At 54.2% G+C, this 70,539-nt stretch overlaps 3 protein-coding genes across 9 annotated transcripts in view; 1 reads left to right on the forward strand and 2 right to left on the reverse strand.

Moving 5' to 3' along the window:
• Positions 1 to 9,807: 9,807 nt before the first annotated feature.
• Positions 9,808 to 40,069, reverse strand: LRRC74A (leucine rich repeat containing 74A). Of its 3 annotated transcripts, none has more exons than XM_075614695.1 (14): positions 39,784 to 40,069; positions 37,502 to 37,739; positions 36,994 to 37,169; positions 34,848 to 34,955; positions 34,023 to 34,116; positions 26,848 to 26,897; positions 24,435 to 24,516; positions 23,449 to 23,534; positions 22,046 to 22,240; positions 21,618 to 21,713; positions 20,922 to 21,065; positions 18,260 to 18,364; positions 15,940 to 16,025; positions 9,808 to 12,617 (listed from the first exon to the last, which is right to left on the reverse strand). In XM_075614695.1, exons 2-14 carry the CDS (start codon positions 37,605 to 37,607, stop codon positions 12,182 to 12,184), a joined length of 1,764 nt encoding a protein of 587 aa, XP_075470810.1. In that variant the 5' UTR covers positions 37,608 to 37,739; positions 39,784 to 40,069; the 3' UTR covers positions 9,808 to 12,181. The 3 variants fall into 3 exon arrangements, with proteins under 3 accessions (XP_075470810.1, XP_075470809.1, XP_075470808.1); XM_075614694.1 differs by having other exon boundaries at positions 38,685 to 40,069; XM_075614693.1 differs by having other exon boundaries at positions 37,502 to 40,069.
• Positions 39,847 to 52,749, forward strand: ANGEL1 (angel homolog 1). 4 transcript variants are annotated; one of them, XM_075614688.1, is made up of 10 exons: positions 39,847 to 39,945; positions 43,874 to 44,222; positions 45,563 to 45,771; positions 46,101 to 46,170; positions 46,261 to 46,697; positions 46,788 to 46,914; positions 47,168 to 47,293; positions 47,372 to 48,155; positions 48,285 to 48,451; positions 51,537 to 52,747. In XM_075614688.1, the coding sequence occupies exons 2-10, from the start codon at positions 43,907 to 43,909 to the stop codon at positions 51,695 to 51,697; spliced, it is 2,397 nt and encodes a 798-aa protein (XP_075470803.1). In that variant the 5' UTR covers positions 39,847 to 39,945; positions 43,874 to 43,906; the 3' UTR covers positions 51,698 to 52,747. The 4 variants fall into 4 exon arrangements, with proteins under 4 accessions (XP_075470803.1, XP_075470804.1, XP_075470805.1 ...); XM_075614689.1 differs by lacking the exon at positions 39,847 to 39,945 and adding an exon at positions 39,958 to 40,056; XM_075614690.1 differs by lacking the exon at positions 39,847 to 39,945 and adding an exon at positions 39,964 to 40,086 and having other exon boundaries at positions 51,537 to 52,748.
• Positions 52,750 to 70,207: 17,458 nt separating this feature from the next.
• Positions 70,208 to 70,539, reverse strand: part of VASH1 (vasohibin 1) — an 8,161-nt gene continuing 7,829 nt past the window's right edge. For both annotated transcript variants that reach the window (XM_075614697.1, XM_075614696.1), the window contains one exon: positions 70,208 to 70,539. This exon is cut by the window's right edge and continues 301 nt beyond it. The gene's annotated coding sequence lies outside the window, so the exon portion shown is untranslated.

Consider the following 70,539-nt stretch of genomic DNA (forward strand, 5'->3'; position numbering starts at 1 on the left):
ATGACTGGGAATAAGGGGCGGGTTACATGGAAATGACTGGGAATAAGGGGCGGGTTACATGGAAATGACTGGGAATCAGGGACGGGATACATGGAAATGACTGGGAATCAGGGACGGGATACATGGAAATGACTGGGAATCAGGGACGGGATACATGGAAATGACTGGGAATAAGGAGCGGGTTACATGGACATGACTGGGAATAAGGGACGGGTTACATGGAAATGACTGGGAATAAGGGACGGTTACATGGAAATGACTGGGAATAAGGGGCGGGTTACATGGAAATGACTGGGAATAAGGGGCGGGATACATGGAAATGACTGGGAATAAGGGGCGGGTTACATGGAAATGACTGGGAATAAGGGACGGGTTACATGGAAATGACTGGGAATAAGGGACGGGTTACATGGAAATGACTGGGAATAAGGGACGGGTTACATGGAAATGACTGGGAATAAGGGACGGGTTACATGGAAATGACTGGGAATAAGGGACGGGTTACATGGAAATTACTGGGAATAAGGGGCGGGTTACATGGAAATTACTGGGAATAAGGGACGGGTTACATGGAAATGACTGGGAATAAGGGGCGGGTTACATGGACATGACTGGGAATAAGGGGCGGGTTACATGGAAATGACTGGGAATAAGGGGCGGGTTACATGGACATGACTGGGAATAAGGGGCGGGTTACATGGAAATGACTGGGAATAAGGGACGGGTTACATGGAAATTACTGGGAATAAGGGACGGGTTACATGGAAATGACTGGGAATAAGGGACGGGTTACATGGAAATTACTGGGAATAAGGGGCGGGTTACATGGAAATGACTGGGAATAAGGGGCGGGTTACATGGAAATGACTGGGAATAAGGGGCGGGTTACATGGACATGACTGGGAATAAGGGGCGGGTTACATGGAAATGACTGGGAATAAGGGGCGGGTTACATGGACATGACTGGGAATAAGGGGCGGGTTACATGGAAATGACTGGGAATAAGGGGCGAGTTACATGGAAATGACTGGGAATCAGGGACGGGATACAAGAAATGACTGGGAATAAGGGGCGGGTTACATGGAAATGACTGGGAATAAGGGGCGGGTTACATGGAAATGACTGGGAATAAGGGGCGGGTTACATGGAAATGACTGGGAATAAGGGACGGGTTACATGGAAATGACTGGGAATAAGGGGCGGGTTACATGGAAATGACTGGGAATAAGGGACGGGTTACATGGAAATGACTGGGAATAAGGGACGGGTTACATGGAAATGACTGGGAATAAGGGACGGGTTACATGGAAATGACTGGGAATAAGGGGCGGGTTACATGGAAATGACTGGGAATAAGGGGCGGGTTACATGGAAATGACTGGGAATAAGGAACGGGATACATGGAAATGACTGGGAATAAGGGGCGGGTTACATGGAAATGACTGGGAATCAGGGACGGGATACATGGAAATGACTGGGAATCAGGGACGGGATACATAGAAATGACTGGGAATCAGGGACGGGATACATGGAAATGACTGGGAATAAAGAGCGGGTTACATGGACATGACTGGGAATAAGGGACGGGTTACATGGAAATGACTGGGAATAAGGGACGGGTTACATGGAAATGACTGGGAATAAGGGGCGGGTTACATGGAAATGACTGGGAATAAGGGATGGGTTACATGGAAATGACTGGGAATAAGGGACGGGTTACATGGAAATGACTAGGAATAAGGGACGGGTTACATGGAAATGACTGGGAATAAGGGGCGGGTTACATGGACATGACTGGGAATAAGGGACGGGTTACATGGACATGACTGGGAATAAGGGGCGGGTTACATGGACATGACTGGGAATAAGGGACGGGTTACATGGAAATGACTGGGAATAAGGAACGGGTTACATGGACATGACTGGGAATAAGGGGCGGGTTACATGGAAATTACTGGGAATAAGGGACGGGTTACATGGAAATGACTGGGAATAAGGGACGGGTTACATGGAAATGACTGGGAATAAGGGATGGGTTACATGGAAATGACTGGGAATAAGGGATGGGTTACATGGAAATGACTGGGAATAAGGGACGGGTTACATGGACATGACTGGGAATAAGGGATGGGTTACATGGAAATGACTGGGAATAAGGGGCGGGTTACATGGACATGACTGGGAATAAGGGACGGGTTACATGGACATGACTGGGAATAAGGGACGGGTTACATGGAAATGACTGGGAATAAGGAACGGGTTACATGGACATGACTGGGAATAAGGGGCGGGTTACATGGACATGACTGGGAATAAGGGGCGGGTTACATGGACATGACTGGGAATAAGGGGCGGGTTACATGCAAATGACTGGGAATAAGGGGCGGGTTACATGGACATGACTGGGAATAAGGGGCGGGTTACATGGAAATGACTGGGAAGAAGGGGCGGGTTACATGGAAATGACTGGGAATAAGGGGCGGGTTACATGGACATGACTGGGAATAAGGGGCGGGTTACATGGACATGACTGGGAATAAGGGACGGGTTACATGGAAATGACTGGGAATAAGGGGCGGGTTACATGGAAATGACTGGGAATAAGGGACGGGTTACATGGAAATGACTGGGAATAAGGGGCGGGTTACATGGAAATGACTGGGAATAAGGGGCGGGTTACATGGAAATGACTGGGAATAAGGGTCCGGTTACATGGAAATGACTGGGAATAAGGGGCGGGTTACATGGAAATGACTGGGAATAAGGGGCGGGTTACATGCAAATGACTGGGAATAAGGGGCCGGTTACATGGAAATGACAGGGAATAAGGGACGGGTTACATGGAAATGACTGGGAATAAGGGACGGGTTACATGGAAATGACTGGGAATAAGGGGCGGGTTACATGGAAATGACTGGGAATAAGGGGCGGGTTACATGGAAATGACTGGGAATAAGGGACGGGTTACATGGAAATGACTGGGAATAAGGGGCGGGTTACATGGAAATGACTGGGAATAAGGGGCGGGTTACATGGAAATGACTGGGAATAAGGGGCGGGTTACATGGAAATGACTGGGAATAAGGGGCGGGTTACATGGAAATGACTGGGAATAAGGGGCGGGTTACATGGAAATGACTGGGAATAAGGGACGGGTTACATGGAAATGACTGGGAATAAGGAACGGGTTACATGGAAATGACTGGGAATAAGGGGCGGGTTACATGGACATGACTGGGAATAAGGGGCGGGTTACATGGAAATGACTGGGAATAAGGGACGGGTTACATGGAAATGACTGGGAATAAGGGGCGGGTTACATGCAAATGACTGGGAATAAGGGGCGGGTTACATGGAAATGACTGGGAATAAGGGGCGGGTTACATGGAAATGACTGGGAATAAGGGGCGGGTTACATGGAAATGACTGGGAATAAGGGACGGGTTACATGGAAATGACTAGGAATAAGGGACGGGTTACATGGAAATGACTGGGAATAAGGGGCGGGTTACATGGACATGACTGGGAATAAGGGACGGGTTACATGGACATGACTGGGAATAAGGGACTGGTTACATGGAAATGACTGGGAATAAGGGACGGGTTACATGGAAATGACTAGGAATAAGGGACGGGTTACATGGAAATGACTGGGAATAAGGGACGGGTTACATGGACATGACTGGGAATAAGGGACGGGTTACATGGACATGACTGGGAATAAGGGGCGGGTTACATGGAAATGACTGGGAATAAGGGGCGGGTTACATGGACATGACTGGGAATAAGGGGCGGGTTACATGGACATGACTGGGAATAAGGGACTGGTTACATGGACATGACTGGGAATAAGGGGCGGGTTACATGGAAATGACTGGGAATAAGGGGCGGGTTACATGGACATGACTGGGAATAAGGGGCGGGTTACATGGAAATGACTGGGAATAAGGGGCGGGTTACATGGAAATGACTGGGAATAAGGAACGGGTTACATGGACATGACTGGGAATAAGGGGCGGGTTACATGGAAATGACTGGGAATAAGGAACGGGTTACATGGACATGACTGGGAATAAGGAGCGGGTTACATGGACATGACTGGGAATAAGGGGCGGGTTACATGGAAATGACTGGGAATAAGGGGCGGGTTACATGGAAATGACTGGGAATAAGGAACGGGTTACATGGACATGACTGGGAATAAGGGGCGGGTTACATGGAAATGACTGGGAATAAGGGGCGGGTTACATGGAAATGACTGGGAATAAGGGGCGGGTTACATGGACATGACTGGGAATAAGGGGCGGGTTACATGGAAATGACTGGGAATAAGGGGCGGGTTACATGGAAATGACTGGGAATAAGGAACGGGTTACATGGACATGACTGGGAATAAGGGGCGGGTTACATGGAAATGACTGGGAATAAGGAACGGGTTACATGGACATGACTGGGAATAAGGAGCGGGTTACATGGACATGACTGGGAATAAGGGGCGGGTTACATGGAAATGACTGGGAATAAGGGGCGGGTTACATGGAAATGACTGGGAATAAGGAACGGGTTACATGGACATGACTGGGAATAAGGGGCGGGTTACATGGAAATGACTGGGAATAAGGAACGGGTTACATGGACATGACTGGGAATAAGGAGCGGGTTACATGGACATGACTGGGAATAAGGGACGGGTTACATGGAAATGACTGGGAATAAGGGACGGGTTACATGGAAATGACTGGGAATAAGGGGCGGGTTACATGGAAATGACTGGGAATAAGGGGCGGGTTACATGCAAATGACTGGGAATAAGGGGCGGGTTACATGGAAATGACTGGGAATAAGGGACGGGTTACATGGAAATGACTGGGAATAAGGGACGGGTTACATGGAAATGACTGGGAATAAGGGGCGGGTTACATGGAAATGACTGGGAATAAGGGACGGGTTACATGGAAATGACTGGGAATAAGGGGCCGGTTACATGGAAATGACTGGGAATAAGGGACGGGTTACATGGAAATGACTGGGAATAAGGGACGGGTTACATGGAAATGACTGGGAATAAGGGGCGGGTTACATGGAAATGACTGGGAATAAGGGGCGGGTTACATGGAAATGACTGGGAATAAGGGGCCGGTTACATGGAAATGACTGGGAATAAGGGACGGGTTACATGGAAATGACTGGGAATAAGGGGCGGGTTACATGGAAATGACTGGGAATAAGGGGCGGGTTACATGGAAATGACTGGGAATAAGGGACGGGTTACATGGAAATGACTGGGAATAAGGGACGGTTACATGGAAATGACTGGGAATAAGGGGCGGGTTACATGGAAATGACTGGGAATAAGGGGCCGGTTACATGGAAATGACTGGGAATAAGGGACGGGTTACATGGAAATGACTGGGAATAAGGGACGGGTTACATGGAAATGACTGGGAATAAGGGACGGGTTACATGGAAATGACTGGGAATAAGGGACGGGTTACATGGAAATGACTGATAATAAGGGACGGGTTACATGGAAATGACTGGGAATAAGGGACGGGTTACATGGAAATGACTGGGAATAAGGGACGGGTTACATGGAAATGACTGGGAATAAGGGGCGGGTTACATGGAAATGACTGGGAATAAGGGGCGGGTTACATGGAAATGACTGGGAATAAGGGGCGGGTTACATGGAAATGACTGGGAATAAGGGACGGGTTACATGGAAATGACTGGGAATAAGGGACGGGTTACATGGAAATGACTGGGAATAAGGGACGGGTTACATGGAAATGACTGGGAATAAGGGGCGGGTTACATGGAAATGACTGGGAATAAGGGGCGGGTTACATGGAAATGACTGGGAATAAGGGGCGGGTTACATGGAAATGACTGGGAATAAGGGACGGGTTACATGGAAATGACTGGGAATAAGGGACGGGTTACATGGAAATGACTGGGAATAAGGGGCGGGTTACATGCAAATGACTGGGAATAAGGGACGGGTTACATGGAAATGACTGGGAATAAGGGACGGGTTACATGGAAATGACTGGGAATAAGGGGCGGGTTACATGGAAATGACTGGGAATAAGGGGCGGGTTACATGGACATGACTGGGAATAAGGGGCGGGTTACATGGACATGACTGGGAATAAGGGGCGGGTTACATGGAAATGACTGGGAATAAGGGGCGGGTTACATGGAAATGACTGGGAATAAGGGACGGGTTACATGGAAATGACTGGGAATAAGGGACGGGTTACATGGAAATGACTGGGAATAAGGGACGGGTTACATGGAAATGACTGGGAATAAGGGGCGGGTTACATGGAAATGACTGGGAATAAGGGACGGTTACATGGACATGACTGGGAATAAGGGGCGGGTTACATGGACATGACTGGGAATAAGGGACGGGTTACATGGAAATGACTGGGAATAAGGAACGGGTTACATGGAAATGACTGGGAATAAGGGACGGGTTACATGGAAATGACTGGGAATAAGGGACGGGTTACATGGAAATGACTGGGAATAAGGGGCGGGTTACATGGAAATGACTGGGAATAAGGGACGGTTACATGGACATGACTGGGAATAAGGGGCGGGTTACATGGACATGACTGGGAATAAGGGACGGGTTACATGGAAATGACTGGGAATAAGGAACGGGTTACATGGAAATGACTGGGAATAAGGGGCGGGTTACATGGAAATGACTGGGAATAAGGGGCGGGTTACATGGACATGACTGGGAATAAGGGACGGGTTACATGGAAATGACTGGGAATAAGGGACGGGTTACATGGACATGACTGGGAATAAGGGGCGGGTTACATGGACATGACTGGGAATAAGGGACGGGTTACATGGACATGACTGGGAATAAGGGGCGGGTTACATGGACATGACTGGGAATAAGGGACGGGTTACATGGACATGACTGGGAATAAGGGACGGGTTACATGGAAATTACTGGGAATAAGGGACGGGATACATGGAAATGACTGGGAATAAGGGGCGGGTTACATGGAAATGACTGGGAATAAGGGGCGGGTTACATGGAAATGACTGGGAATAAGGGACGGGTTACATGGAAATGACTGGGAATAAGGGACGGGTTACATGGAAATGACTGGGAATAAGGGGCGGGTTACATGGAAATGACTGGGAATAAGGGACGGGTTACATGGAAATGACTGGGAATAAGGGACGGGTTGCATGGAAATGACTGGGAATAAGGGGCGGTTTCATGGACATGACTGGGAATAAGGGGCGGGTTACATGGAAATGACTGGGAATAAGGGACGGGTTACATGGAAATGACTGGGAATAAGGGACGGGTTACATGGAAATGACTGGGAATAAGGGGCGGGATACATGGAAATGACTGGGAATAAGGGACGGGTTACATGGAAATGACTGGGAATAAGGGACGGGTTACATGGAAATGACTGGGAATAAGGGACGGGTTACATGGAAATGACTGGGAATAAGGGGCGGGTTACATGGAAATGACTGGGAATAAGGGGCGGGTTACATGGAAATGACTGGGAATAAGGGACGGGTTACATGGAAATGACTGGGAATAAGGGGCGGGTTACATGGACATGACTGGGAATAAGGGGCGGGTTACATGGAAATGACTGGGAATAAGGGCCGGGTTACATGGAAATGACTGGGAATAAGGGATGGGTTACATGGAAATGACTGGGAATAAGGGACGGGTTACATGGAAATGACTGGGAATAAGGGGCGGGTTACATGGACATGACTGGGAATAAGGGGCGGGTTACATGGAAATGACTAGGAATAAGGGACGGGTTACATGGAAATGACTGGGAATAAGGGACGGGTTACATGGAAATGACTAGGAATAAGGGACGGGTTACATGGAAATGACTGGGAATAAGGGACGGGTTACATGGAAATGACTGGGAATAAGGGGCGGGTTACATGGAAATGACTGGGAATAAGGCCGGGTTACATGGAAATGACTGGGAATAAGGGATGGGTTACATGGAAATGACTGGGAATAAGGGGCGGGTTACATGGAAATGACTGGGAATAAGGGACGGGTTACATGGAAATGACTAGGAATAAGGGACGGGTTACATGGAAATGACTGGGAATAAGGGACGGGTTACATGGAAATGACTGGGAATAAGGGGCGGGTTACATGGAAATGACTGGGAATAAGGGACGGGTTACATGGAAATGACTGGGAATAAGGGACGGGTTACATGGAAATGACTGGGAATAAGGGGCGGGTTACATGGACATGACTGGGAATAAGGGGCGGGTTACATGGAAATGACTAGGAATAAGGGACGGGTTACATGGAAATGACTGGGAATAAGGGACGGGTTACATGGAAATGACTAGGAATAAGGGACGGGTTACATGGAAATGACTGGGAATAAGGGACGGGTTACATGGAAATGACTGGGAATAAGGGGCGGGTTACATGGAAATGACTGGGAATAAGGGCCGGGTTACATGGAAATGACTGGGAATAAGGGATGGGTTACATGGAAATGACTGGGAATAAGGGGCGGGTTACATGGAAATGACTGGGAATAAGGGACGGGTTACATGGAAATGACTAGGAATAAGGGACGGGTTACATGGAAATGACTGGGAATAAGGGACGGGTTACATGGAAATGACTGGGAATAAGGGGCGGGTTACATGGAAATGACTGGGAATAAGGGCCGGGTTACATGGAAATGACTAGGAATAAGGGATGGGTTACATGGAAATGACTGGGAATAAGGGGCGGGTAACATGGACATGACTGGGAATAAGGGGCGGGTTACATGGACATGACTGGGAATAAGGGGCGGGTTACATGGAAATGACTGGGAATAAGGGACGGGTTACATGGAAATGACTGGGAATAAGGGACGGGTTGCATGGAAATGACTGGGAATAAGGGGCGGTTTCATGGACATGACTGCGAATAAGGGGCGGGTTACATGGAAATGACTGGGAATAAGGGGCGGGTTACATGGAAATGACTGGGAATAAGGGACGGGTTACATGGAAATGACTGGGAATAAGGGACGGGTTACATGGAAATGACTGGGAATAAGGGACGGGTTGCATGGAAATGACTGGGAATAAGGGGCGGGATACATGGAAATGACTGGGAATAAGGGACGGGTTACATGGACATGACTGGGAATAAGGGGCGGGTTACATGGACATGACTGGGAATAAGGGGCGGGTTACATGGACATGACTGGGAATAAGGGACGGGTTATATGGAAATGACTGGGAATAAGGGACGGGTTACATGGAAATGACTGGGAATAAGGGGCGGGATACATGGACATGACTGGGAATAAGGGGCGGGTTACATGGACATGACTGGGAATAAGGGACGGGTTATATGGAAATGACTGGGAATAAGGGACGGGTTACATGGAAATGACTGGGAATAAGGGGCGGGATACATGGAAATGACTGGGAATAAGGGGCGGGTTACATGGAAATGACTGGGAATAAGGGACGGGTTACATGGAAATGACTGGGAATAAGGGACGGGTTACATGGAAATGACTGGGAATAAGGGGCGGGATACATGGAAATGACTGGGAATAAGGGGCGGGTTACATGGAAATGACTGGGAATAAGGGCCGGGTTACATGGAAATGACTGGGAATAAGGGATGGGTTACATGGAAATGACTGGGAATAAGGGGCGGGTAACATGGACATGACTGGGAATAAGGGGCGGGTTACATGGACATGACTGGGAATAAGGGGCGGGTTACATGGAAATGACTGGGAATAAGGGACGGGTTACATGGAAATGACTGGGAATAAGGGACGGGTTACATGGAAATGACTGGGAATAAGGGACGGGTTGCATGGAAATGACTGGGAATAAGGGGCGGTTTCATGGACATGACTGCGAATAAGGGACGGGTTACATGGAAATGACTGGGAATAAGGGACGGGTTACATGGACATGACTGGGAATAAGGGACGGGTTACATGGAAATGACTGGGAATAAGGGGCGGGTTACATGGAAATGACTGGGAATAAGGGGCGGGTTACATGGAAATGACTGGGAATAAGGGACGGGTTACATGGAAATGAATGGGTTACATTGCATTTAGATTAAAGACACAAAAGCACACTAGCGCCCCATATCATTACTGCAGAGTACTACGGTCGCCGCATCCGCAAGATGCAAATACAATGTCGGGGAATTATACTTAGTTTCCCGCGGTCATGGGAACAGTAAGTCTTGCTACATCTGTACATTATAATAAATAACAACCTTGTAACAGGACAGAACCCAGGTCTAAAAGGGCTTCAATAGAAAGACTGTATTGGTCTGAGGAATCCAGCAGGGAGCTGGTTAATTGCAGCTATAAACAATTAACCAGTCTCCACCAGGCTCATTAGACAGGTAGGAAAGCCTCCTGCTTTCACTGCTGGGGATCTCTTGAGCATAGAAGGACTGTGCTGCCTTCAAGACACCCTGAAACTACATCCAGGGCGCAGCAGACCCTAGAACCCGCCAGAGAGTGGCCCCGCAACGTACACAACCCAGAGACTGACAGAGCCTCCTGCTTACAGGAACCTCTTTGGACTTTAGGTCATAGGTTGGCAAGAGGCCTATCCTCCCAGCCCTGCAGAGAGGGACTGGGAGAGGGAGTTAGCCCTGACACAGGGATAGGATGTTTGTTTGTGTGCGGCCTTACACTGTACTGCTGAAAGCTACGGGCTGAATAAAAGCCCTGGTTTATTTTCCCCAAATATGTCTCCCTGGTTATACCTCTGCACGTGTCTTACATATATATTGTTAATTTGTTCAATTATTCCTAAACGCCACTGCTAATTTAGAGGGGGTAAGCATGTCTCCCCGACAAAGTAGCTGAGCGCTCCGAAACACGTAGGGAGGCTTGTAATTCGTACTATTGATAGTGACGTCTTTGGTTGTGACATGACGGGGCGTGGTATCTCTGTTCAGTGGTTGTGACATGACAGGGCGTGGTACCTCTGCCAGACCTGTGGTTGTGACATGACGGGACGTGGTACCTCTGCCAGACCTGTGGTTGTGACATGACAGAACGTGGTACCTCTGATCTGTGGTTGTGACATGACGGGGCGTGGTATCTCGGTCAGATATGTGGTTGTGACATGATGGGGTGTGGTATCTCTGATCTGTGGTTGTGACATGATGGGGCGTGGTATCTCAGTCAGATATGTGGTTGTGACATGATGGGGTGTGGTATCTCTGATCTGTGGTTGACATGATGGGGCGTGGTATCTCTGATCTGTGGTTGTGACATGACGGGGCGTGGTATCTCGGTCAGATATGTGGTTGTGACATGATGGGGCGTGGTATCTCTGATCTGTGGTTGTGACATGATGGGGTGTGGTATCTCTGATCTGTGGTTGTGACATGACGGGGCGTGGTATCTCGGTCAGATATGTGGTTGTGACATGATGGGGTGTGGTATCTCTGATCTGTGGTTGACATGATGGGGCGTGGTATGTCTGCCAGATCTGACCTCCTCCTTCTCCCTCACTGGTCACTTTGTGACATGGAAGGAAGGCGCATTACGGCCGGCTGCCCTATTTACGCTCCAATGTTATTATCCTGCATCAGTCGCATGGAGAGCAGCGCTCAATGATATTTAGGGCAGACCGATACGTTCAGAGAGCTCGGTGCAGGACGTATCAGACCGGCTGCAGCGCACTGAGCTTACCTAGGAGACACTTCTCACTTCTCCTGGATCTGCACGGACCTGCCCCCTCCCTCCGGTCTCTGCAAGAAGCAGAACAAAGGCGAAGGGCGGAAATGTTTGTGCGGCTCCACACATTAGGCCGCGATTAGAGTGGCCGCGCGGGAGACACAGAGCGCGTGACATCACGTAGGCGCCAAACATGCACTACTAGCTGGAGGCGTGGCCGTGACATCACGGGAGCGGTTCGTCTTCATTGGCTGAACCGCTCACGTGACGTGGCCGTCGTGCGAAAAAAACAAACATTAAATTGTATTTTCAAAAATCGGTGGCGACGCGGCCACTGTAATCGCGGCCACTGTAATCGCGGCCACTGTAATCGCGGCCACTGTAATCGCGGCCACTGTAAACGCGGCCTTACACTGGGCTGTATCAAATTGTGCACCTCACCCACCTTTCGTGGCTGCTGCCCGGTCCTACATGTCTTGATGCAGGTTCTGGAGAGCGGAGGTCTGGTCACAGGGGGAGGGGCTTCCCACATCGGGGGTGAGCGGCTCAGAGAGGCACTGGGACCCGAGGCTCCCCTGGGAGCTGTAATAGCGCTCGGCCTCAGGTTTCTGAGAAGCCTTGGCCTCCTCCAGGGACCCGCTCCGGCTGTGGGGGGATCTGGGATTAGCTTTGGATCCTCCCTCCTGGTACCAGGAGCTGAGGGGGTCAGCAAAGTGGGTGGGGCTGGCGCTGGCCCTTGGGACCCCTCTGGATGCGGGGGGCGGAGTCAGGGCTCTCACAGCGGTGTGGAAGGAGCGCAGCGCTCTTTCACTTCGCTGCCTTTCTTGACGCTCCCGTCTCTCTCTCCGACGCTGCTCCACGCGCTTCTCTCTCATCATCTGCTTCCGAGAGTCCACCAGGTCCCTGGGGGGCAGGAGGGGTCAGTGGTGGTCAGCATCTGTAGGGTCAGAAGCTCCTCCCCAACAAAACCCTTTATGTTCTGCAACTCTGGGGAGCATCTCCCCTATCTACACAAATGTATTGGGCCCTATGTACTAAGCTACACCAAAGGATACATAATTAGTTACATAGTTACAGTTACATAGTTACAGTTACTTGGTTACAGTTACATAGTTACAGTTACATAGTTACAGTTACATAGTAGATGAGGTTGAAAAAATACATACTGTATGTCCTTCAAGTTCTAACATCTAAATTTAGACGACAGATACTTTATCCTATATCCGTACTTACAGTATATTGATCCAGAGGAAGGCAAACAAAAAACCCCAGTGACACATTATCCAATGATATCTCATAAAGGGGGGAAATACATTTCCAAATAATGGCAATCAGATTATTCCCTGGATCAACATACTTCCCATGTTTACTTATTTGGTATATCCCTGTATACCTTTCCTATCTAAAAAGATGTCCAACCTTTTTTTTAACAAATCTGTTGTATCTGCCATCACATTCTCCATGGGTAATGAATCCCACAGTGTAACTGCCCTTACTGTAAAGAACCCTTTCATGTGTTGCTGGTGAAATCCCCTTTCCTCCAACCTTAAGGGATGGCCCGAGTCCTGAGTACTGCCCGTGGGATGAATAGTTCTTTTAAAAACTCCTTGTACTTTCCCCGAATATATTTGTATATAGTTATCATGTCCCCTCTTAGACGCCGCTTTTCTAATGTAAACAAATCTAATTGCGCATCTCCTCACTGGTCAGATTCCTTCCAGCATTCTTAGTAATGATGGCACATTGTCTCGGTGGTGAGGCATGTTATATACATAGTTACAGCGTTATAGTGCAACACCCAAACTTTTTGAATGATCAAACTACAAATGACCTTATAGTGTATGGCTAAATAAAATGGCGGCGTGTTGGATAGTATGGGAACTTCCCCTACAGAAGCCCGCATAAAACCCTCTGATTTCCGTGATGGGGCGAGGCGGCTGAGATACAGAAGTAGCCAGGGTTAATGTTTGCGCTGCCGAGGGAACCCGCGGAATCCTGACTGCGGCATCTCCGGGAAATCAATCCCACTCGGAAGAACTGACCCCCCGCCGGCGGCCGCGGCTTTTACCGTCTCCGGAGCTGCAGCTTTCTGCTTTTCTACCCGCGGCTCCGGGGACAGTAAAGCGGGCTACTGTGACCTCCCCCCCTCCCCGGGAACACGGTGCGAGACGCCCTCTTTATCACGGAGGAGCGAGGTGTTGTGTGCGCTGTTCATCCTTTAAAGTTGTGTGACTGGCAGTAAAATAAGCGCTGAGCTCACCCTGTGACCTCAGGACAAATGGAACATTCCATGAGCAGTCTTGGCAGGAAAGGGTGGGACACTTGTATTGTCTCTGTGACAATAGCCTGAGCCAATCAAAGAGCTCCATCTGTGAAAGTTCTGTGCATGGGACAACCCTTAAAGTGTGAGAACTTTACCGAATGGAGCCTCCGGACTGGGCAAATCTCAATAATGTTTGATCAGGGGCTCATCTCTGCTCTCTGATTGGTGGGTGTGATATGGGTGGGGATTTCCACCAATCAGCTATACAGCTTCCATAATGCACTGTGGTTGCAGGAAGTGAACCAAGTAATGTCCAAGCCTTTTCAGGACCCCCCCCCCCCCTTCCTCGAGTGAGGTGTAAAACAGCAACTGCCCTCAGCAACGGAACCTTAAAATAACCTGCTCTTTATTCCCTATTCCCACATCCCTGCAGGCCTCGGCTCCCTGCTTCATCTGCTCTGTCTTGCTCTCTCCAGCTCCTCATCACACAGAGAACTAGGTAAGTGAGAGAAGAGAGAGAATTAGAACTGGACAGGTCCCTGACTCCTGGCCACATATACTGCTCTGAGATTAGCACGTATGGAACAGCAGGACTGTCCTTCGCACCCCAGTGTGAATCTGAGTCACAAACAGAAGGGACCTCAAATGCAAACCGGCCGCACTTTACTGTATGTATCAGCGCAGGAGAGGAGCGGGCAGTACTGTATTTATCAGCGTAGGAGAGGAGCGGGCAGTACTGTATTTATCAGCGTAGGAGAGGAGCGGGCAGTACTGTATGTATCAGCGCAGGAGAGGAGCGGGCAGTACTGTATTTATCAGCGTAGGAGAGGAACGGGCAGTACTGTATGTATCAGCGCAGGAGAGGAGCGGGCAGTACTGTATTTATCAGCGTAGGAGAGGAGAGGGCAGTACTGTATGTATCAGCGCAGGAGAGGAGCGGGCAGTACTGTATGTATCAGCGTAGGAGAGGAGCGGGCAGTACTGTATATCAGCGTAGGAGAGGAGCGGGCAGTACTGTATTTATCAGCGCAGGAGAGGAGCGGGCAGTACTGTTTGTATCAGCACAGGAGAGGAGCGGGCAGTACTGTATATATCAGTGCAGGAGAGGAGCGGGCAGTACTATATGTATCAGCGTAGGAGAGGAGCGGGCAGTACTGTATGTATCAGCATAGGAGAGGAGCGGGCAGTACTGTATGTATCAGCATAGGAGAGGAGCGGGCAGTACTGTATGTATCAGCGCAGGAGAGGAGCGGGCAGTACTGTATTTATCAGCGCAGGAGAGGAGCGGGCAGTACTGTATGTATCAGCACAGGAGAGGAGCGGGCAGTACTGTATGTATCAGCGCAGGAGAGGAGCGGGCAGTACTGTATTTATCAGCGCAGGAGAGGAGCGGGCAGTACTGTATATCAGCGCAGGAGAGGAGAGGGCAGTACTGTATTTATCAGTGCAGGAGATGAGCGGGCAGTACTGTATGTATCAGCACAGGAGAGGAGCGGGCAGCACTGTATGTATCAGCGCAGGAGAGGAGCGGGCAGTACTGTATGTATCACCGCAGGAGAGGAGCGGGCAGCACTGTATGTATCAGCGCAGGAGAAGAGCGGGCAGTACTGTATTTATCGGCGCAGGAGAGGAGCGGGCAGTACTGTATGTATCAGCGCAGGAGAGGAGCGGGCAGTACTGTATGTATCAGCGCAGGAGAGGAGCGGGCAGTACTGTATGTATCAGCGTAGGAGAGGAGTAGGCAGTACGGTATTTATCAGCGCAGGAGAAGAGCGGGCAGTACTGTATGTATCAGCGCAGGAGAGGAGCGGGCAGTACTGTATGTATCAGCGCAGGAGAGGAGCGGGCAGTACTGTATGTATCAGCGCTGGAGAGGAGCGGGCAGTACTGTATTTATCAGCGCAGAGAGAAGTGCACAGGACATCCCCATCTTCCTCCCCCCCCCCCCCCGTGCTTTCTTACCTGTAATCCACACTGCCTGTCTGCTCCTTGTCCAGTCTTTGCACCAGCGCATCCATCTGTGCCCCATCCAGAGGGAGGCCAGCATGCTGCGGACATAAGAAAGTGCGTGAGAGATAAAGGGTGGGGGGGGGGGGGGGGCGATGAGAGAGAGATATACCCTGGAATTGTAGTAATAATACTCTCTAGTTGCTGTTGGTGGAATGTCTGATAAGGTTTTACAGCAGGGTCTGTGCGCGACCTTCTGCAGGGTCTGTGTGCGACCTTCTGCAGGGTCTGTGTGCGACCTTCTGCAGGGTTTGTGTGCGACCTTCTGCAGGGTCTGTGTGCGACCTCCTGCAGGGTCTGTGTGCGACCTTCTGCAGGGTCTGTGTGCGACCTTCTGCAGGGTCTGTGTGCGACCTTCTGCAGGGTCTGTGTGCGACCTTCTGCAGGGTGTGTGTGCGACCTCCTGCAGGGTCTGTGTGCGACCTTCTGCAGTGTCTGTGTGCGACCTCCTGCTGGGTTTGTGTGCGACCTCCTGCTGGGTTTGTGTGCGACCTTCTGCAGGGTCTGTGTGCGACCTTCTGCAGGGTCTGTGTGCGACCTTCTGCAGGGTCTGTGTGCGACGTGCTGCAGGGTCTGAGTGCGACGTCCTGCAGGGTCTGAGTGCGACGTCCTGCAGGGTCGGTGTGCGACGTCCTGCAGGTTCGGTGTGCGACGTTCTGCAGGGTCTGTGTGCGGCCTTCTGCAGGGTCTGTGTGCGGCCTTCTGCAGGGTCTGTGTGCGGCCTTCTGCAGGGTCTGTGTGCGACCTTCTGCAGGGTCTGTGTGCGACGTGCTGCAGGGTCTGAGTGCGACGTCCTGCAGGGTCTGAGTGCGACGTCCTGCAGGGTCGGTGTGCGACGTCCTGCAGGGTCGGTGTGCGACCTTCTGCAGGGTCTGTGTGCGGCCTTCTGCAGGGTCTGTGTGCGACCTTCTGCAGGGTCTGTGTGCGACCTTCTGCAGGGTCTGTGTGCGACCTTCTGCAGGGTCTGTGTGCGACCTTCTGCAGGGTCTGTGTGCGACCTTCTGCAGGGTCTGTGTGCGACCTTCTGCAGGGTCTGTGTGCGACCTTCTGCAGGGTCTGTGTGCGACCTTCTGCAGGGTCTGAGTGCGACGTCCTGCAGGGTCTGTGTGCGACCTTCTGCAGTGTCTGTGTGCGACCTCCTGCTGGGTCTGTGTGCGACCTTCTGCAGGGTCTGTGTGCGACCTCCTGCAGGGTCTGTGTGCGACCTTCTGCAGGGTCTGTGTGCGACCTTCTGCAGGGTCTGTGTGCGACCTTCTGCAGGGTCTGTGTGCGACCTTCTGCAGGGTCTGTGTGCGACCTCCTGCAGGGTCTGTGTGCGGCCTTCTGCAGGGTCTGTGTGCGGCCTTCTGCAGGGTCTGTGTGCGACCTTCTGCAGGGTCTGTGTGCGACGTGCTGCAGGGTCTGAGTGCGACGTCCTGCAGGGTCTGAGTGCGACGTCCTGCAGGGTCGGTGTGCGACGTCCTGCAGGGTCGGTGTGCGACCTTCTGCAGGGTCTGTGTGCGGCCTTCTGCAGGGTCTGTGTGCGACCTTCTGCAGGGTCTGTGTGCGACCTTCTGCAGGGTCTGTGTGCGACCTTCTGCAGGGTCTGTGTGCGACCTTCTGCAGGGTCTGTGTGCGACCTTCTGCAGGGTCTGTGTGCGACCTTCTGCAGGGTCTGTGTGCGACCTTCTGCAGGGTCTGTGTGCGACCTTCTGCAGGGTCTGTGTGCGACCTTCTGCAGGGTGTGTGTGCGACCTCCTGCAGGGTCTGTGTGCGACCTTCTGCAGTGTCTGTGTGCGACCTCCTGCTGGGTTTGTGTGCGACCTCCTGCTGGGTTTGTGTGCGACCTTCTGCAGGGTCTGTGTGCGACCTTCTGCAGGGTCTGTGTGCGACCTTCTGCAGGGTCTGTGTGCGACCTTCTGCAGGCTCTTCGGTGCTTTCAGGCTCTTATTAAATAATTAGAAGAAAGCAGTGTTTTATTTTCCCATCGCGGCTCAGCAGTTATATGTTCTTGGGAGTCAATGAGTTCCGAGCTCCACATGTGCCTGACCTAATATCATATAATACATCTTGGGATCTGGGCTGACGGGTCCTTGTGGTTAATATCAGGGGGTCTGGGGCAGCTCTCTTTCCTCACTGCAGAAGGTTACACACTCACAGGGGGAGAATCACAAAGGAATCTGCGCATTATCCCGAATAGCTGCAAATCTCTGTTCACTTCTGTCCCTCTTGTGAATCTGGGGTCCCGGACACACTGCCTGACCCTCGTGTGTCTCCCCTCATCCCCAACACTCACCGAGACGTGTCTGCGGAAGTCACTCACGGGGATCCTCATACTTCCGTCCTTGTCCATGTTCTTGAAGAAGTCCAGCAGCCGCAGTTTGTGGTCGTCCAGATAATTCTGGAGGATACAGCGTTCAGACGGAGGGGGGCCAAGAAGCGCAGAGCAGCGTGATAGAGGCGCAGAGCAGTGGGATAGAAGTGCAGAGCAGGGGATAGAAGCGCAGAGCAGGGGATAGAAGCGCAGAGCAGGGGACAGAAGCGCAGAGCAGGGGACAGAAGCGCAGAGCAGAGGGATAGAAGCGCAGAGCAGAGGGATAGAAGAGCAGAGGGATAGAAGCGCAGAACAGCTGGATAGACGCGCAGAGCAGGGGAGAGAAGTGCAGAGCAGTGGGATAGAAGCTCAGAGCAGAGGGATAGAAGCTCAGAGCAGAGGGATAGAGGCGCAGAGCAGGGGATAGAAGCGCAGAGCAGAGGGATAGAGGAGCAGAGGGATAGAGGCGCAGAGCAGTGGCATAGAGGCGCAGAGCAGGGGATAGAAGTACAGAGCAGAGGGATAGAGGCACAGAGCAGGGGAGAGAAGCGCAGAGCAGTGGGATAGAGGCGCAGAGCAGTGGGATAGAGGCGCAGAGCAGGGGAGAGAAGCGCAGAGCAGTGGGATAGAGGCGCAGAGCAGTGGGATAGAGGCGCAGAGCAGGGGAGAGAAGCGCAGAGCAGTGGGATAGAGGCGCAGAGCAGTGGGATAGAGGTGCAGAGCAGTGGGATAGAAGCGCAGAGCAGGGGAGAGAAGCGCAGAGCAGTGGGATAGAAGTGCAGAGCAGTGGGATAGAAGCGCAGAGCAGTGGGATAGAAGCGCAGTGGGATAGAAGCGCAGAGCAGTGGGATAGAAGCGCAGAGCAGTGGGATAGAGGTGCAGAGCAGTGGGATAGAAGCACAGAGCAGGGGATAGAAGCGCAGAGCAGTGGGATAGAAGCGCAGAGCAGTGGGATAGAAGCACAGAGCAGTGGGATAGAAGCGCAGAGCAGTGGGATAGAAGCGCAGAGCAGTGGGATAGAGGTGCAGAGCAGTGGGATAGAAGCACAGAGCAGGGGAGAGAAGCGCAGAGCAGGGGATAGAAGCGCAGAGCAGAGGGATAGAGGCGCAGAGCAGGGGAGAGAAGCGCAGAGCAGGGGATAGAAGCGCAGAGCAGAGGGATAGAAGCGCAGAGCAGAGGGATAGAAGCGCAGAGCAGGGGATAGAAGCGCAGAGCAGGGGATAGAAGCGCAGAGCAGGGGATAGAAGCGCAGAGCAGAGGGATAGAGGCGCAGAGCAGGGGAGAGAAGCGCAGAGCAGAGGGATAGAGGCGCAGAGCAGAGGGATAGAGGCGCAGAGCAGGGGAGAGAAGCGCAGAGCAGAGGGATAGAAGCGCAGAGCAGAGGGATAGAAGCGCAGAGCAGAGGGATAGAAGCGCAGAGCAGGGGATAGAAGCGCAGAGCAGTGGGATAGAAGCGCAGAGCAGAGGGATAGAAGCGCAGAGCAGAGGGATAGAAGCGAAGAGCAGGGGATAGAAGCGCAGAGCAGGGGAGAGAAGCGCAGAGCAGAGGGATAGAGGCGCAGAGCAGAGGGAGAGAAGTGCAGAGCAGAGGGATAGAAGCGCAGAGCAGAGGGAGAGAAGTGCAGAGCAGAGGGATAGAAGCACAGAGCAGGGGATAGAAGCGCAGAGCAGGGGAGAGAAGTGCAGAGCAGAGGGATAGAAGCGCAGAGCAGGGGACAGAAGCGCAGAGCAGGGGATAGAAGCGCAGAGCAGTGGGATAGAAGCACAGAGCAGTGGGATAGAAGCGCAGAGCAGGGGATAGAAGCGCAGAGCAGGGGATAGAAGCACAGAGCAGTGGGATAGAAGCGCAGAGCAGTGGGATAGAAGCGCAGAGCAGAGGGATAGAAGCGCAGAGCAGAGGAATAGAAGCGCAGAGCAGTGGGATAGAAGCGCAGAGCAGGGGAGAGAAGCGCAGAGCAGGGGATAGAAGCGCAGAGCAGTGGGATAGAAGCGCAGAGCAGAGGGATAGAAGCGCAGAGCAGGGGATAGAGGCGCAGAGCAGAGGGATAGAAGCGCAGAGCAGAGGGATAGAAGTGCAGAGCAGGGGATAGAGGCGCAGAGCAGAGGATAGAAGCGCAGAGCAGAGGGATAGAAGCGCAGAGCAGAGGGATAGAAGCGCAGAGCAGAGGGATAGAAGCGCAGAGCAGAGGGATAGAAGCGCAGAGCAGAGGGATAGAAGCGCAGAGCAGTGGGAGAGAAGCGTAGAGCAGAGGGATAGAAGCGCAGAGCAGTGGGATAGAAGCGCAGAGCAGTGGGAGAGAAGCGCAGAGCAGAGGGATAGAAGCGCAGAGCAGAGGGATAGAAGCGCAGAGTAGAGGGATAGAAGCCAGAGCAGTGGGATAGAAACGCAGAGCAGGGGAGAGAAGCGCAGAGCAGTGGGAGAGAAGCGCAGAGCAGAGGGATAGAAGCGCAGAGCAGTGGGAGAGAAGCGCAGAGCAGAGGGATAGAAGCGCAGAGCAGAGGGATAGAAGCGCAGAGCAGTGGGATAGAAGCGCAGAGCAGGGGAGAGAAGCGCAGAGCAGTGGGATAGAAGCGCAGAGCAGTGGGATAGAAGCGCAGAGTAATACACTGTGCGGATGGGAATAGTGTAAGATTTTGGGGTCACCTGGATGACTCTCATGGGGTCGGGGCGACACGCAGGTTTCTTGACAATGAAACCGCGCTCACCAGCGTAGGAGACACGCAGCGCAGGGCGAGCGAGAGAGGCGGCCTCCAGCAGACTGAGGAACCGCTGATTCACCAACACGTTCTGAGAGTGGAGGGACAGGACAATGAGGTCACAGCACGGGACTAAGTCACTGCAAAGTAACAGCTTATATACGCTCCCTATAACTCCTCCTATTACCCCATAAATCCTCTCCCTATATATCCCATTATTCCATATAACTCCTCCTATTACCCAATATAACCCCATACCTAACTCCTCCTATTGCCCCATATAGCTGCTACCTATAACGCCTCCTATTACTCCATATACCCCCTCTCTATAACTCCTCCTATTGCCCCATATAGCTGCTACCTATAACTCCTATTGCTCTATATAACCGCTCCGAATAACTCCTATTGCCCCATATACCCCCTCCCGATAACTCCTCCTATTGCCCCATATAGCTGCTACCTATAACGCCTCCTTTTACTCCATATACCCACTCCCTATAACTCCACCTATTGCCCCGTAAAACCGCTCCCTATAACGCCTCCTATTACTCCGTATACCCCCTCCCTATAACACCTCCTAACTTTAGCGGTCTGTTTTCTCTTATACTGAGAGATAGCTCCGATGCCTATTCTCTGTTCTTACAGAAATGTCCAGCTCCTCCAGCTTGCACTCCGGCCTCTTGCTGATGGTGGTGAGTAGGACAATGGCGCCCTCTACAGTCAGGGGATTCATGGAGAGCTGGGATGACGGAGAGTGAGGTTACTGCAGACTGCACCCCACTGTGCAGCGAGGGGTTAACAACGCGTCTTGTGCGTGGGATCAGTGTGTGAGACACCCTCTTATCACAGCATATCAATAACCTACAGTTATTATTATTTAGCAGGGACTGGAGAATCGATTGGGTTTGATATCAAAATGGCAGCTGATGAACTGGGAACCAATGGAACATTCAGGAGCTGGACTGACAATGCAGCCAATCAGGGAGTAATACAAGATGGCGCCGTCACATGGCAGCATAGAGCTTTGTCATTGGCTGTTTAAACTGTCTTGGCCCCTCCGCCCCACAATACCTTTAGCCCGCGCAGGGTCTCGTTGGCGTCCAGGCCCTTGCTGAGCAGACGTGCCCCCTCGTTGCTGATGCGGTTGCAGCTGATGTCCAGGTGGAGCAGGGAGCTGTTGGCTCTCAGGGCCTCTCCCAGCGCCAGCGCCCCTTCGTTCCCAAAGCCGTTGTGTGACAGGTTCAGCACCTTCAGCATCCCGTTCACCTGCGCCGGGGGCGGGGCAAAGCAACACTCAGGAGAAACACCTCCAAACATTCATGTATCCGATACAGGCTGCGCACGTATAACAGGCTGCGCACGTATAACAGGCTGCGCACGTATAACAGGCTGCGCACGTATAACAGGCTGCGCACGTATAACAGGCTGCGCACGTATAACAGGCTGCGCACGTATAACAGGCTGCGCACGTATAACAGGCTGCGCACGTATAACAGGATGCGCACGTATAACAGGCTGCGCACGTATAACAGGCTGCGCACGTATAACAGGCTGCGCACGTATCAGGCTGCACACGTATAACAGGCTGCACACGTATAACAGGCTGCACACGTATAACAGGATGCACACGTATAACAGGCTGCACACGTATAACAGGCTGCACACGTATAACAGGCTGCACACGTATAACAGGCTGCACACGTATAACAGGATGCACACGTATAACAGGATGCACACGTATAACAGGATGCACAAGTATAACAGGCTGCACACGTATAACAGGCTGCACACGTATAACAGGCTGCACACGTATAACAGGCTGCACACGTATAACAGGCTGCACACGTATAACAGGCTGCACACGTATAACAGGCTGCACACGTATAACAGGATGCACACGTATAACAGGATGCACACGTATAACAGGATGCACACGTATAACAGGCTGCACACGTATAACAGGCTGCACACGTATAACAGGCTGCACACGTATAACAGGATGCACACGTATAACAGGCTGCACACGTATAACAGGATGCACACGTATAACAGGATGCACACGTATAACAGGATGCACACGTATAACAGGATGCACACGTATAACAGGATGCACACGTATAACAGGATGCACACGTATAACAGGCTGCACACGTATAACAGGCTGCACACGTATAACAGGCTGCACACGTATAACAGGCTGCACACGTATAACAGGCTGCACACGCTGCACACCTGTTCTTCCTTTCATACATGGGTCTGTTCCAGCCAGCTCTGAGTGACCCGCCCTTCCCTGCCCCCCTTGTGGTGCCCTCTGTGAGTGACCCCCCCCATTCCTGCCTCCCTGTGGTGCCCTCTGTGAGTGACCCCCCCGCCCCCCTTGTGGTGCCCTCTGTGAGTGACCCCCCCGCCCCCCTTGTGGTGCCCTCTGTGAGTGGCCCCCCCTTGGTGCTGTCTGCCCTCGCTCAGCTGGTTACCCGCAGCCCGGCGCTCAGGGCGATCGCTCCCTTCATGCGGATGTGATTCCAGCTCAGGTCCAGCACCTGCAATCCCTCGTTAGCTGCTGCATGAGGAAAAGGCTGATCAGCAAACAGTATCTGCTCCCTATAACTCCTCCTATTACCCCATATACCCCCTCCCTATAACTCCTGTTATTACCCCATATACCCCCTCCCTATAACTCCTGTTACCTCATATACTCCCTCCCTATAACTCCTATTACCCCATATAACTGCTCCCTATAACTCCTCCTATTACCCCACATACCCCCTCCCTATAACTCCTGTTACCTCATATACTCCCTCCCTATAACTCCTATTACCCCATATAACTGCTCCCTATAACTCTTCCTATTACCCCACATACCCCCTCCCTATAACCCCTAGTACCTCATATACCCCTCCCTATAACCCCTATTACCTCATATACCCCCTCCCTATAACTCCTATTACCCCATATAACTGCTCCCTATAACTCCTCCTATTACCCCATATACCCCCTCCCTATAACCCCTATTACCCCATATACCCCCTCCCTATAACTCCTATTACCCAATATAACTGCTCCCTATAACTCCTATTACCTCATATACCCCCTCCCTATAACTCATATTACCCCGTATAACTTTTCCCTATAACTCCTATCACCCCATATAGCTGCTCCCTATAATTCCTATTACTCCATATATCGGCTCCCTATAACTCCTCCTATTACCCCATATACCCCCTCCCTATAACTCCTATTACCTCATATACCCCTTCTCTATAACTCCTATTACCCCATATACCCCCTCCCTATAACTCCTATTACCCCATATAACTTCTCCCTATAAGCCCTCTTATTAACCCATATAACCACCTCCCGATAACTCCTATTGCCCCATATAACCGCCCCATATAACCATTATTGCCCCATATAACTGCCCCCTCATAGGTAGAGGGAGGAGGTGAAGGGATTTTCTCACCCAACATCTGGCCCAGCTCCTCTCCTGCTTTCTCACAGAACTTATTGTGGCTCAAGTCCAGTTCGGTCACTCGAAAATTGGCCTGAGGGAAATGGAGAGAGAGCAGGGTAGCAGGGAGAGAGAGCTGGGTGGCAGGAAGAGAGCTGGGTGGCAGGGAAAGAGCTGGGTGGCAGGGGTAGCAGGGAGAGAGAGCTGGGTGGCAGGGAGAGAGAGCAGGGTGGCAGGGAGAGAGAGCAGGGTGGCAGGGAGAGAAAGCAGGGAGGCAGGGAGAGAAAGCAGGGAGGCAGGGTGAGAGAGCAGGGTGGCAGGGAGAGAGAGCAGGGAGGCAGGGAGAGAGAGCAGGGTGGCAGGGAGAGAGAGCAGGGTGGCAGGGAGAGAGAGCAGGGTGGCAGGGAGAGAGAGCAGGGTGGCAGGGAGAGAGAGCAGGGTGACAGGGAGAGAGAGCAGGGTGACAGGGAGAGAGAGCAGGGTGACAGGGAGAGAGAGCAGGGTGGCAGGGAGAGAGAGCAGGGTGGCAGGGAGAGAGCAGGGTGGCAGGGAGAGAGAGCACGGTTCCAGGGAGAGAGAGCAGGGTGGCAGGGAGAGAGAGAGCATGGTGGCAGGGAGAGAGCAGGGTGGCAGGGAGAGAGAGCAGGGTGGCAGGGAGAGAGAGCAGGGTGGCAGGGAGAGAGCAGGGTGGCAGGGAGAGAGCAGGGTGGCAGGGAGAGAGCAGGGTGGCAGGGAGAGAGCAGGGTGGCAGGGAGAGAGAGCAGGGTGGCAGGGAGAGAGAGAGCAGGGTGGCAGGGAGAGAGAGAGCAGGGTGGCAGGGAGAGAGAGAGCAGGGTGGCAGGGAGAGAGAGAGCAGGGTGGCAGGGAGAGAGAGAGCAGGGTGGCAGGGAGAGAGAGCAGGGTGGCAGGGAGAGAGAGCAGGGTGGCGGGGAGAGAGCAGGGTGGCGGGGAGAGAGCAGGGTGGCAGGGAGAGAGAGCAGGGTGGCAGGGAGAGAGAGCAGGGTGGCAGTGAGAGAGAGCAGGGAGGCAGGGAGAGAGCAGGGTGGCAGGGAGAGAGCAGGGTGGCAGGGAGAGAGCAGGGTGGCAGGGAGAGAGAGCTGGGTGGCAGGGAGAGAGAGCTGGGTGGCAGGGAGAGAGAGCAGGGTGGCAGGGAGAGAGCAAGGTGGCAGGGAGAGAGCAGGGTGGCAGGGAGAGAGCAGGGTGGCAGGGAGATAGAGCAGGGTGGCAGGGAGAGAGCAGGGTGGCAGGGAGAGAGCAGGGTGAGAGCAGGGTGGCAGGGAGAGAGCAGGGTGAGAGCAGGGTGGCAGGGAGAGAACAGGGTGGCAGGGAGAGAGCAGGGTGGCAGGGAGAGAGCAGGGTGGCAGGGAGAGAGCAGGGTGGCAGGGAGAGAGCAGGGTGGCAGGGAGAGAGAGCAGGGTGGCAGGGAGAGAGAGAGCAGGGTGGCAGGGAGAGAGAGAGCAGGGTGGCAGGGAGAGAGAGAGCAGGGTGGCAGGGAGAGAGAGAGCAGGGTGGCAGGGAGAGAGAGAGCAGGGTGGCAGGGAGAGAGAGAGCAGGGTGGCAGGGAGAGAGAGAGCAGGGTGGCAGGGAGAGAGAGAGCAGGGTGGCAGGGAGAGAGAGCAGGGTGGCAGGGAGAGAGAGCAGGGTGGCGGGGAGAGAGCAGGGTGGCGGGGAGAGAGCAGGGTGGCGGGGAGAGAGCAGGGTGGCAGGGAGAGAGAGCAGGGTGGCAGGGAGAGAGAGCAGGGTGGCAGTGAGAGAGAGCAGGGAGGCAGGGAGAGAGCAGGGTGGCAGGGAGAGAGCAGGGTGGCAGGGAGAGAGCAGGGTGGCAGGGAGAGAGAGCTGGGTGGCAGGGAGAGAGAGCTGGGTGGCAGGGAGAGAGAGCAGGGTGGCAGGGAGAGAGCAAGGTGGCAGGGAGAGAGCAGGGTGGCAGGGAGAGAGCAGGGTGGCAGGGAGATAGAGCAGGGTGGCAGGGAGAGAGCAGGGTGGCAGGGAGAGAGCAGGGTGGCAGGGAGAGAGCAGGGTGAGAGCAGGGTGGCAGGGAGAGAGCAGGGTGAGAGCAGGGTGGCAGGGAGAGAACAGGGTGGCAGGGAGAGAGCAGGGTGGCAGGGAGAGAGCAGGGTGGCAGGGAGAGAGCAGGGTGGCAGGGAGAGAGCAGGGGTGCAGGGAGAGAGAGCAGGGTGGCAGGGAGAGAGAGCAGGGTGGCAGGGAGAGAGAACAGGGTGGCAGGGAGAGAGAGCAGGGTGGCAGGGAGAGAGCAGGGTGGCAGGGAGAGAGCAGGGTGGCAGGGAGAGAGCAGGGTGGCAGGGAGAGAGAGCAGGGTGGCAGGGAGAGAGAGCAGGGTGGCAGGGAGAGAGCAGGGTGGCAGGGAGAGAGAGCAGGGTGGCAGGGAGACAGCAGGGTGGGAGGCTAGTTTGCTTTGTGCACTTACAGACAGAGCTGCAGCAAAATGCTTGGCGGATTCATCGTTGAATTTGTTCTCTGAGAAAGAAGTGAGCAGTGTGGGTGAGCAGTGTGGGTGAGCAGTGTGAGTGAGCAGTGTGAGTGAGCAGTGTGAGTGAGCAGTGCGAGTGTCGGCAGAGATCCTTGCATAGTTACATAGTGAGGTTGAAAAAAAAAACATACGTCCATCAAGTTCAACCTATGCTAAATTTAACAGATACTTTATCCTATATCTATACTTACTTATTGATCCAGTTAAGTGTAATTGATTACACTTAATCATGCTCATTAAGATCAAATAAAGTCCTACTGTCATACTGAGGGGGGGGGGGGCAGTGTCAGACCAGAGGGGGGCACACAGTGACAGAGGGGGCGGGCACACAGTGACAGAGGGGGCGGGCACACAGTGACAGAGGGGGCGGGCACACAGTGACAGAGGGGGCGGGCACACAGTGAAAGAGGGGGCGGGCACACAGTGACAGTCGGGGCAGGCACACAGTGACAGAGGGGGGGCACACAGTGACAGAGGGGGGGCACACAGTGACTGAGGGGGGGAACAGTGACAGAGGGGGGGCACACAGTGAGAGGGGGGGCACACAGTGACAGAGGGGGGACACAGTGACAGAGGGGGGGCACACAGTGACAGAGGGGGGGTGTGACGATAGTGAGGGTTTGGCCCGGGATTAACGGGGTTACTCCCCAAGGGCCCCCCTCTACCCTCGCCAGGGAGACAAGGGGTTAACTGGGCTGAGGCCCAGAACTATGACTTAACCCTTGTTAAATAACATGAAAATGCTTATTCCCCTGTGTAAATGATGTTGTTGCTGGATCAGGGTCTGCATAACCCACCCACTGGGACTTAAGGGGTTAATCTTATATGCAGTGCTGAATAAACTGTTACCTGAAAACTGGTAATTTGGTAACTGAGTAAGCCAGGACCCTGAGCCTTGGGGTACAGCCTCCGGGTCACCCCCCAAGTACACACATATTAAAAATATAACTTTGTCATAAGAGGGACATATATTTTTGATAAAGTGACTTTTTGCAGTTTTTGAAATACACAGGCAGAATGCTAATAATGGTGTGCTAATGTACAGGCAGAATGCTAATAATGGTGTGCTAATGCACAGGCAGAATGCCTGTCTTTGTAATGCATGAGGAGCCAAATGGTGCCTCATATGAGTATTCACTGGAAGTGTATATCAACAGAGAGGTGTGATACATCGCCCTGATCAATAGGTAACTGACCTAATTGGTTATGCGAAAAGCAAAAGCCCACTTCAAAAGGTTTATTGACGTGGCCAGTAGGATGCTAAATAGGATATCCTGCTAGATTTGAGCCTGGCTTCCCAGGGGAATTGTTTATGCGGGAAGCAGGCAAAAGGAAGGGAAGGGTTTGTTATTCACACCTTCCAGCAAAAGGTATTCCCCAACAGGATATCAAAAGTGAGTAACTTTATTAAATATAAGGATACTATGAGATGTCCTTGGCTGAACCGGCTAAGAATTACATAAGTGTATTGGCGAGAGTAAGCCGATCTTGGGAAGTCTAAACATTGAATATGTAACTGCTGCTAAATGCCAGATATTAATATCTCTATTAATGTTCATATTACAATGTAATTTTTGGTCTTCCTACGAGCGTCAGGTGTCCCAGAATGCAGTAATATATCTCACCTGACTGTATGTATTACGGAGCGGAAGTTATGCAATGATTTGCAGTAAATATGAACTTTTGGTTAAGTCTGAGACCCCCCAGAGTTCTACTGCAGATGTGCCAGCTAGCCGGGGGGCCTGTCCTAAAATGTGTTCCCCCACCAAAGATTGGCTGGAGATAATTGCAAACCAATCCCAGGGTCTTAATGTTACAGATAGAGGGACAAAGGGTTTATAACCTGCTGTTTCCCATCTATCCTTTGTCTTCGTTTGCTGAATGATTTCCTGATTGCTGGATGAAACTGCCAGTTCAGATGGGACTGTTTTCATTATTTTCATCTTTTACGTAAGTGTCTATATTTTGCCTGTTATTGTATAATCTGTTGTGTTCACCTTTATCAAGGAATAAAATCACTTTATTATATCTTAAGTCTCGTCCCAGTTCAAACCCAGGTATATATATATTTATATATATAGTTTTTGGTGTACAATTACAGCCTGTCGCAAGCTCTCGTGACAGGCTTGTAATTAACTTGGGGTGGCAAAAACTGGCCACTGCCCATGATACCCCCAGCCCATAGCCAGGCTGCAACAGGGGGTTGCTGATCTGAGAAACCCCCTGGGGCTCTGCCAGGGTAACGGGAAACTCTAGCGTCACTACCTGATGCTTTCCCTCCCTGGCTACCACTAGCCCTCCTTCTCTCACTGAGATCTGCTGCGGGCTACCTACTTGCAGCCTCCCCTCACTCCGCTTCTCCCTAGCTAATCCTAGCCTGGACCCTAGGGACACCTGAGTGAGGCCCTCTCCCTGACACTGTCCCCCCATTACCGGGGATGAGCCCAGGGGCATCTCTCCAGATGCAACCGCCTCAGCTCTTGGCTGGCAGGTATCTCTGGGGTGGCGCAAACTGGCCCCTGCCCATGATACCCCCAGCCCATAGCTAGGCTGCAACAGGGGGTTGCTGATCTGAGACACCCCCTGAGGCTTTGCCAGGGTAATGGGGACAACTGGCTGGCTCACTTGCTGCCTTCCCTCCCCGGTTCCCACTGGCCCACCCAACCCTCTCCCAGGCGATCCTACCCTAGAGCTGGGTGCTAACGGGGCTAGCCCCTCTCCCTGAAGCTGTGCCCCCATTACCGGAGGTGAGCTCAGGGTTGCGGGTGCAGATGCACCCACCTTAGCTCCTGGCTGGCAGGTAATCTGGGGGTGGTCTAACTGTGCCACAACCCCTGGTACCTCCAGCCCATAGCAAGGCTGCAACAGTGGGGCTCTTAACTGAGAGTCCCCTTGCAGCTCTGCCCAGGTAATGGGGAAGCCTGGCGGCCCTACAAGCTGCCCTTCCTTCCCCTCCCCTGAGAACTGATGCTGGCTACCTACCTGCAGCCTCCCCTCACTCCGCTTCTCCCTAACTAATCCTAACCTGGGTCCTAGGGACACCTGAGTGAGGCCCTCTCCCTGACACTGTCCCCCCATTACCGGGGATGAGCTCAGGGTTGCTGGTGCAGATGCACCCACCTTAGCTCCTGGCTGGCAGGTGATCTGGGGGTGGTCTAACTTTGCCACAACCCCGAACACCTCCAGCCCATAGCAAGGCTGCAACAGTGGGACTCTTAACTGAGGGTCCCCTTGCCGCTCCGCCAAGGTAATGGGGAAATCTGGCTGGCTCACTTGCTGCCTTCCCTCCCCGGTTCCCACTGGCCCACCCAACCCTCTCCCAGGCAATCCTACCCTAGAGCTGGGTGCTAACGGGGCGAGCCCCTCTCCCTGAAGCTGTGCCCCCATTACCGGAGGTGAGCTCAGGGTTGCTGGTGCAGATGCACCCACCTTAGCTCCTGGCTGGCAGGTGATCTGGGGGTGGTCTAACTTTGCCACAACCCCGGATACCTCCAGCCCATAGCAAGGCTGCAACAGTGGGACTCTTAACTGAGGGTCCCCTTGCCGCTCCGCCAAGGTAATGGGGAAATCTGGCTGGCTCACTTGCTGCCCTTCCTTCCCGTCCCCTGGTACCCCTATCTCCTGCCACCCCCCAGTCACCCCTATAGTGAAACAACAGGGTACAGTCATAGGGAAACATAAGTCAGAGTCAGTCTGCGACTTGGTCTGGCTTACCTTGCTGGTCCCCGCAGAGACCGCCGCCTTCGTTGGTCCCAATTGCAGGGGGACTGGAGCGGCCGCCGCCGGCCCCATCTGGGCTGGGCAGCGCCGGGCCGCTGCCGCAACAGCGCCCGGGTTGGGTACAGGTAAAACGGTGCAGGACAAGGGTCCCAGGTCTTTGTGGAGGAACTCAGCTCCATGCAAACTTGGTAAAATAACCCCCTCCCGCAAACCCTGTCCCTCCCACCAAATAAAACTGCCGCCGGCAGGATGCCGGAGTGGCGGCGTCTTCTCTGCCGCCGCCGCTGGTTCTCCGCCGGGATCAGGTGGATGGCCGCTGCTCTCCGCCGCTGTTGCTGATGCAGCCCGTCCAGGTTCTCCAGGAGACGTCCCGCGGAGGGTTGTCGCCCTGGCTGGGCGGGGGCCATCAGAGGATGCCGCTAACTGGGTCATCTTTTCCGCAGCTCGTGAGTGTTGGCCCTGAGGGGCTTCTTCGCCTGACCGCGCACGGTCAGCGCACTGGGCATTATTGTGGCCCATTTGTTGGCAGTGCCGCAGCGACTGCCGGTGCTTCTCCGCCACCAGTGGACTAACCCCAGCAAGGGGCAACGGAGTCCAGAGCGGAGTTGCCTGAGCGCCGGGCTCATTCCAGGGCTTCTCCGCCGCCGGTGGACTAACCCCAGCAAGGGGCAATGAAGTCCAGAGCGGAGTTGCTGGAGCGCCGGGCTCTGGGAGGGGATAAGCGAGTCGGATCATCGCCAGCTTCAGCTGCTCGAGCCGCTCTGCTTGGGACATCTCTTCCTGCGCCAACAACAGGGCCAGCAATTCTGGGAAAAATGGACTGGCCGCCGCAGCGGCCAATACCTCTCCTGGTGCAAGACTGCCGTGGTTTCCAAGACCACCCGCCCCCTCCACAAGTCTCTGCCGTCCCGGAGCTGGGTCCCTTCCCTGCTCTCCGGGCGGTGTGATGGTTACAGCAGCTGCAGCTGTGGATCTTTGCTCAGCCTGCCGGGTTTCATGCTCACCCATTGCTGTCTCTCTCTCAGCCTTGCTGGCTGCTGCTCCCTGCGCCGACTTGATGCACTCCTCTGGTCTCAGTGCCTGGCTCCAGTCAGACGGATGGCCGGCACTTTGGTTCTGGAGGAAATGCTTCTCACAAGTAGGGGAACAGTGAGGAGGTGCCATATCTTGTGTTATATGTTGTACACTGTGTGTTCAATATCTTTAGTCCCAGGAACTTGCAATTACCATCAAGTTCCCACTGGATCACAGTACCCCGCAGAATACTGTAATCCAGGTCCAGTTCAATCCCGCCGCTGCCACCAGTTAATTACAAGCCTGTCACGAGAGCTTGCGACAGGCTGTAATTGTACACCAAAAACTATATATATAAATATATATATACCTGGGTTTGAACTGGGACGAGACTTAAGATATAATAAAGTGATTTTATTCCTTGATAAAGGTGAACACAACAGATTATACAATAACAGGCAAAATATAGACACTTACGTAAAAGATGAAAATAATGAAAACAGTCCCATCTGAACTGGCAGTTTCATCCAGCAATCAGGAAATCATTCAGCAAACGAAGACAAAGGATAGATGGGAAACAGCAGGTTATAAACCCTTTGTCCCTCTATCTGTAACATTAAGACCCTGGGATTGGTTTGCAATTATCTCCAGCCAATCTTTGGTGGGGGAACACATTTTAGGACAGGCCCCCCGGCTAGCTGGCACATCTGCAGTAGAACTCTGGGGGGTCTCAGACTTAACCAAAAGTTCATATTTACTGCAAATCATTGCATAACTTCCGCTCCGTAATACATACAGTCAGGTGAGATATATTACTGCATTCTGGGACACCTGACGCTCGTAGGAAGACCAAAAATTACATTGTAATATGAACATTAATAGAGATATTAATATCTGGCATTTAGCAGCAGTTACATATTCAATGTTTAGACTTCCCAAGATCGGCTTACTCTCGCCAATACACTTATGTAATTCTTAGCCGGTTCAGCCAAGGACATCTCATAGTATCCTTATATTTAATAAAGTTACTCACTTTTGATATCCTGTTGGGGAATACCTTTTGCTGGAAGGTGTGAATAACAAACCCTTCCCTTCCTTTTGCCTGCTTCCCGCATAAACAATTCCCCTGGGAAGCCAGGCTCAAATCTAGCAGGATATCCTATTTAGCATCCTACTGGCCACGTCAATAAACCTTTTGAAGTGGGCTTTTGCTTTTCGCATAACCAATTAGGTCAGTTACCTATTGATCAGGGCGATGTATCACACCTCTCTGTTGATATACACTTCCAGTGAATACTCATATGAGGCACCATTTGGCTCCTTACGCATTACAAAGACAGGCATTCTGCCTGTACATTAGCACACCATTATTAGCATTCTGCCTGTGTATTTCAAAAACTGCAAAAAGTCACTTTATCAAAAATATATGTCCCTCTTATGACAAAGTTATATTTTTAATATGTGTGTACTTGGGGGGTGACCCGGAGGCTGTACCCCAAGGCTCAGGGTCCTGGCTTACTCAGTTACCAAATTACCAGTTTTCAGGTAACAGTTTATTCAGCACTGCATATAAGATTAACCCCTTAAGTCCCAGTGGGTGGGTTATGCAGACCCTGATCCAGCAACAACATCATTTACACAGGGGAATAAGCATTTTCATGTTATTTAACAAGGGTTAAGTCATAGTTCTGGGCCTCAGCCCAGTTAACCCCTTGTCTCCCTGGCGAGGGTAGAGGGGGGCCCTTGGGGAGTAACCCCGTTAATCCCGGGCCAAACCCTCACTATCGTCACAGGGGGACACATTGACAGAGGGGGGGGGCACACATTGACAGAGGGGGGGCACACAGTGACAGGGGGCGGGCACACAGTGACAGAGGGGGCGGGCACACAGTGACAGAGGGGGCGGGCACACAGTGACAGAGGGGGCGGGCACACAGTGACAGAGGGGGCGGGCACACAGTGACAGAGGGGGCGGGCACACAGTGACAGAGGGGGCGGGCACACAGTGACAGAGGGGGCGGGCACACAGTGACAGAGGGGGCGGGCACACAGTGACAGAGGGGGCGGGCACACAGTGACAGAGGGGGCGGGCACACAGTGACAGAGGGGGGGCACACAGTGACAGTGGGGGGGGCACACAGTGACAGTGGGGGGGCACACAGTGACAGAGGGGTGGCACACAGTGACAGAGGGGGGGCACACAGTGACAGAGGGGGGCATACAGTGGGAGGGGGGCACACAGTGACTGAGGGGGGGCACACAGTGACTGAGGGGGGGCACACAGTGACTGAGGGGGGCACACAGTGACTGAGGGGGGGCACACAGTGACTGAGGGAGGGGGGCACACAGAGACAGAAATGGAAATGGAGGAACTTTACGTGCGAGTTTGACACATTTCAGAGAGACGTTGTCCAGCAGCATCCTGGAGATCACCTCGGACCCTCGCACACCCAGGCGGTTGTTAGAAAGATTCTGGGGGCAGAGAGAAGCAGTGATCACATCCTGTGCACCATCGCACCCCGTGCACCATTGCATCCCATGCACCATGAACATCCCGTGCACCATCGCATCCCACGCAATATCACTCTAGGTGTGCACCATCGCATCCCATGCACCATCACAGCCCGCGCACCATCGCAGCCCGCGCACCATCGCATCCCACGCAATATCACTCTAGGTGTGCACCATCGCATCCCATGCACCATCACAGCCCGCGCACCATCGCAGCCCGCGCACTATCACTCCAGGTGTGCACCATCACAACCCGCACACTATCACTCCAGGTGTGCACCATCGCAACCCGTGCACCATCGCATCCCACGCAATATCACTCTAGGTGTGCACCATCGCATCCCATGCACCATCGCAGCCTGCGCACCATCGCAGCCCGCGCACTATCACTCCAGGTGTGCACCATCGCAGCCCGCGCACCATCGCAGCCCGCGCACCATCGCAGCCCGCGCACTATCACTCCAGGTGTGCACCATCGCAGCCCGCGCACTATCACTCCAGGTGTGCACCATCGCAGCCCGCGCACTATCACTCCAGGTGTGCACCATCGCAGCCTGCGCACTATCACTCCAGGTGTACACCATCGCAGCCCGCGCCCCATCGCCCCAGGTGTGCACCATCGCAGCCCGCGCCCCATCGCCCCAGGTGTGCACCATCGCAGCCCGCGCCCCATCGCCCCAGGTGTGCAGTACCAGCTCCTGTATGTAGCAGTTTTCGCACAGCATCGCCACCAGGTCACTGACTCCCTCAGGCTCGATCCAGTTATCTTCCAGGTGCAGGTGAGTGACAGATGTGTTGGACTGCAGGGACACACCAGGCAGTACACACGTGTTACATTGCAGGGACACACCAGGCAGTACACACGTGTTACATTGCAGGGACACACCAGGCAGAACACACGTGTTACATTGCAGGGACACACATGGCAGTACACGCGTGTTACATTGCAGGGACACACCAGGCAGTACACACGTGTCACATTGCAGGGACACACATGGCAGTACACGCGTGTTACATTGCAGGGACACACCAGGCAGTACACACGTGTTACATTGCAGGGACACACCAGGCAGAACACACGTGTTACATTGCAGGGACACACCAGGCAGTACAACGTGTCACATTGCAGGGACACACCAGGCAGTACACGCGTGTTACATTGCAGGGACACACCAGGCAGAACACACGTGTTACATTGGAGGGACACACCAGGCAGTACACACGTGTTACATTGCAGGGACACACCAGGCAGTACACACGTGTTACATTGCAGGGACACACCAGGCAGAACACGCGTGTTACATTGCAGGGACACACCAGGCAGTACACGCGTGTTACATTGCAGGGACACACCAGGCAGAACACACGTGTTACATTGCAGGGACACACTAGGCAGTACACGCGTGTCACATTGCTGGGACACACCAGGCAGAACACACGTGTTACATTGCAGGGACACACCAGGCAGAACACACATGTTACATTGCAGGGACACACGTCTTACATTGCAGAAACACACCAGGCAGTACACGCGTGTCACATTGCAGGGACACAGCAGGCAGTACACACGTGTTACATTGCAGGGACACACCAGGCAGTACACACGTGTCACATTGCAGGGACACACCAGGCAGTACACACGTGTTACATTGCAGGGACACACCAGGCAGTAGCCACGTGTTACATTGCAGGGACACACCAGGCAGTACACGTGTGTTACATTGCAGGGACACACCAGGCAGTACACGCGTGTTACATTGCAGGGACACACCAGGCAGTACACGTGTGTTACATTGCAGGGACACACGTGTTACATTGCAGGGACACACCAGGCAGTACACGTGTGTTACATTGCAGGGACACACCAGGCAGTACACGTGTGTTACATTGCAGGGACACACCAGGCAGTACACGTGTGTTACATTGCAGGGACACACCAGGCAGTACACACGTGTTACATTGCAGGGACACACCAGGCAGAACACACGTGTCACATTGCAGGGACACACCAGGCAGTACACACGTGTCACATTGCAGGGACACACCAGGCAGTACACACGTGTTACATTGCAGGGACACACCAGGCAGAACACACGTGTTACATTGCAGGGACACACCAGGCAGTACACGCGTGTTACATTGCAGGGACACAGCAGGCAGTACACACGTGTTACATTGCAGGGACACAGCAGGCAGTACACACGTGTTACATTGCAGGGACACACCAGGCAATACACACGTGTTACATTGCAGGGACACACCAGGCAGTACACTTGTGTTACATTGCAGGGACACACCAGGCAGTACACGCGTGTTACATTGCAGGGACACACCAGGCAGTACACACGTGTTACATTGCAGGGACACACCAGGCAGTACACGTGTGTTACATTGCAGAGACACACCAGGCAGTAAACACGTGTTACATTGCAGGGACACACCAGGCAGTACACACGTGTTACATTGCAGGGACACACCAGGCAGTACACGTGTGTTACATTGCAGAGACACACCAGGCAGTACACGCGTGTTACATTGCAGAGACACACCAGGCAGTACACGCGTGTTACATTGCAGGGACACACCAGGCAGTACACGCTTGTTACATTGTAGGGACACACCAGGCAGTACACGCGTGTTACATTGCAGGGACACACCAGGTAGTACACACGTGTTACATTGCAGGGACACACCAGGCAGTACACACGCGTTACATTGCAGGGACACACCAGGCAGTACACACACGTTACATTGCAGGGACACACCAGGCAGTACTCGCGTGTTACATTGGTCAGTCTTAGAGATATCAGGCTCATTGTGCTCATTGGGGACACTTACCACCAGTGCCACAGCGATGGCGCGGGCTCCCCGTGGTCCCAGCCCATGATGATTCAGCTTCATGTGTGTCTCATCCATGTGTCGGAGGAAGTATGAGACAGGCACGACGCCCGCCTGCTGACACGCCTGCAGGTATAGCTCCCGCCAGCTCACATCCTTGGTCGCCCTCACTGACTCTGGGACACAGAGGTGTTAGTGAGGGGGTACCACGGAGACCACGGGATGCACTAGTATACACACGCCACATCAGTGGAGATCAGCCCCCCTGTGCAGTCCAGCATTGTACTGTTGTATATATTATGTGTGCGTACCTTTGAGTGGGGTCTCTGTATGTTCTAGGTGTATCTTTGCATATTCTCTGCATATATTTTTACATGCACTCTCTCACTCTGTGCATCTGTGTTAGTTGTGTGTGTAATCTTTGCATGTACTCTTTGAATCTGTGCGTGTGCTTTGTACATGCGTGTTATAAAGAGGGTGCTGCTCCTGGACGTGAGCACATACTCACCCTCAGGCTCCAAGTCCGTATCATAGTCGTCTAACTGGCCCGGCACACAGGAGAGAGCGGGGGCAGACAGTGAGAGGCCCTCCACGTACTGACAGAGTTCCCCCATCCTGCTCAGCGTGTGCTACCGGTGTGCGTGACAGAGCAGTGACAGACACAGGATACGGGATGTCAGCTCCTGGATGATATGACAGTGTGGGGGCCTCAGGTACAAAGCTCGCCTGCCAGCTGTCAGACCACACTTGGGGAGTGGAGGAAGAATTGTAAAAAGACATTTAGGAGTTACGTTCCCATTGAGTCATATCCGAGGGGCCGTGCCGTGGCATGGGGCTTCTCCACTTATCGTGGTCTAGCACCCAGGTGGACGCATGTATTATTCACTATGTAATGAAGCTACCGGATAGAGACCAGAAGCACACAGTGTAGGGGCAGGGAGAAAGGGGCAGATGCAATGGGTGGGTGTAAGGGTGGAATTGCTGAGAGTCTCTAGGAAGTCACAGCGGGTAATTTGCGAGTGCCACACTAATGCAGCTCACATGGGGGGGTGGGGGTATACGACTGGCAGCTAACACTTGTTATTGCACCTTCCTTCTACATGTTACTATACTTGAGCTTTCCATTGCACATATTACCGCTGGATTGTCCCGGCCTGCACTTGTCCCATTTCTAAATATACAGGTAATATAGAAACATTATACAATCCTACGATGATCTCCAGCTTGTGTTGTTCATTTAGATTTTTACTTAACCCTGAATAAAGAGTTTTCATATTTCCACCTGATTTCAATCCTCCTTTTACTGTTCCCCCTCTGTGTCTGAATTTGAAGTCAAGGAAGAGATTTAAGGCTCTTAAGAGGAGGAATTATGTTGTTAAGACTTTGGCCTTTGGAGTGGGATCTGAAGCCCAGTGACTATCCCCAGGGCCTTGTCACAAATATAGACTGTAAGCTCTTCAGAGCAGGGACTCATTGTCTATACTGTATGTCCTGTCCCCATCTTACCATGTGTGACAGGTGCCCCCAATGGCTGTGTCTCCAGTCCACGTTCTCCCTTGGCTCCCCCCTACTTTATACCATCTGACCTCACCAGCCCACTGTGAGCTCACAATGTCACCTGCAGCCTGGAGTCACCCGTTGCCATGGAAACATACAGCTTTATGCAATAAGGCACTCCAATAAGAAATTACCGTTCCCAGGCCCATCATGTGCTGGATACAATACACTGTGTCTGTGCCAAACCTCACAGTGTCCCAACATCTGCTTCTTCTTATCTCGTTTGTACACATCTACAAGCACACACATTCAAACACCCCCACACAGACACAACACGCACCTAAAAAGACACACACATACAAACATGCCACCACAAACACCTCTACAGACACAAAAATACAAACACCCCCAACAAACACACACCTCTACAGACATACATTCAAACACCCCCCCCCACAGACACACATACAAACATGCCACCACAAACACCGCTACAGACACACAAATACAAACACCCTCCCACAAACACACACCTCTAAAGACACACATTCAAACACCCCCCCACAGACACAAACACACACCTAAAAAGACACACACATACAAACATGCCACCACAAACACACAAATACAAACACCCCCACAGACACAAACACACATCTACAAACAAATACAAACATACCTCCACAAACACACACACCTCTACAGACACAAACACACACATACAAACATAAGTATTTGATTACCACATGTATTACTACTGTGAAGCGCTATGTACATTAATGGCGCTATATAAATAAAGACATACAATACAATACATTCCCCCACAAACACCTTTACAAACACATCCATACAAACATGGTCCCACCAACAAATACAAACACATCTCTACAGACACACATACAAACACACCCTTACAGACACATACAAACACACACACACACACAACTACAATCACACCTCTACAGACACACATACAAAAACACCCCTACAGACACAAACCTAGAAACACAAACACACCCCTACAGACAGACAGACACACATCTACAGACACACATACAAACACACCACTACAGACACAAACACACCCCTACAGACACATACAAACACACACCTCTACAGACACACACACAGACACACACCTACAGATACACCTCTACAGATACACAAACCTACAAACACATATCTACAGACACACACCTCTACAAACACACACACAGAATATCTCAGGCAAACACCCCTAGGCCCGGGTATACTTCTGGTCTCCATGGTAACCACACCAGATGCCCCTTGTACCTATGGTTGGTTACCCAACCACCGGCTCCGGTTGCTATGGTAACCCCTGCAAGCCCGGAATAAAGTTGTTGTTGTTGTGATCGGAAGCACGTGGGGGTGACGTCACCTGGGTAACCGGAAGCGGAATGTGCTGCCCCCCCCGGCTCCTACGGGACATGACAGGTAAATCCAGGCCCGTAGATTGCCGACGGGCAGTGTATAAACCGGCCCCGGGGGGCGAGGGGGTCACTGCTATGCCCGTTATACCGTCACACAGGGCATTTGTCCCGCGTGGTAATACTACAGCCTCCCCTGTCCCGCGTGGTAATACTACAGCCCCCTCTGTCCCGCGTGGTAATACTACAGCCCCCTCTGTCCCGCGTGGTAATACTACAGCCCCCTCTGTCCCGCGTGGTAATACTACAGCCCCCTCTGTCCCGCGTGGTAATACTACAGCCCCCTCTGTCCCGCGTGGTAATACTACAGCCCCCTCTGTCCCGCGTGGTAATACTACAGCCCCCTCTGTCCCGCGTGGTAATAATCCCGCGTGGTAATACCACAGCCTCCTCTGTCCCGCGTCGTAATACCACAGCCTCCTCTGTCCCGCGTGATAATACCGCAGCCTCCTCTGTCCCGCGTGGTAATACCGCAGCCGCCTCTGTCCCGCGTGGTAATACCGCAGCCGCCTCTGTCCCCTCTGTCCCGCGTGGTAATACCGCAGCCTCCTCTGTCCCGCGTGGTAATACCGCAGCCTCCTCTGTCCCGCGTGGTAATACCACAGCCTCCTCTGTCCCGCGTGGTAATACTTCAGCCTCCTCTGTCCCGCGTGGTAATACTACAGCCCCCTCTGTCCCGCGTGGTAATACTACAGCCTCCTCTGTCCCGCGTGGTAATACTACAGCCCCCTCTGTCCCGCGTGGTAATACTACAGCCCCCTCTGTCCCGCGTGGTAATACTACAGCCCCCTCTGTCCCGCGTGGTAATACTACAGCCCCCTCTGTCCCGCGTGGTAATACCACAGCCTCCTCTGTCCCGCGTGATGATAATACCACAGCCTCCTCTGTCCCGCGTGGTAATACTACAGCCCCCTCTGTCCCGCGTGGTTATACTACAGCCCCCTCTGTCCCGCGTGGTAATACTACAGCCTCCTCTGTCCCGCGTGGTAATACTACAGCCTCCTCTGTCCCGCGTGATGATAATACCACAGCCTCCTCTGTCCCGCGTGGTTATACTACAGCCTCCTCTGTCCCGCGTGGTTATACTACAGCCTCCTCTGTCCCGCGTGGTAATACTATAGCCTCCTCTGTCCCGCGTGGTAATACTACAGCCTCCTCTGTCCCGCGTGGTAATACTACAGCCTCCTCTGTCCCGCGTGATGTTAATACTACAGCCCCCTCTGTCCCGCGTGGTAATACTACAGCCTCCTCTGTCCCGCGTGGTAATACTACAGCCACATCTGTCCCGCGTGGTAATACTACAGCCTCCTCTGTCCCGCGTGGTAATACTACAGCCCCCTCTGTCCCGCGTGGTAATACTACAGCCTCCTCTGTCCCGCGTGGTAATACTACAGCCTCCTCTGTCCCGCGTGATGATAATACTACAGCCCCCTCTGTCCCGCGTGATGATAATACTACAGCCTCCTCTGTCCCGCGTGATGATAATACCACAGCCTCCTCTCTCCCGCGTGATAATACTACAGCCTCCTCTGTCCCGCGTGATGATAATACTACAGCCCCCTCTGTCCCGCGTGATGATAATACTACAGCCCCCTCTGTCCCGCGTGGTAATACTACAGCCTCCTCTGTCCCGCGTGGTAATACTACAGCCTCCTCTGTCCCGCGTGGTAATACTACAGCCTCCTCTGTCCCGCGTGGTAATACTACAGCCTCCTCTGTCCCGCGTGGTAATACTACAGCCTCCTCTGTCCCACGTGATGATACTACAGCCTTCTCTGTCCCGCGTGATGATACTACAGCCTCCTCTGTCCCGCGTGATGATAATACTACAGCCTCCTCTGTCCCGCGTGATGATAATACTACAGCCTCCTCTGTCCCGCGTGATGATAATACAGCCTCCTCTGTCCCGCGTGGTAATACTACAGCCTCCTCTGTCCCACGTGATAATACCACAGCCTCCTCTGTCCCGCGTGGTAATACTACAGCCTCCTCTGTCCCTCGTGATGATAATACCACAGCCTCCTCTGTCCCGCGTGATGATAATACTACAGCCTCCTCTGTCCCGCGTGATGATAATACTACAGCCTCCTCTGTCCCGCGTGATGATAATACTACAGCCTCCTCTGTCCCGCGTGATGATAATACTACAGCCTCCTCTGTCCCGCGTGATGATAATACTACAGCCTCCTCTGTCCCGTGTGATGATACTACAGCCTCCTCTGTCCCGCGTGATGATAATACTACAGCCTCCTCTGTCCCGCGTGATGATAATGCTACAGCCTCCTCTGTCCCGCGTGATGATAATACTACAGCCTCCTTTGTCCCGCGTGATGATAATACCACAACCTCCTCTGTCCCGCGTGATAATACTACAGCCCCCTGTCCCGCGTGATAATAATACTACAGCCTCCTCTGTCCCGCGTGATGATAATACTACAGCCTCCTCTGTCCCGCGTGATGATAATACTACAGCCTCCTCTGTCCCGCGTGATGATAATACTACAGCCTCCTCTGTCCCGCGTGATGATAATACTACAGCCTCCTCTGTCCCGCGTGATGATAATACTACAGCCTCCTCTGTCCCGCGTGATGATAATACTACAGCCTCCTCTGTCCCGCGTGATGATAATACTACAGCCTCCTCTGTCCCGCGTGATGATAATACTACAGCCTCCTCTGTCCCGCGTGATGATAATACTACAGCCTCCTCTGTCCCGCGTGATGATAATACTACAGCCTCCTTTGTCCCGCGTGATGATAATACCACAGCCTCCTCTGTCCCGCGTGATGATAATACTACAGCCTCCTTTGTCCCGCGTGGTGATAATACCACAGCCCCCTCTGTCCCGCGTGATGATAATACTACAGCCTCCTCTGTCCCGCGTGATGATAATACTACAGCCTCCTCTGTCCCGCGTGGTAATACCACAGCCTCCTCTGTCCCGCGTGGTAATACCACTGCCTCCTCTGTCCCGCGTGGTAATACTACAGCCTCCTCTGTCCCGCGTGATGATAATACTACAGCCTCCTCTGTCCCGCGTGATGATAATACCACAGCCCCCTCTGTCCCGCGTGGTAATACTACAGCCCCCTCTGTCCCGCGTGGTAATACCACAGCCTCCTCTGTCCCGCGTGGTAATACTACAGCCTCCTTTGTCCCTCGTGATAATACCACAGCCTCCTCTGTCCTGCGTGATTATAATACTACAGCCTCCTCTGTCCCGCGTGATGATAATACAGCGCTGCGAGAGATGAATAAACTAACCGCTTCCTGTATTCTGTATTCGCTTTATTTGTATAGTGCCCACAGTGTACTCCGTGCTTTACGGAAGAGAATATACAGGGAATTATAATACAATAAGTGCAATAAAGTCAGACTATCGGAAAGGAAATCCCTGCCCCGGAGAGCTTACAATCTAATGCTGGGGGGGCGCAGGATTTTTTTGGGGGGTCCGGGAGTTTGCAGAGGCACCGCGCTCTTCCCCGAGGCATTTAAATGCCGGGGGATCGCATGAGGCCTCTGCATCTCACCGGGGTTCAAACGCGTTGCTGTGACGTATCTCCATGGCAGCGCAGCGTCAAATGATGCCGCGGAGTGACGTCACACGCCCGTCTCCATGGCAACAGGGTGACGTCACGTGACCCTGCGCCAAACCAGGCAGGGGGGCACGAGAGCAAAGGGGAGCAGGCAGAGGGGCTCAGCTCCAAAAGTTTGCACTCCCCTGATCTAATGTATTAACATGCAACTCATTATGAGGTGAAATACAACAGTTGTCTCTTGAAGAATAAAAGGTCAGGTGTTACTTGATTTGGTGTCAGGCCCTGGTACCTCTCACTGAGACACGGATACAGTGTACTGTATGTGATATCGTGCTGTAAAGCTGTGACTCCGTGCTCACATGGGCACGTGTTTACTCTGTGCCACTCACACACAGGATCAAGCCACCGCCTGCCTGTCGCTCAGCTCGATGGAGGCTTCACGCACACAGCCGGCCATGGAAAGAGGGGGCGCCAGTCTGCCTGAGCAGGGCACAGGATTTCCCACTGCTAGCGGGCAGCAGGAGGAGGACTGCAAAGACCCAGAGGTGCACGGAGCCGAGACTGGCAGCTGTGCCAGGCAGGAGTCCCATGAAGCGATGCCCATCACACCTCTGCTGGATGATACCTGGAAGGATGACCCTGCGGTGCTGGGGTGGATGGTGCAGCCGGGGGAACCATTGGAGGAGGAAGGGTGGCACATGGAAGACCCGGAGCAGGTGCTGCCACAGCCGGTACCGTACCACGGTAAGTATAACAAGGGCAGGATTTATGTGATGACAGTCTCTGCTAGGGGGCAAGGGAGAAGGGTTACCTTTAATCGCTAACTCGTGGTTACAAAGAGAGCAAGCTTTCAGGGCAGCAAAGGTAACTTCAGGAGATTGCTGGAATAGCATCTTCTATATACCCGGATTCCACGTCTGGATATTCACATGTTAATTAGTGTGATACACAAAGTAAATTGCTTAGCAACTAGAGAGAGGGCAGGAGGTGTCTGGGCAGGCAGAGAAACGCAGGAATTAAGACAGTTGCTCACGGCTGTTTTGCCGCAACCAAAACCCAGTCGGCGTTTAATGGCAACTCACCTCGCCACGGGGACATCGCTCTGCCTGCCGCTTCTCCGCCAAGGTAAGTCCCTAACCTTACCCTAATAGTGACGCTAACCCCTCCCCTGCCAACCTTATCCCCTTACCCAAGAAAACCCCTAATAGTCACATTTCCCCCGGTGTCCTGTCTCTTCTCGGAGCGCCGGTGTCCTGATGTGTCTGTCTCTTCTCAGAGCGCAGGTGTCCTGACGCGTCTGTCTCTTCTCGGAGCGCCTGTATCCTGACGTCTGTCTCTTCTCGGAGCGCCTGTGTCCTGATGCGTCTGTCTCTTCTCGGAGCGCCGGTGTCCTGACGCGTCTGTCTCTTCTCAGAGCGCCGGTGTCCTGATGCGTCTGTCTCTTCTCGGAGCGCCGGTGTCCTGATGCGTCTGTCTCTTCTTGGAGCGCCGGTGTCCTGACGCGTCTGTCTTTTCTCGGAGCGCCTGTGTCCTGACGCGTCTGTCTCTTCTCAGAGCGCCGGTGTCCTGACGCGTCTGTCTCTTCTCGGAGCGCCTGTGTCCTGACGTCTGTCTCTTCTCGGAGCACCGGTGTCCTGACGCGTCTGTCTCTTCTCAGAGCGCCTGTGTCCTGACGTCTGTCTCTTCTCAGAGCGCCTGTGTCCTGACGTCTGTCTCTTCTCAGAGCGCCGGTGTCCTGACGTCTGTCTCTTCTCAGAGCACCGGTGTCCTGACGTCTGTCTCTTCTCAGAGCTCCTGTGTCCTGACGTCTGTTTCTTCTCAGAGCGCCTGTGTCCTGACTTCTGTCTCTTCTCAGAGCGCCGGTGTCCTGACGTCTGTCTCTTCTCAGAGCGCCTGTGTCCTGACTTCTGTCTCTTCTCAGAGCGCCGGTGTCCTGACATCTGTCTCTTCTCAGAGCCCTGTGTCCTGACGTCTGTCTCTTCTCAGAGCGCCGGTGTCCTGACGTCTGTCTCTTCTCAGAGCGCCGGTGTCCTGACGTCTGTATCTTCTCAGAGCCCTGTGTCCTGACGTCTGTCTCTTCTCAGAGCTCCTGTGGAGAGACTGGGAGGATTTGTGCGACCCGGAAACCCCCAGCGACGAGCGATTTGACTTCACCGTCCTGTCCTACAACATCCTGTCCCAGGACCTGGTGGATCAGAACCGGGAGCTGTACCTGCACTGCGCCCCTGCGATCCTGTGCTGGGAGTACCGGTGGCGCAGCATCCTGCAGGAGCTGCAGCACTGGGAGGCCGACGTGAGTCCGTGTGGGAGACTCGTGTGCACAATGTTCCAAAGCCAGGGCGGCCGCCTCCAGTCCTCCAACAGGTCAGGTTTTCCGGATATCCCTGCTTCAGCACAGGTGGCTCAAACAGTTGAGCCACCTGTGCTGAAGCAGGGATATGCTGAAAACCTGACCTATTGGTGGCCCTTGAGGACGGGAGTTGGCCTCCCCTGGTCTCAGGTTTCTGCCACAAGAAGAGAAAGGGAGCGGTTCTTTTACGTGTGCCGATACATAATATATATATGTGTGTATATGTGCGCGTATAGGTGTACAATGTGTACACTCTCTCTCTTCCTCCGCAGGTCCTTTGCCTTCAGGAGGTGCAGGAAGATCACTACAGGAAGGAGGTGCAGCGCAGCCTGTCTGCAATGGGTAACCTAACCTCTAGTGCGGTTACATGGGGGGGTCTGTGCCCCACACGCTTCGTACGTACGTATGCATGTGTGCTCCGTGTCTCCTCAGGGTACAGCTGCCACTACAAGCGCAGGACGGGCAGGAAGACAGACGGCTGCTGCACGTGTTACAAGACGCAGCGTTTCATGTTACTCTGCCAGAGCCACGTGGAGTTTTTCCGGCCTGGGATCGACCAGCTGAACCGTGACAACGTGGGACTGGTGCTGCTTCTACAGCCGCTGCCCACAGCGGGTCTGCCGGACGGCCGCAGCTTTCCCCCGCTGTGCGTGGCAAACACCCACCTGCTCTACAACCCGCGGCGGGGGGACATCAAGCTGGCACAGCTGGCGCTCTTTCTGGCAGAGATAGATAAGGTGGCTCGGACGCCCGAGGGCTCCCACTGCCCCATCATCCTGTGCGGAGATCTGAACGCTACGCCGGACTCCCCGCTGTACCGCCTGCTGCGTTACGGGAGCCTGAACTGCAGGGATCTGCCCGCCTGGAAGGTGAGTGCCTCCTCCAGGGAGAGCCGACATACGGGGTACCTGCAGGGTCAGCCGTAGCCCAGTCTCTGTGTCACCGTCTCCTCCACGCAGGTCTCCGGGCAGGAGAAGTACTGCAGTTACCCGTACCCGCGGATACTTCCCTCCCCGCTCTGGCCGGACTTCCTGGGTGTTACAGATCACTGCCGGTATTCCTCTCTGCACGTGCCAAAGGGATCCGGTGAGACACCAATCCGGGGGTCACGATGTGTGCGGCATCAGCCCATGTGCGCTTGTATTGCCGCTATATACTGACAGCACTCCCCCAGCTAACACCACGGGCTCGCAATGTCATCCCTCGCAGTCTCATAGCGCCGTGTGAATGTTTAACCCCTTCTGTGCGGGGCTGCAGTTTGGGGTTTCACGCCGTGGGGGACGGGCGTGGGGGGGGGGGGCAGGTTAGCACCGCTCACGTTTGCAATGTCTTCCCTCAGGCCACGCCGCCGCAGAGAGACTCTCGTACACCCGCCAGCGCCTGCTGCAGCTCCGGTACTGCCTCGCCGCATGTCAGCGCCCCCCTAACCTTGCCCTGATTAAAGGGGTTACCGACAATGAGCCAGGTGAGTGTGAGTGTGAGTGTGAGTGTGCGGCCGCTCGTTCTCTGTGCCGCGGTTTCTCACCCTCTCCCTCTCTCTCAGACCCTCACCGTGTGCGTGATCACGGCCTGAACGTGGATCCCGTGAAGCCTCCCCGTGAGAGTGATCCTGTCCTGCACGTGGCCCCCACGGAGCCTCCTCGTGATCCTGTCCTGCACGTGGCCCCCGCCGAGCCTCCCCGTGAGAGTGATCCTGTCCTGCACGTGGCCCCCACGGAGCCTCCCTGTGAGAGTGATCCAGGCCTGCACGTGGCCCCCACGGAGCCTCCTCGTGATCCTGTCCTGCACGTGGCCCCCGCCGAGCCTCCCCGTGAGAGTGATCCTGTCCTGCACGTGGCCCCCACGGAGCCTCCTCGTGATCCTGTCCTGCACGTGGACCCCGCGGAGCCTCCTCGTGATCCTGTCCTGCACGTGGCCCCCGCCGAGCCTCCCCGTGAGAGTGATCCTGTCCTGCACGTGGCCCCCACGGAGCCTCCTCGTGATCCTGTCCTGCACGTGGACCCCGCGGAGCCTCCTCGTGATCCTGTCCTGCACATGGCCCCCACAGAGCCTCCTCGTGAGCCTGGCCTGCACGTGGCCCCCACTGAGCCTCCCTGTGAGAGTGATCCAGGCCTGCACGTGGCCCCCACGGAGCCTCCCTGTGAGAGTGATCCAGGCCTGCACGCGGACCCCGTGGAGCCTCCTCGTGAGAGTGGTCCTGTGCTGCATGTGGCCCCCACGGAGCCTCCCCATGAGAGGGATCCTGTCCTGCACGTGGCTTCCAGGGACCCTCCCCGGCAGCGTGATCGTGGCCTGCACGTGGACCCCACGGACCCTCCTCTCCTCAGGTATTTTATATCTCAGGGAGAGAGCGGCGTGTGATGGGGGTGAACTCTGTGTACCTGACAGAGGGGGGGGGGGAGAAACATCGGAAGGTGGGGCTGTGGCTTGGGGTCCTATCATTTATTTCCTTTCAGGTCCCCCCTCTCGCTTCAGCACGACCTGCACCTGACCTCTGTGTACAGCCACTTCCTGCCGGCTAAACGTCATGCCGAGGTGACCACCCTCCCCATGGGACGTGGGGCCAGCGTGGATTACATCTTCTATTCTGCGGAGCCGCTTCTCGAGGGCAGCACGAGCCACGGTGAGTGCCACGGGACGCACGGATGGGTGCTTACAGGAAAGCACTCTGCAAAGTAACACATTCCCTGCCTTTATTTAACATTGCTCGAGAGAAGCCGCACCGGAGCATAATGACACATGTTCCAACTACACGCGTGTTCCTGTTCATACCCTCCCCCCCCCCTGCATTCTCATACACGTGTCTGCATGTTTATCCTCACCCTCACCCGTTTGTATTTTGGTCCTCATCCTGTTCTAATGCGCGTGTCTTTGCCCCTGACCCTGGTCTCCCCGCTCTCACACACATGTTTGCCCCTGATCCTGGTCTCCCCGCTCTCACACGCGTGTTTGCCCCTGATCCTGTTCTCCCCGCTCTCACACGCGTGTTTGCCCCTGATCCTGTTCTCCCCGCTCTCACACGCGTGTTTTCCCCTGATCCTGGTCTCCCCGCTCTCACACACATGTTTGCCCCTGACCCTGGCCTCCCCGCTCTCACACGCGTGTTTGCCCCTGATCCTGGTCTCCCCGCTCTCACATGCGTGTTTGCCCCTGATCCTGTTCTCCCCGCTCTCACACGCGTGTTTGCCCCTGATCCTGTTCTCCCCGCTCTCACACGCGTGTTTTCCCCTGATCCTGGTCTCCCCGCTCTCACACACATGTTTGCCCCTGACCCTGGTCTCCCCGCTCTCACACGCATGTTTGCCCCTGACCCTGGTCTCCTCGCTTTCACACGCGTGTTTGCCCCTGACCCTGGTCTCCTCGCTTTCACACGTGTGTTTGCCCCTGACCCTGGCCTCCCCGCTCTCACACGCGTGTTTGCCCCTGATCCTGGTCTCCCCGCTCTCACACGCGTGTTTGCCCCTGATCCTGTTCTCCCCGCTCTCACACGCGTGTTTGCCCCTGATCCTGTTCTCCCCGCTCTCACACGCGTGTTTGCCCCTGATCCTGGTCTCCCCGCTCTCACACGTGTGTTTGCCCCTGATCCTGGTCTCCCCGCTCTCACACGCGTGTTTGCCCCTGGTCCTGGTCTCCCCGCTCTCACACGCGTGTTTGCCCCTGATCCTGTTCTCCCCGCTCTCACACGCGTGTTTGCCCCTGATCCTGTTCTCCCCGCTCTCACACGCGTGTTTGCCCCTGATCCTGGTCTCCCCGCTCTCACACGTGTGTTTGCCCCTGATCCTGGTCTCCCCGCTCTCACACGCGTGTTTGCCCCTGATCCTGTCTCCCCGCTCTCACACGCATGTTTGCCCCTGATCCTGGTCTCCCCGCTCTCACACGCATGTTTGCCCCTGATCCTGGTCTCCCCGCTCTCACACGCATGTGTGCCCCTGACCCTGGTCTCCTCGCTTTCACACGCGTGTTTGCCCCTGACCCTGGTCTCCCCGCTCTCACACGCATGTTTGCCCCTGCTCCTTGTCTCCCCGCTCTCACACGCATGTTTGCCCCTGCTCCTTGTCTCCCCGCTCTCACACGCGTGTTTGCCCCTGTTCCTCGTTTCCCCGCTCTCACACGCGTGTTTGCCCCTGACCCTGGTCTCCCCACTCTCACACGCATGTTTGCCCCTGCTCCTTGTCTCCCCGCTCTCACACGCATGTTTGCCCCTGACCCTGGTCTCCCCGCTCTCACACGCATGTTTGCCCCTGCTCCTGGTCTCCCCGCTCTCACACGCATGTTTGCCCCTGCTCCTTGTCTCCCCGCTCTCACACGCATGTTTGCCCCTGATCCTGGTCTCCCCGCTCTCACACGCATGTTTGCCCCTGATCCTGGTCTCCCCGCTCTCACACGCATGTTTGCCCCATATCCTGGTCTCCCCGCTCTCACACGCATGTTTGCCCCTGATCCTGTTCTCCCCGCTCTCACACGCATGTTTGCCCCTGATCCTGGTCTCCCCGCTCTCACACGCGTGTTTGCCCCTGCTCCCCCCGCTCTCACACGCGTGTTTGCCCCTGATCCTGGTCTCCCCGCTCTCACACGCATGTTTGCCCCTGATCCTGGTCTCCCCGCTCTCACACGCATGTTTGCCCCTGATCCTGTTCTCCCCGCTCTCACACGCATGTTTGCCCCTGATCCTGTTCTCCCCGCTCTCACACGCATGTTTGCCCCTGATCCTGTTCTCCCCGCTCTCACACGCATGTTTGCCCCTGATCCTGTTCTCCCCGCTCTCACACGCATGTTTGCCCCTGATCCTGGTCTCCCCGCTCTCACACGCATGTTTGCCCCTGATCCTGTTCTCCCCGCTCTCACACGCGTGTTTGCCCCTGATCCTGGTCTCCCCGCTCTCACACGCATGTTTGCCCCTGACCCTGGTCTCCCCGCTCTCACACGCGTTTGCCCCTGACCCTGGTCTCCCCGCTCTCACACGCGTGTTTGCCCCTGACCCTGGTCTCCCCGCTCTCACACGCGTGTTTGCCCCTGATCCTGGTCTCCCCGCTCTCACACGCGTGTTTGCCCCTGACCCTGGTCTCCCCGCTCTCACACGCATGTTTGCCCCTGATCCTGGTCTCCCCGCTCTCACACGCGTGTTGGCCCCTGACCCTGGTCTCCCCGCTCTCACACGCATGTTTGCCCCTGATCCTGGTCTCCCCGCTCTCACACGCATGTTTGCCCCTGATCCTGTTCTCCCCGCTCTCACACGCATGTTTGCCCCTGATCCTGGTCTCCCCGCTCTCACACGCGTGTTTGCCCCTGACCCTGGTCTCCCCGCTCTCACACACATGTTTGCCCCTGATCCTGTTCTCCCCGCTCTCACACGCATGTTTGCCCCTGATCCTGGTCTCCCCGCTCTCACACGCATGTTTGCCCCTGATCCTGGTCTCCTCGCTTTCACATGCATGTTTGCCCCTGACCCTGCTCCCCCCGCTTTCACACGCGTGTTTGCCCCTGCTCCTGCTCCCCCCGCTCTCTCACGCGTCTTTGCACCTGCTCCTGCTCCCCCCGCTCTCACACGCGTGTTTGCCCCCTGCTCCTGCTCCCCCCGCTCTCACACGCGTGTTTGCCCCTGCTCCCCCCGCTCTCACACGCGTGTTTGCCCCTGCTCCTGCTCCCCCCGCTCTCACACGCGTGTTTGCCCCTGCTCCTGGTCTCACTGCCCTTGTCCCCCCTCCTAGGTGTCCGATTCTATGAGGACAAGCAGCTGAAGCTGATGGGACGCCTGAGTCTCCTCTCCGAGGCCGATCTATGGGCTGCCCAGGGCCTCCCCAACCCGTTCTGCTCCTCTGACCATCTCTGTCTGCTGGCCAGTTTCAGCCTGGACCTGTCTGCCCCATGAGAGGCAGGAGATCATCCCGCCGACCTCTGACACCTCCTGCCACAGCCTGCAGACTATCACTCCCAGCTGCAGGAGAGACGTGACCCCCACAGGTTTTGAACCTCATGCTGTGCAGACATTGTGTGAGACCCTCCAGCAGCGAGGGGGTTAAGTGCTGGGGGAGGAGATGCTGTGATGTTTGTCCTCTCTGTTCTTGCGGTGTCACTGCAGCCGGTCACCGAGCGCGGTCACTGCAGCCGGTCACCGAGCGCGGTCACTGCAGCCGGTCACCGAGCGCGGTCACTGCAGCCGGTCACCGAGCGCTGTCACTGCAGCCGGTCACCGAGCGCTGTCACTGCAGCCGGTCACCGAGCGCTGTCACTGCAGCCGGTCACCGAGCGCTGTCACTGCAGCCGGTCACCGAGCGCGGTCACTGCAGCCGGTCACCGAGCGCTGTCACTGCAGCCGGTCACCGAGCGCTGTCACTGCAGCCGGTCACCGAGCGCTGTCACTGCAGCCGGTCACCGAGCGCTGTCACTGCAGCCGGTCACCGATCGCTGTTACTGCAGCCGGTCACCGAGCGCTGTCACTGCAGCCGGTCACCGAGCGCTGTAACTGCAACCGGTCACCGAGCGCTGCGGTCACCGAGCGCTGTCACTGCAGCCGGTCACTGAGCGCTGCGGTCACCGAGCGCTGTCACTGCAGCCGGTCACTGAGCGACGTCTAATCTCTGTGGGCAGCAGGTAGAGGGTTTCACGCCTCGGGTGCAGAGTGACGCGCGCCTCGGGTGCAGAGTGACGCGCGCCTCGGGTGCAGAGTGACGCGCGCCTCGGGTGCAGAGTGACGCACGCCCCGAGTGCAGAGTGATGCGCGCAGTGTGGCGCGTGCCCCGCACTGACAGAGGGTGAAACATTCTGCCTGTGACAGAGATTTTTCCATGAAGATTAAAATGCATCACTTGGGCGGGGGGGTTGGGAGGGGCGTCGCAGTATTGCATCTTTTTGAAGCTTTTGCTTGTAATGTGACAGTGTGTGTTTGTCATGGATTGTGACTCAGAGGTAATAAACACTTTTAACGGTATAAAGACCCTGCGCTGAAGCAGCATTCCCCGGATCTCTTTGTCTGTATTTCCTCTTCCTCCTGCAGGACAGTAACAGATTGCGGGCGTGTCTGTATTTCCTCTTCCTGCTGCAGGACAGTAACAGATTGCGGGCGTGTCTGTATTTCCTCTTCCTGCTGCAGGACAGTAACGGAGATTGCGGGCGTGTCTGTATTTCCTCTTCCTGCTGCAGGACAGTATCGTAGATTGCGGCCGTGTCTGTATTTCCCCTTCCTGTTGCAGGACAGTAACAGATTGCGGGCGTGTCTGTATTTCCCCTTCCTGTTGCAGGACAGTAACAGATTGCGGGCGTGTCTGTATTTCCTCTTCCTGCTGCAGGACAGTATCGGAGATTGCGGCCGTGTCTGTATTTCCTCTTCCTGTTGCAGGACAGTAACGGAGATTGCGGGCGTGTCTGTATTTCCTCTTCCTGTTGCAGGACAGTAACAGATTGCGGCCGTGTCTGTATTTCCTCTTCCTGTTGCAGGACAGTAACGGAGATTGCGGCCGTGTCTGTATTTCCTCTTCCTGTTGCAGGACAGTAACAGATTGCGGGCGTGTCTGTATTTCCTCTTCCTGTTGCAGGACAGTAACAGATTGCGGGCGTGTCTGTATTTCCCCTTCCTGCTGCAGGACAGTAACAAATTGCGGGCGTATCTGTATTTCCTCTTCCTGCTGCAGGACAGTAACAGATTGCGGGCGTGTCTGTATTTCCCCTTCCTGTTGCAGGACAGTAACAGATTGCGGCCGTGTCTGTATTTCCCCTTCCTGCTGCAGGACAGTAACAGATTGCGGGCGTGTCTGTATTTCCCCTTCCTGTTGCAGGACAGTAACAGATTGCGGGCGTGTCTGTATTTCCTCTTCCTGCTGCAGGACAGTATCGGAGATTGCGGGCGTGTCTGTATTTCCTCTTCCTGCTGCAGGACAGTAACAGATTGCGGGCGTGTCTGTATTTCCCCTTCCTGTTGCAGGACAGTAACAGATTGCGGGCGTGTCTGTATTTCCCCTTCCTGTTGCAGGACAGTAACAGATTGCGGGCGTGTCTGTATTTCCTCTTCCTGCTGCAGGACAGTATCGGAGATTGCGGGCGTGTCTGTATTTCCCCTTCCTGCTGCAGGACAGTAACGGAGATTGCGGCCGTGTCTGTATTTCCCCTTCCTGCTGCAGGACAGTAACAGATTGCGGCCGTGTCTGTATTTCCTCTTCCTGCTGCAGGACAGTAACGGAGATTGCGGGCGTGTCTGTATTTCCCCTTCCTGTTGCAGGACAATAACAGATTGCGGGCGTGTCTGTATTTCCCCTTCCTGCTGCAGGACAGTATCGGAGATTGCGGGCGTGTCTGTATTTCCTCTTCCTGTTGCAGGACAGTAACAGATTGCGGCCGTGTCTGTATTTCCCCTTCCTGCTGCAGGACAGTATCGGAGATTGCGGGCGTGTCTGTATTTCCCCTTCCTGTTGCAGGACAGTAACAGATTGCGGGCGTGTCTGTATTTCCCCTTCCTGCTGCAGGACAGTAACGGAGATTGCGGGCGTGTCTGTATTTCCCCTTCCTGTTGCAGGACAGTAACAGATTGCGGGCGTGTCTGTATTTCCTCTTCCTGCTGCAGGACAGTATCGGAGATTGCGGGCGTGTCTGTATTTCCTCTTCCTGTTGCAGGACAGTAACAGATTGCGGGCGTGTCTGTATTTCCCCTTCCTGCTGCAGGACAGTATCGGAGATTGCGGGCGTGTCTGTATTTCCTCTTCCTGCTGCAGGACAGTAACGGAGATTGCGGGCGTGTCTGTATTTCCTCTTCCTGTTGCAGGACAGTAACAGATTGCGGCCGTGTCTGTATTTCCTCTTCCTGCTGCAGGACAGTATCGGAGATTGCGGGCGTGTCTGTATTTCCTCTTCCTGTTGCAGGACAGTAACAGATTGCGGCCGTGTCTGTATTTCCCCTTCCTGCTGCAGGACAGTAACAGATTGCGGGCGTGTCTGTATTTCCCCTTCCTGTTGCAGGACAGTAACAGATTGCGGGCGTGTCTGTATTTCCTCTTCCTGCTGCAGGACAGTAACAGATTGCGGCCGTGTCTGTATTTCCCCTTCCTGTTGCAGGACAGTAACAGATTGCGGGCGTGTCTGTATTTCCCCTTCCTGCTGCAGGACAGTAACAGATTGCGGGCGTGTCTGTATTTCCTCTTCCTGTTGCAGGACAGTAACAGATTGCGGGCGTGTCTGTATTTCCCCTTCCTGTTGCAGGACAGTAACAGATTGCGGGCGTGTCTGTATTTCCTCTTCCTGCTGCAGGACAGTAACAGATTGCGGCCGTGTCTGTATTTCCCCTTCCTGTTGCAGGACAGTAACAGATTGCGGGCGTGTCTGTATTTCCCCTTCCTGCTGCAGGACAGTAACAGATTGCGGGCGTGTCTGTATTTCCTCTTCCTGTTGCAGGACAGTAACAGATTGCGGGCGTGTCTGTATTTCCCCTTCCTGCTGCAGGACAGTATCGGAGATTGCGGGCGTGTCTGTATTTCCTCTTCCTGTTGCAGGACAGTAACAGATTGCGGCCGTGTCTGTATTTCCTCTTCCTGCTGCAGGACAGTAACAGAGATTGCGGGCGTGTCTGTATTTCCTCTTCCTGTTGCAGGACAGTAACGGAGATTGCGGGCATGTCTGTATTTCCTCTTCCTGTTGCAGGACAGTAACGGAGATTGCGGCCGTGTCTGTATTTCCCCTTCCTGTTGCAGGACAGTAACAGATTGCGGGCGTGTCTGTATTTCCTCTTCCTGCTGCAGGACAGTAACAGATTGCGGGCGTGTCTGTATTTCCCCTTCCTGCTGCAGGACAGTAACGGAGATTGCGGCCGTGTCTGTATTTCCCATTCCTGTTGCAGGACAGTAACAGATTGCGGGCGTGTCTGTATTTCCTCTTCCTGTTGCAGGACAGTAACAGATTGCGGGCGTGTCTGTATTTCCCATTCCTGTTGCAGGACAGTAACAGATTGCGGGCGTGTCTGTATTTCCCCTTCCTGCTGCAGGACAGTATCGGAGATTGCGGGCGTGTCTGTATTTCCCATTCCTGTTGCAGGACAGTAACAGATTGCGGGCGTGTCTGTATTTCCTCTTCCTGTTGCAGGACAGTAACAGATTGCGGCCGTGTCTGTATTTCCCCTTCCTGTTGCAGGACAGTAACAGATTGCGGGCGTGTCTGTATTTCCTCTTCCTGCTGCAGGACAGTAACAGATTGCGGGCGTGTCTGTATTTCCCCTTCCTGCTGCAGGACAGTAACGGAGATTGCGGCCGTGTCTGTATTTCCCCTTCCTGCTGCAGGACAGTATCGGAGATTGCGGGCGTGTCTGTATTTCCCCTTCCTGCTGCAGGACAGTAACAGATTGCGGGCGTGTCTGTATTTCCCCTTCCTGCTGCAGGACAGTAACAGATTGCGGCCGTGTCTGTATTTCCCCTTCCTGCTGCAGGACAGTATCAGAGATTGCGGGCGTGTCTGTATTTCCTCTTCCTGCTGCAGGACAGTATCGGAGATTGCGGGCGTGTCTGTATTTCCCCTTCCTGCTGCAGGACAGTAACAGATTGCGGCCGTGTCTGTATTTCCTCTTCCTGCTGCAGGACAGTATCGGAGATTGCGGGCGTGTCTGTATTTCCTCTTCCTGTTGCAGGACAGTAACAGATTGCGGCCGTGTCTGTATTTCCCCTTCCTGCTGCAGGACAGTATCGGAGATTGCGGGCGTGTCTGTATTTCCCCTTCCTGTTGCAGGACAGTAACAGATTGCGGGCGTGTCTGTATTTCCCCTTCCTGCTGCAGGACAGTAACGGAGATTGCGGGCGTGTCTGTATTTCCCCTTCCTGTTGCAGGACAGTAACAGATTGCGGGCGTGTCTGTATTTCCTCTTCCTGCTGCAGGACAGTATCGGAGATTGCGGGCGTGTCTGTATTTCCTCTTCCTGTTGCAGGACAGTAACAGATTGCGGGCGTGTCTGTATTTCCCCTTCCTGCTGCAGGACAGTATCGGAGATTGCGGGCGTGTCTGTATTTCCTCTTCCTGCTGCAGGACAGTAACGGAGATTGCGGGCGTGTCTGTATTTCCTCTTCCTGTTGCAGGACAGTAACAGATTGCGGCCGTGTCTGTATTTCCTCTTCCTGCTGCAGGACAGTATCGGAGATTGCGGGCGTGTCTGTATTTCCTCTTCCTGTTGCAGGACAGTAACAGATTGCGGCCGTGTCTGTATTTCCCCTTCCTGCTGCAGGACAGTAACAGATTGCGGGCGTGTCTGTATTTCCCCTTCCTGTTGCAGGACAGTAACAGATTGCGGGCGTGTCTGTATTTCCTCTTCCTGCTGCAGGACAGTAACAGATTGCGGCCGTGTCTGTATTTCCCCTTCCTGTTGCAGGACAGTAACAGATTGCGGGCGTGTCTGTATTTCCCCTTCCTGCTGCAGGACAGTAACAGATTGCGGGCGTGTCTGTATTTCCTCTTCCTGTTGCAGGACAGTAACAGATTGCGGGCGTGTCTGTATTTCCCCTTCCTGTTGCAGGACAGTAACAGATTGCGGGCGTGTCTGTATTTCCTCTTCCTGCTGCAGGACAGTAACAGATTGCGGCCGTGTCTGTATTTCCCCTTCCTGTTGCAGGACAGTAACAGATTGCGGGCGTGTCTGTATTTCCCCTTCCTGCTGCAGGACAGTAACAGATTGCGGGCGTGTCTGTATTTCCTCTTCCTGTTGCAGGACAGTAACAGATTGCGGGCGTGTCTGTATTTCCCCTTCCTGCTGCAGGACAGTATCGGAGATTGCGGGCGTGTCTGTATTTCCTCTTCCTGTTGCAGGACAGTAACAGATTGCGGCCGTGTCTGTATTTCCTCTTCCTGCTGCAGGACAGTAACAGAGATTGCGGGCGTGTCTGTATTTCCTCTTCCTGTTGCAGGACAGTAACGGAGATTGCGGGCATGTCTGTATTTCCTCTTCCTGTTGCAGGACAGTAACGGAGATTGCGGCCGTGTCTGTATTTCCCCTTCCTGTTGCAGGACAGTAACAGATTGCGGGCGTGTCTGTATTTCCTCTTCCTGCTGCAGGACAGTAACAGATTGCGGGCGTGTCTGTATTTCCCCTTCCTGCTGCAGGACAGTAACGGAGATTGCGGCCGTGTCTGTATTTCCCATTCCTGTTGCAGGACAGTAACAGATTGCGGGCGTGTCTGTATTTCCTCTTCCTGTTGCAGGACAGTAACAGATTGCGGGCGTGTCTGTATTTCCCATTCCTGTTGCAGGACAGTAACAGATTGCGGGCGTGTCTGTATTTCCCCTTCCTGCTGCAGGACAGTATCGGAGATTGCGGGCGTGTCTGTATTTCCCATTCCTGTTGCAGGACAGTAACAGATTGCGGGCGTGTCTGTATTTCCTCTTCCTGTTGCAGGACAGTAACAGATTGCGGCCGTGTCTGTATTTCCCCTTCCTGTTGCAGGACAGTAACAGATTGCGGGCGTGTCTGTATTTCCTCTTCCTGCTGCAGGACAGTAACAGATTGCGGGCGTGTCTGTATTTCCCCTTCCTGCTGCAGGACAGTAACGGAGATTGCGGCCGTGTCTGTATTTCCCCTTCCTGCTGCAGGACAGTATCGGAGATTGCGGGCGTGTCTGTATTTCCCCTTCCTGCTGCAGGACAGTAACAGATTGCGGGCGTGTCTGTATTTCCCCTTCCTGCTGCAGGACAGTAACAGATTGCGGCCGTGTCTGTATTTCCCCTTCCTGCTGCAGGACAGTATCAGAGATTGCGGGCGTGTCTGTATTTCCTCTTCCTGCTGCAGGACAGTATCGGAGATTGCGGGCGTGTCTGTATTTCCCCTTCCTGCTGCAGGACAGTAACAGATTGCGGCCGTGTCTGTATTTCCTCTTCCTGCTGCAGGACAGTATCGGAGATTGCGGGCGTGTCTGTATTTCCTCTTCCTGTTGCAGGACAGTAACAGATTGCGGGCGTGTCTGTATTTCCCCTTCCTGTTGCAGGACAGTAACAGATTGCGGGCGTGTCTGTATTTCCCCTTCCTGTTGCAGGACAGTAACAGATTGCGGGCGTGTCTGTATTTCCCCTTCCTGCTGCAGGACAGTAACAGATTGCGGCCGTGTCTGTATTTCCTCTTCCTGCTGCAGGACAGTATCGGAGATTGCGGGCGTGTCTGTATTTCCCCTTCCTGCTGCAGGACAGTAACAGATTGCGGCCGTGTCTGTATTTCCTCTTCCTGTTGCAGGACAGTAACAGATTGCGGCCGTGTCTGTATTTCCTCTTCCTGTTGCAGGACAGTAACGGAGATTGCGGGCGTGTCTGTATTTCCTCTTCCTGCTGCAGGACAGTATCGGAGATTGCGGGCGTGTCTGTATTTCCTCTTCCTGCTGCAGGACAGTAACAGATTGCGGCCGTGCCTGTATTTCCTCTTCCTGTTGCAGGACAGTAACAGATTGCGGGCGTGTCTGTATTTCCTCTTCCTGTTGCAGGACAGTAACAGATTGCGGCCGTGTCTGTATTTCCTCTTCCTGCTGCAGGACAGTAACAGATTGCGGCCGTGTCTGTATTTCCTCTTCCTGCTGCAGGACAGTAACAGATTGCGGGCGTGTCTGTATTTCCCCTTCCTGCTGCAGGACAGTAACAGATTGCGGCCGTGTCTGTATTTCCTCTTCCTGCTGCAGGACAGTAACAGATTGCGGCCGTGTCTGTATTTCCCCTTCCTGCTGCAGGACAGTAACAGATTGCGGGCGTGTCTGTATTTCCCCTTCCTGCTGCAGGACAGTAACAGATTGCGGCCGTGTCTGTATTTCCTCTTCCTGCTGCAGGACAGTAACAGATTGCGGGCGTGTCTGTATTTCCTCTTCCTGCTGCAGGACAGTAACAGATTGCGGGCGTGTCTGTATTTCCTCTTCCTGTTGCAGGACAGTAACAGAGATTGCGGGCGTGTCTGTATTTCCCCTTCCTGCTGCAGGACAGTAACAGAGATTGCGGCCGTGTCTGTATTTCCCCTTCCTGCTGCAGGACAGTAACAGAGATTGCGGCCGTGTCTGTATTTCCTCTTCCTGTTGCAGGACAGTATCAGAGATTGCGGGCGTGTCTGTATTTCCCATTCCTGTTGCAGGACAGTAACAGATTGCGGGCGTGTCTGTATTTGCTCTTCCTGCTGCAGGACAGTAACGGAGATTGCGGCCGTGTCTGTATTTCCTCTTCCTGCTGCAGGACAGTAACAGATTGCGGCCGTGTCTGTATTTGCTCTTCCTGCTGCAGGACAGTAACAGATTGCGGGCGTGTCTGTATTTCCCCTTCCTGCTGCAGGACAGTATCGGAGATTGCGGGCGTGTCTGTATTTCCCCTTCCTGTTGCAGGACAGTAACAGATTGCGGGCGTGTCTGTATTTCCTCTTCCTGCTGCAGGACAGTAACAGATTGCGGGCGTGTCTGTATTTGCTCTTCCTGCTGCAGGACAGTAACGGAGATTGCGGCCGTGTCTGTATTTCCTCTTCCTGCTGCAGGACAGTAACGGAGATTGCGGCCGTGTCTGTATTTCCTCTTCCTGCTGCAGGACAGTAACGGAGATTGCGGGCGTGTCTGTATTTCCTCTTCCTGTTGCAGGACAGTAACAGATTGCGGCCGTGTCTGTATTTGCTCTTCCTGCTGCAGGACAGTAACAGATTGCGGGCGTGTCTGTATTTCCTCTTCCTGCTGCAGGACAGTAACAGATTGCGGGCGTGTCTGTATTTCCTCTTCCTGCTGCAGGACAGTAACGGAGATTGCGGGCGTGTCTGTATTTCCCCTTCCTGCTGCAGGACAGTAACAGATTGCGGGCGTGTCTGTATTTCCTCTTCCTGCTGCAGGACAGTAACAGATTGCGGGCGTGTCTGTATTTCCTCTTCCTGTTGCAGGACAGTATCGGAGATTGCGGGCGTGTCTGTATTTCCTCTTCCTGCTGCAGGACAGTAACGGAGATTGCGGGCGTGTCTGTATTTCCTCTTCCTGCTGCAGGACAGTAACGGAGATTGCGGCCGTGTCTGTATTTCCCCTTCCTGTTGCAGGACAGTAACAGATTGCGGCCGTGTCTGTATTTCCTCTTCCTGCTGCAGGACAGTAACGGAGATTGCGGCCGTGTCTGTATTTCCTCTTCCTGCTGCAGGACAGTAACAGATTGCGGGCGTGTCTGTATTTCCTCTTCCTGCTGCAGGACAGTAACGGAGATTGCGGGCGTGTCTGTATTTCCCCTTCCTGCTGCAGGACAGTAACGGAGATTGCGGGCGTGTCTGTATTTCCTCTTCCTGTTGCAGGACAGTATCGGAGATTGCGGGCGTGTCTGTATTTCCTCTTCCTGCTGCAGGACAGTAACGGAGATTGCGGCCGTGTCTGTATTTCCCCTTCCTGCTGCAGGACAGTAACAGATTGCGGGCGTGTCTGTATTTCCTCTTCCTGCTGCAGGACAGTAACGGAGATTGCGGGCGTGTCTGTATTTCCTCTTCCTGCTGCAGGACAGTAACAGATTGCGGGCGTGTCTGTATTTCCCCTTCCTGTTGCAGGACAGTAACAGATTGCGGGCGTGTCTGTATTTCCCCTTCCTGCTGCAGGACAGTATCGGAGATTGCGGCCGTGTCTGTATTTCCTCTTCCTGCTGCAGGACAGTAACAGATTGCGGGCGTGTCTGTATTTCCTCTTCCTGCTGCAGGACAGTAACGGAGATTGCGGGCGTGTCTGTATTTCCTCTTCCTGCTGCAGGACAGTAACAGATTGCGGGCGTGTCTGTATTTCCCCTTCCTGTTGCAGGACAGTAACAGATTGCGGGCGTGTCTGTATTTCCCCTTCCTGCTGCAGGACAGTATCGGAGATTGCGGCCGTGTCTGTATTTCCTCTTCCTGCTGCAGGACAGTAACGGAGATTGCGGCCGTGTCTGTATTTCCTCTTCCTGCTGCAGGACAGTAACGGAGATTGCGGGCGTGTCTGTATTTCCCCTTCCTGCTGCAGGACAGTAACAGATTGCGGGCGTGTCTGTATTTCCTCTTCCTGTTGCAGGACAGTATCGGAGATTGCGGGCGTGTCTGTATTTCCCCTTCCTGTTGCAGGACAGTATCGGAGATTGCGGGCGTGTCTGTATTTCCTCTTCCTGCTGCAGGACAGTAACAGAGATTGCGGGCGTGTCTGTATTTCCCCTTCCTGCTGCAGGACAGTAACAGATTGCGGGCGTGTCTGTATTTCCTCTTCCTGTTGCAGGACAGTAACGGAGATTGCGGGCGTGTCTGTATTTCCTCTTCCTGCTGCAGGACAGTAACAGATTGCGGGCGTGTCTGTATTTCCTCTTCCTGCTGCAGGACAGTAACGGAGATTGCGGGCGTGTCTGTATTTCCTCTTCCTGTTGCAGGACAGTAACAGATTGCGGGCGTGTCTGTATTTCCCCTTCCTGCTGCAGGACAGTAACGGAGATTGCGGGCGTGTCTGTATTTCCCCTTCCTGCTGCAGGACAGTAACGGAGATTGCGGGCGTGTCTGTATTTCCTCTTCCTGTTGCAGGACAGTAACAGATTGCGGGCGTGTCTGTATTTCCCCTTCCTGCTGCAGGACAGTATCAGAGATTGCGGGCGTGTCTGTATTTCCTCTTCCTGTTGCAGGACAGTAACAGATTGCGGGCGTGTCTGCATTTCCTCTTCCTGCTGCAGGACAGTATCGGAGATTGCGGCCGTGTCTGTATTTCCTCTTCCTGCTGCAGGACAGTAACAGATTGCGGGCGTGTCTGTATTTCCCCTTCCTGCTGCAGGACAGTAACAGATTGCGGGCGTGTCTGTATTTCCTCTTCCTGTTGCAGGACAGTAACAGATTGCGGCCGTGTCTGTATTTCCCCTTCCTGTTGCAGGACAGTAACGGAGATTGCGGGCGTGTCTGTATTTCCCCTTCCTGCTGCAGGACAGTATCGGAGATTGCGGGCGTGTCTGTATTTCCCCTTCCTGCTGCAGGACAGTAACAGATTGCGGGCGTGTCTGTATTTCCCCTTCCTGCTGCAGGACAGTAACGGAGATTGCGGCCGTGTCTGTATTTCCCCTTCCTGCTGCAGGACAGTATCGGAGATTACGGCCGTGTCTATATTTCCTCTTCCTGCTGCAGGACAGTAACGGAGATTGCGGGCGTGTCTGTATTTCCCCTTCCTGTTGCAGGACAGTATCGGAGATTGCGGGCGTGTCTGTATTTCCCCTTCCTGCTGCAGGACAGTATCGGAGATTACGGCCGTGTCTGTATTTCCCCTTCCTGTTGGAGGACAGTAACGGAGATTGCGGGCGTGTCTGTATTTCCTCTTCCTGCTGCAGGACAGTAACAGATTGCGGGCGTGTCTGTATTTCCCCTTCCTGCTGCAGGACAGTAACAGATTGCGGCCGTGTCTGTATTTCCCCTTCCTGCTGCAGGACATTAACGGAGATTGCGGGCGTGTCTGTATTTCCTCTTCCTGTTGCAGGACAGTAACAGATTGCAGGCGTGTCTGTATTTCCTCTTCCTGTTGCAGGACAGTAACAGATTGCGGGCGTGTCTGTATTTCCTCTTCCTGTTGCAGGACAGTAACAGATTGCGGGCGTGTCTGTATTTCCTCTTCCTGCTGCAGGACAGTAACGGAGATTGCGGGCGTGTCTGTATTTCCTCTTCCTGCTGCAGGACAGTATCGGAGATTGCGGGCGTGTCTGTATTTCCTCTTCCTGCTGCAGGACAGTAACGGAGATTGCGGGCGTGTCTGTATTTCCTCTTCCTGCTGCAGGACAGTAACAGATTGCGGGCGTGTCTGTATTTCCTCTTCCTGTTGCAGGACAGTATCGGAGATTGCGGGCGTGTCTGTATTTCCCCTTCCTGTTGCAGGACAGTATCGGAGATTGCGGCCGTGTCTGTATTTCCTCTTCCTGCTGCAGGACAGTAATGGAGATTGCGGGCGTGTCTGTATTTCCCCTTCCTGCTGCAGGACAGTAACGGAGATTGCGGCCGTGTCTGTATTTCCCCTTCCTGCTGCAGGACAGTAATGGAGATTGCGGGCGTGTCTGTATTTCCCCTTCCTGCTGCAGGACATTAACGGAGATTGCGGGCGTGTCTGTATTTCCTCTTCCTGCTGCAGGACAGTAACGGAGATTGCGGGCGTGTCTGTATTTCCTCTTCCTGCTGCAGGACAGTAACGGAGATTGCGGGCGTGTCTGTGTTTCCTCTTCCTGCTGCAGGACAGTAACAGATTGCGGGCGTGTCTGTGTTTCCTCTTCCTGCTGCAGGACAGTAACGGAAATTGCGGGCGTGTCTGTATTTCCAGTTTCCTCCCTGCTTAAGCCACTAAAATGTAATCAAAGGATGGAAGTCCTCTGTGGCCCTGATCTTATAGTCCAGGGGCGGCCAACTCCAGTCCTCAAGGGCCACCAACAGGTCAGCTTTCCTGGACATCCCTGCTTCAGCACAGGTGGTTCAATCAGTGGCTCAGTTTTCGACTGAGCCACCTGTGCTGGAGCAGGGATATCCTGGAAAGTTGGCCTATTGGTGGCTCTTGAGGGCTGGAGTTGGCTATCCATGGACTATAGTCCTACAAGTGACTAAACATGCGGTAGTGTAGCCCTGTGGGTGGTGTCCGAGACACTGCCCCACTTTGCACTGTCACAGTTTAATGACTAAACCCTTTGTTTCAGTTGCAAGCTGACCCCGAGTCAGAGGGACGCAAATGATGTACTTTGCACATTACCCATAGGGTGCACAGGCAGAACGGAACGTGGCAGCCGTGGGCAGGAGGTTCTCCCCCATCCAATCAGCTCCTAAATGCCAGCGCACTGGTGAATACTGTCCCACGCCTCTCCGCACAGGGAATTATCGATAAGCGCAGGAGAGGAGCGGCAGTACTGTATGTATCAGCGCAGGAGAGGAGCGGGCAGTACTGTATGTATCAGCGCAGGAGAGGAGCGGGCAGTACTGTATTTATCAGCGCAGGAGAGGAGCGGGCAGTACTGTATTTATCAGAGCAGGAGAGGAGCGGGCAGTACTGTATGTATCAGCACAGGAGAGGAGCGGGCAGTACTGTATGTATCAGCCCAGGAGAGGAGCGGGCAGTACTGTATGTATCAGCGCAGGAGAGGAGCGGGGAGTACTGTATGTATCAGCGCAGGAGAGGAGCGGGCAGTACTGTATGTATCAGCGCAGGAGAGGAGCGGGCAGTACTGTATCAGCACAGGAGAGGAGCGGGCAGCACAGCGCAGGAGAGGAGCGGGCAGTACTGTATTTATCAGCGCAGGAGGGGAGCGGGCAGTACTGTATCAGCGCAGGAGAGAAGCGGGCAGTACTGTATTTATCAGCGCAGGAGAGGAGCGGGCAGTACTGTATCAGCGCAGGAGAGGAGCGGCAGTACTGTATTTATCAGCGCAGGAGAGGAGCGGGCAGTACTGTATGTATCAGCGCAGGAGAGGAGCGGGCAGTACTGTATGTATCAGCGCAGGAGAGGAGCGGGCAGTACTGTATTTATCAGCGCAGGAGAGGAGCGGGCAGTACAGTATTTATCAGCGCAGGAGAGGAGCAGGCAGTACTGTATGTATCAGCGTAGGAGAGGAGCGGGCAGTACTGTATTTATCAGCGCAGGAGAGGAGCAGGCAGTACTGTATTTATCAGCGCAGGAGAGAAGCGGACAGTACTGTATGTATCAGCGCAGGAGGGGAGCGGGCAGTACTGTATTTATCAGCGCAGGAAAGGAGCGGGCAGTACTGTATGTATCAGTGCAGGAGGGGAGCGGGCAGTACTGTATTTATCAGCGCAGGACAGGAGCGGACAGTACTGTATTTATCAGCGCAGGAAAGGAGCGGGCAGTACTGTATGTATCAGCGCAGGAGGGGAGCGGGCAGTACTGTATTTATCAGCGCAGGAGAGGAGCGGACAGTACTGTATTTATCAGCGCAGGAGAGGAGCGGGCAGTACTGTATGTATCAGCGCAGGAGAGGAGCGGGCAGTACTGTATGTATCAGCGCAGGAGAGGAGCGGACAGTACTGTATGTATCAGCGCAGGAGGGGAGCGGGCAGTACTGTGTATCAGCGCAGGAGGGGAGCGGGCAGTACTGTATGTATCAGCGCAGGAGAGGAGCGGGCAGTACTGTATGTATCAGCGCAGGAGGGGAGCGGGCAGTACTGTATGTATCAGCGCAGGAGAGGAGCGGGCAGTACTGTATGTATCAGCGCAGGAGAGGAGCGGGCAGTACTGTATGTATCAGCGCAGGAGAGGAGCGGACAGTACTGTATGTATCAGCGCAGGAGGGGAGCGGGCAGTACTGTGTATCAGCGCAGGAGGGGAGCGGGCAATACTGTATTTATCAGCGCAGGGGAGGAGCGGACAGTACTGTATGTATCAGCGCAGGAGAGGAGCGGGCAGTACTGTATGTATCAGCGCAGGAGAGGAGCGGGCAGTACTGTATGTATCAGCGCAGGAGAGGAGCGGGCAGCACTGTATTTATCAGCGTAGGAGAGGAGCGGGCAGTACAGTATTTATCAGAGCAGGAGAGGAGCGGTCAGTACTGTATTTATTAGCGCAGGAGAGGAGCGGGCAGTACTGTATTTATCAGCACAGGAGAGGAGCGGGCAGTACAGTATTTATCAGCACAGGAGAGGAGCGGGCAGTACAGTATTTATCAGCACAGGAGAGGAGCGGGCAGTACTGTATTTATCAGCGCAGGAGAGGAGCGGGCAGTACAGTATTTATCAGAGCAGGAGAGGAGCGGTCAGTACTGTATTTATTAGCGCAGGAGAGGAGCGGGCAGTACTGTATTTATCAGCGCAGGAGAGGAGCGGGCAGTACAGTATTTATCAGAGCAGGAGAGGAGCGGCAGTACTGTATTTATCAACGCAGGAGAGGAGCGGACAGTACTGTATGTATCAGCGCAGGAGAGGAGCGGGCAGTACTGTATGTATCAGCGCAGGAGAGGAGCGGGCAGTACTGTATCTATCAGCGCAGGAGAGGAGCGGGCAGTACTGTATGTATCAGCGCAGGTGAGGAGCGGGCAGTGCTGTATTTATCAGCGCAGGAGAGGAGCAGGCAGTACTGTATGTATCAGCGCAGGAGAGGAGCGGGCAGTACTGTATGTATCCGCGCAGGAGAGGAGCGGGTAGTACTGTATGTATCAGCGCAGGAGAGGAGCGAGCAATACTGTATATATCAGCGCAGGAGAGGAGCGGGCAGTACTGTATGTATCAGCGCAGGAGAGGAACGGGCAGCACTGTATGTATTAGCGCAGGAGGGGAGCGTGCAGTACTGTATGTATCAGCACAGGAGAGGAGCGGGCAGTACTGTATGTATCAGCGCAGGAGAGGAGCGGGCAGTACTGTATTTATCAGCGCAGGAGAGGAGCGGGCAGTACTGTATGTATCAGCGCAGGAGAGGAGCGGGCAGTACTGTATGTATCAGCACAGGAGAGGAGCGGGCAGTACTGTATGTATCAGCGCAGGAGAGGAGCGGGCAGTACTGTATTTATCAGCGCAGGAGAGGAGCGGGCAGTACTGTATTTATCAGCGCAGGAGAGGAGCGGCAGTACTGTATTTATCAGCGCAGGAGAGGAGCGGCAGTACTGTATTTATCAGCGCAGGAGAGGAGCGGGCAGTACTGTATGTATCAGCGCAGGAGAGGAGCGGGCAGTACTGTATGTATCAGCGCAGGAGGGGAGCGGGCAGTACTGTATGTATCAGCGCAGGAGGGGAGCGGGCAGTACTGTATGTATCAGCGCAGGAGAGGAGCGGGCAGTACTGTGTATCAGCGCAGGAGGGGAGCGGGCAATACTGTATGTATCAGCGCAGGAGAGGAGCGGGCAGTACTGTATGTATCAGCGCAGGAGAGGAGCGGGCAGTACTGTATCAGCGCAGGAGAGGAGCGGGCAGTACTGTATGTATCAGCGCAGGAGAGGAGCGGGCAGTACTGTATCAGCGCAGGAGAGGAGCGGGCAGTACTGTATTTATCAGCGCAGGAGAGGAGCGGGCAGTACTGTATCAGCGCAGGAGAGGAGCGGGCAGTACTGTATCAGCGCAGGAGAGGAGCGGGCAGTACTGTATCAGCGCAGGAGAGGAGCGGGCAGTACTGTATCAGCGCAGGAGAGGAGCGGGCAGTACTGTATCAGCGCAGGAGAGGAGCGGGCAGTACTGTATCAGCGCAGGAGAGGAGCGGGCAGTACTGTATCAGCGCAGGAGAGGAGCGGGCAGTACTGTATCAGCGCAGGAGAGGAGCGGGCAGTACTGTATTTATCAGCGCAGGAGAGGAGCGGGCAGTACTGTATTTATCAGCGCAGGAGAGGAGCGGGCAGTACTGTATTTATCAGTGCAGGAGAAGAACGGGCAGTACTGTATTTATCAGCGCAGGAGAGGGCAGTACTGTATTTATCAGAGCAGGAGAGGAGCGGGCAGTACTGTATTTATCAGCGCAGGAGAGGAGCGGGCAGTACTGTATCAGCGCAGGAGAGGAGCGGGCAGTACTGTATCAGCGCAGGAGAGGAACGGGCACTACTATATCAGCGCAGGAGAGGAGCGGGCAGTACTAGATCAGCGCAGGAGAGGAGCGGGCAGTACTATATCAGCGCAGGAGAGGAGCGGGCAGTACTATATCAGCGCAGGAGAGGAGCGGGCAGTACTGTATCAGCGCAGGAGAGGAGCGGGCAGTACTGTATCAGCGCAGGAGAGGAGCGGCCAGTACTATATCAGCGCAGGAGAGGAGCGGGCAGTACTATATCAGCGTAGGAGAGGAGCGGGCAGTACTGTATGTATCAGCGCAGGAGAGGAGCGGGCAGGACTGTATGTATCAGCGCAGGAGAGGAGCGGGCAGCACTATATCAGCGCAGGAGAGGAGCGGGCAGGACTGTATGTATCAGCGCAGGAGAGGAGCGGGCAGTACTGTATGTATCAGCGCAGGAGAGGAGCGGGCAGTACTATATCAGCGCAGGAGAGGAGCGGGCAGTACTGTATCAGCGCAGGAGAGGAGCGGGCAGTACTGTATCCGCGCAGGAGAGGAGCGGGCAGTACTATATCAGCGCAGGAGAGGAGCGGGCAGTACTATATAAGCGCAGGAGAGGAGCGGGCAGTACTGTATCAGCGCAGGAGAGGAGCGGGCAGTACTGTATCAGCGCAGGAGAGGAGCGGGCAGTACTATATCAGCGCAGGAGAGGAGCGGGCAGTACTGAATCAGCGCAGGAGAGGAGCGGGCAGTACTATATCAGCGCAGGAGAGGAGCGGGCAGTACTGTATGTATCAGCGCAGGAGAGGAGCGGGCAGTACTGTATAAGCGCAGGAGAGGAGCGGGCAGTACTGTATCAGCGCAGGAGAGGAGCGGGCAGTACTATATCAGCGCAGGAGAGGAGCGGGCAGTACTGTATCAGCGCAGGAGAGGAGCGGGCAGTACTATATCAGCGCAGGAGAGGAGCGGGCAGTACTATATCAGCGTAGGAGAGGAGCGGGCAGTACTGTATGTATCAGCGCAGGAGAGGAGCGGGCAGGACTGTATGTATCAGCGCAGGAGAGGAGCGGGCAGCACTATATCAGCGCAGGAGAGGAGCGGGCAGGACTGTATGTATCAGCGCAGGAGAGGAGCGGGCAGTACTGTATGTATCAGCGCAGGAGAGGAGCGGGCAGTACTATATCAGCGCAGGAGAGGAGCGGGCAGTACTGTATCAGCGCAGGAGAGGAGCGGGCAGTACTGTATCCGCGCAGGAGAGGAGCGGGCAGTACTATATCAGCGCAGGAGAGGAGCGGGCAGTACTATATCAGCGCAGGAGAGGAGCGGGCAGTACTGTATCAGCGCAGGAGAGGAGCGGGCAGTACTGTATCAGCGCAGGAGAGGAGCGGGCAGTACTATATCAGCGCAGGAGAGGAGCGGGCAGTACTGAATCAGCGCAGGAGAGGAGCGGGCAGTACTATATCAGCGCAGGAGAGGAGCGGGCAGTACTGTATGTATCAGCGCAGGAGAGGAGCGGGCAGTACTGTATAAGCGCAGGAGAGGAGCGGGCAGTACTGTATCAGCGCAGGAGAGGAGCGGGCAGTACTATATCAGCGCAGGAGAGGAGCGGGCAGTACTGTATCAGCGCAGGAGAGGAGCGGGCAGTACTGAATCAGCGCAGGAGAGGAGCGGGCAGTACTGAATCAGCGCAGGAGAGGAGCGGGCAGTACTGAATCAGCGCACTGTTATTAAGGAGCAGGGAGAAGCTGTGTTCCGTGCCAGGAACATCTCTGTGCCAGGGTTGGGGAGCAGGTGCTGGGCAGCGAGTGGTTGGAGTCCGCAGGTGAAGCCCCCGGTGGCATCTGTTGTCCAGCGAAGCCGATTGATAAGAAGCAGTTCCCTTACGCATGTTTATTGAAAGATTTCTTCCCCATACTGTACAGTACAATGCCTGTTTTCACCCCTCCCCTGGCGCTCACGGAATCGCTCCCACTGGCCGTGGCTGGGTTACTGTATAAATACCACGTGCAGAATAATAATAATCACCATTTATTGAGGTTTCAGTGTAAAAGTGCTGGGATAAATAAGGAGAACGTGGGGTCAGTCGGAGACCTGCGTGTCGTGTGACCAACCTGCACAGTGACATCACGTGGCAAAAGGGTGACAGTGATTTAGTGGTTACCGATCGGTCGGCACACGGCGCGGTGATAATGCTGCAAATGGCTCCCCTTGCAGTCGTGTGTGCGCAGGTCCGGCAGGCGGTTAATACTGGCGCAGAGCCGGCAAGAGGTTAATACTGACGCAGAGCTGCATGTGCAGAACCGGCAGGGGGTTAATACTGCTTCAGTGCCGCTGACCCGCAGCA

Source organism: Ascaphus truei, chromosome 9 (genome assembly GCF_040206685.1).
Source record: "Ascaphus truei isolate aAscTru1 chromosome 9, aAscTru1.hap1, whole genome shotgun sequence".
Taxonomy (NCBI): domain Eukaryota; kingdom Metazoa; phylum Chordata; class Amphibia; order Anura; family Ascaphidae; genus Ascaphus; species Ascaphus truei.

Excerpts from the sequence above, each read along its gene's own strand:
- LRRC74A (XM_075614695.1), bottom strand. The coding sequence starts at position 37,607 with ATGGGGGAACTCTGTCAGTACGTGGAGGGCCTCTCACTGTCTGCCCCC. Across the intron at positions 24,517-26,847 it reads ATTTTGCTGCAGCTCTGTCT|GCCAATTTTCGAGTGACCGA; the intron begins GTAAGTGCACAA and ends CATTTCCCTCAG. Across the intron at positions 12,618-15,939 it reads ACAGGCAGTGTGGATTACAG|GGACCTGGTGGACTCTCGGA; the intron begins GTAAGAAAGCAC and ends CCTGCCCCCCAG.
- ANGEL1 (XM_075614688.1), top strand. The coding sequence starts at position 43,907 with ATGGAGGCTTCACGCACACAGCCGGCCATGGAAAGAGGGGGCGCCAGT. Across the intron at positions 46,698-46,787 it reads GGGATCTGCCCGCCTGGAAG|GTCTCCGGGCAGGAGAAGTA; the intron begins GTGAGTGCCTCC and ends TCCTCCACGCAG. Across the intron at positions 46,915-47,167 it reads GCACGTGCCAAAGGGATCCG|GCCACGCCGCCGCAGAGAGA; the intron begins GTGAGACACCAA and ends GTCTTCCCTCAG.